The sequence below is a fragment of the Andrographis paniculata genome, unplaced genomic scaffold (assembly GCF_009805555.1).
Source record: "Andrographis paniculata isolate CXL003 unplaced genomic scaffold, ASM980555v1 Contig51END, whole genome shotgun sequence".
Taxonomy (NCBI): Eukaryota; Viridiplantae; Streptophyta; class Magnoliopsida; order Lamiales; family Acanthaceae; genus Andrographis; species Andrographis paniculata.
In genome coordinates, this window is record NW_026137586.1 from 2,569,856 (window position 1) to 2,628,890 (window position 59,035).

Here is a 59,035-nt window from a genome sequence, read left to right on the forward strand (position 1 = left end):
GTATTTATATATATGCATAGTTATTTAATTAGTTTACCTAAAAAATATTACATTTGTTGAAAAAAGCCTTTTAAAATAAATAAAATTGAGCAATATATCTATACAATCAACTGATAATTGACAAACTATTAAAGATTTACAAATAAGTATTTTAAGCTAACCCTAAAAGGTACAATAACTCGTCGGCTGCTCGTGACCCATAGGTTTCCAACGGCCGTTGATTGAGGTCGAAATTCATACCAGTCATTTCCCGTTCGTCTCTTATTCCATCCATCACTTTTAATTATTCATTCTTTAGGCGAAAAAACAAAGCGGCTGACAAATGTCCTCCTACATCATGGGCAGTCTGTTAAGTCTTCCCGCTGTTGCCGTGGCTAGGGTCTCTATCATTCATGGTGGCCCACCACTTGGTCTCGTGGATGCACAAGGAAGGAGTTCCAAGTCATTCTCTCTGGGCCAAATGAAGGTGCCCAGTGACGACCCAACTTAAGAGTGGTATCTACCTCAACTGGGGAATTCTTCGACGTAGATCGATGGGGCTCATTGAGTTTCCCGCCACTCCCAATGCCGCTGCCACCTCCTTGTACCACTACTACCTTCCCCTTGTCTAGAAAGTCGAGTTGAGCTTTTTCGGCACCAACTTTCCAATTACAATTCTTCAATTTCCTTTTATTATTGTATGGAGAAATGATAGACTGTTCCGTTGTACCCTGGCCGGCGAGCTTCAACATCAACTCAAGATCAATGTTATCCATGTATTGTATATAATAATATTCTTTTCAATTGATTTTTCTCACTTCTAGGTAGATTATTAAGGCAAAGTTATAAGTCGGAACAAAACTGTCCTTGCACTAATTCTTTGATTTTGCCAAGAATTGAAGATTTAATGTCATGATATATCATATATAAACAAAAAAAAAAGGGGGGGGGGGGGGGGGGGGAGGGGAAGAAGAAGAAGAAAGAAATGTTAACGATTAAATCTTGAAATGTAGTTTTTGTTTACTTGGAACAAATTTGTAAATTAAAAGACTATGATAAAACTAAAAGAATATAATACAAATAGGTAGAGAAATTCTCAGTGAATTTTTTATTGTTATATGGCTTAATATATATATATATATTTATATTGTAAAAAAAGTTGCGGAATTAATATATTATAAAATGATTTTACGACTTTTTAAATAATCATGAATTGGATAAACATATATTTTTAATGCTTAACCTACTCACCTAACTAGTTAATAGAATTAATGCTTAACCTACTCACCGAATTACTTAATAGAATTCATAATTAGGAGATAATGTAACGGTTGTATTTTTATTAATTGTCTCTGTTTCTAAAATATACTATACTCCTTCCATCTTAAACACTCCACCCTGTAACAGTGTTTTTTCTTTTTTTTTTTTTGTATTTCAAATATTTTGCAATATTTCTAAAATAAAAAAAATATTTTTAATTTCTACCCCACACTTTATCCCATCACATAAAAAAAAAATAAAAATATACATATATATATATACACATATACTAGTATAGATTCCGTGCTGTGTTCACCAAACATATACTATTTTGGATTAATAAAAAAAATAATACATTACATACAATATTGTATAATATTCTCGATCAAATTTTAAGAATATATTATTTTTTTAAATTTAAAAAATAAATTAATTTATTAAAATACTTCACATTAAGTTGAAACCAATTAATCAATATTGTCAACATGGTTGTTCTTCTTCTTTAACTCTATCGTGGATGACATTCTCTTGTTTATTTTGATTTTTTGCGTTTGTTTTGTATATCGTACATATACTATAATTTTAATTTTTTTTTCTTATACAATTTATTGATAGATTCGTAAAATTCATTCTAATTTATTACTCTGATTTTGGCCGTTTATTCGCAGCAATAATGAATTTTCCACAATTCATTTTCCTTTTCTAATTTGACCTTACAACCTTCAAACATCATATCCATTTAAAATGTTTCCATGGTTCGGCCCTTCTACTACGTATACATTTATCTTGTTTACACATTTGACACCGTCAACCTCTTAGCGCAAGTCGAATTTTTTCTTTTTCTTAATGGACCTCAACTTTTTATGGTTCCATACTTAAAATATATTTTCTTTCTTGTCTATGGACTTTAACTTTTCCATATATTTCCAATTTTCATAGATTTCAACTTATCCATATACCGTATTTGAAAAATATTTCTTTCCTTGACCATGGATTTTAACTTTTTCATAGATTTTTCTATTTTTATGAATTTCCTTTTTTTGTCATGGATTTCAATTTTTCTATGGTAAATACTTTTAAAAAAATATCTTTCTTTTTTTTTTCATAGACTTTGACTTTTCTATGGTAACATTTTTTTTTCTTGAAAAAAAAATATTTTTCCAGGGTAACAGTCTTCCTTTTGGTTTCATAGTTATTTTATTTCAGACTCAAGTGGCTTTTAGGGAGTTGGTCGTCATTGGAATGCTTATATGCCTCAACTATTTGATGCGTTTTGACGATTATTTTTAGGTGGTAATATAAGCCCCCCAAAAGTCATATGGCTGATTCTTTTGAAGACATATGATAAATAAAATTCTAAAAACTCACCGAACGTTGGATCTACAAAGATTTGTTTCAAACTTTACAGCGTGGTATGATTTGACGATAGAAGAAGAGTTATAGTCAAGACATTGTTCGACCGTGGCCTCGATTTGATACGTAGCAATCCAGATCTCGACTAAGGGTATGACCATAAGATATTCTCCAGCCGTTGATACATGTTCTATATTGCTACTGATACATCAACTTTTAGTTGCTGAGGTCGGCCTTATTTTGTGTCGCACATATCATCAGAAATCCTTGGAATATAAATAGACACAAATCCCAAGGGTTAATTTCTATAGAGGCTATGATCACAATCGGTTGTATTTCCTTTAGGTATAGAGGTGTCAATTTATACATTTCAGTGTTGTGCCCACAAAATTTTGAATCTACTCCCACCATTTTAATTTTATCTCCGTCCTAAAATATTAATTGTTGACAAATATTGGAAGGAACATAATGAGAAGAATGGATTCAATCCCTAACTGGGTGGATGATATTTCTAGTATTTTCTAAATCGAATGGATTCAATCCCTAACTTGGTGGATGATATTTCCAGTATTTCCTAAATCAAATGGTGCACTTGCATCTTTGTGTCCTCGGATGTGACCTGGACGATGTATCCGATTGGGTGTATGATCATCGTATCGAGCCATACATTTGACCACGATATTGTCAACCAACACACAACCCTCTGTTTATGTCTCAATTTTTGCATTGTTTTTCTCACGTCTGTATGGAGACCGTTCTTGAGGCGATATGTCATCCTGAACTTCCCCTACTAAAGTCGGTTGTTCTGTTACAGTGGCGATCTGAACCATAGGTAAAGATTCTTTATCCACTTTCATACCGGTGAGTTTGAGACGTCTGTTTTTTATAGATATTGTATAATCGCCCATAAGTGAAGGCAATTTGCAGTGGCATGTCAAAATGAATTGTGCCATTTGCAATATATTCTCCATTTGATTTCCTGAGGCAAAACCAATCTCTGACCCTTAGGGATGCGGATGTGACGACCCTTTAATAGCTCATAAAAAATCGCATTGGCCTGGGTGATATCAAACAAGCAATTCTCGTTTAGTACCGTAAGCACATCTTTACCCATTAGATACTTAAGATTAGAGCAAGTGTAAGGCTTGCACAATACTAATTCTGTTGCGGCCTCTTCAATAACATATGAAATTTTATGCTCTTTTATTGTATTCTTCAAAATTAATTACAATAATCTGGCGTCTGTCTCGTTCGCCTATGGTCTATTTCTCATGAAAAGATGCTCCAGGCGTGCGGCTTTGGCCGTTAATTGTGCCGAGTCTTGCACTTCGTGAACTGTGAGGGGGTCTAAAAAATGCGGCTATATATTCTTGATTGCAATATTGGCGAGTTCGGCTTCACTTATAATTATTGGACATCAAGAGTCAATTCGTATGATTTTTTTGATAAAGGCAACGACTGATTCGCAGAACTCTTATTTTGTTTCCATTAAATACATGAGTCTAGTTTCTGGACAGGACTATAAAACATTTCATGAAAATCTCGCTCAGTTAGAGCCAAATTTTGCATGAAATCAATACAGAGAGATGAGTACCATGTAAACACAGTCTTGGTAAGAGTTAAATGGAATAATTGCAACTTGTAAAATTCTTTAAGTGATAATTTCCCAATAAGTATCATAAATTTGGCCACATGCTCAACCAATGATTGGCCATCCTCTTCAGAAAATAGTAAAGATTCTAGAATCCTAACTTGTCACAACAATGGATATGTTTCACCCATTCCGGAAATGATTTTTAGTATGCAAGATAATGTGGTCCATGGCCTTTGTCACCCAAGTGTTGATGCGCAACATCTTTAATCATCTGTACCATCATATTAGGATTAGAATCTTGTGCGGGTTGCAACACGGGTTAAGGATTCCATACTGGCCGTGGTCTTAATACGGTATTCGGCTTTGGAAACACTAGTGGTACCTGGGTTTGGTGAAACTTAGGTGCTTTCCTAGGAAAGTTTTCGTATGGTATAGTAGTATGTTGTTGAGGAGCAGTACATGCACATGGCTCTCCAATACGTGTACATGGCTCGCCAATACGTGTACATGGTTTTCCATTGTATACATATGTCGGAGCATAATAGCTTTGTGTTTGTGCTATACTTTGTGGTACATTGTATGTCTGGGTGATATTTGCATTTGTAAAAGATGGTATCGATGCATGTGGCCATTCTTAGCCATAATTCCCAAATTCAACCGATGTAAGCGGCCTTAATTCATATATTCCAATGTCATTGTTTTCAATACTCGTGCAGATGCCACATGCCATTACTTGCTGAGACTGACCAATCACCAATTTACGCACAAGTGTAGTTAACTCAGATAGCTGATGTCAAATGGGATCGGAGTTAGAGCTATCGACTACTCCAATATCTCGGGTACCAAACTGTTGTGTATTCTATGCCATTCGAGAAATCAAATCCCAAGCATCTCTAGGAGTTTTGTCAGCTAATCCACCTTGACTCGCAACATTAATGTTGCTTCGATCTGTCCAACTTAGGCCTTCGTAGAAGTACTAAATAAACAACTGCTTAGATATCTGATGTTTGCGCACAGACGGTTGAATCGTTTTTTCCTTAATGTTGTAGCTCGAGACGCTGGGAAGTACTTCTCAAAAAAGTTTCTTTTCATGTCAGCCCATGAAGTTATGCTTCATGGATGAAGGTAGTACAACCAGTTCTGCTCTACTCCTCAATGATTCCTGTTGGTTTCATGCTTGAGCAGACAACATCAAATTCACTCAAACGTTTATGAGGCTCTTCACTTGAAAGACCATGAAAAGATAGCAGTAAGTGTACCAATCTAGATTTTAGTTCAATTTTAATAGTATCATCAATGGCAGAAAAAGTAATGCATAATGGCTGTCGGGTGGTTATCTTAAAGTTAACTATTAGTTGTAGGATTTTTCGTAGGCTTTTAATTTGCTAGTTTTATTTTTATTTTCATATTATTCAAAACCCCCTTTCATTAAACATCCGGAGATCAAACATTTTCAATTCTCCGAGAAGACAATCTACTCCGGCTAAATTAATATAATTTTTCACCATGTGGCAAACACTCAGTTCCAAATAGTTCGTAATTGAGGCATATATAGGCTTCGGGTGGCAGCTATTCAGGTCGAAATTCCGACCAACAGTTATGGGCACCTAATCATGTAAATGAATTCTTAATTTCAAGATAATATATAGGACGCAATTTTATTGATTGCATTCTCGGGTTGTAAAACATATTATAATATTTTTTAGGAAAAATTTCAAAAAATATCTTATATTTAGGTCTCATTATCATGACATGGAAATTCATATTTAAAAAAATGAATTTCTATATCACGCCGCCGACAGTCCACATTTGTAGCAGGAGGCCACGTAGGCAGACGTGCTTGTCACGTTTCAGATGCCGAAGGATAAAAATAAGACTCTTAGTTGACATATTGTCCTAGATTATGAATTTTTACACCAATAGCCAAAGGCGAGACCACGTCATCTACCATATCGACTCTCGCAAGTTTTATGCAAGTGCGGGTGAAGTCATGTCCACTCACGTGCCTTTTTCTAGTAACCGAGGACAATTTTAAAGCCGCGGAATGACTTTTTGTCCTTTATTGAGAAAAAAAATGATAATGAGATATACATATATAACATTTTTTTTTTACAATTTTCTATTTTTATTATTTAAAATAGCAAGATAAAATCTTAATATAAGAATGCTAAGCTCGCGGAGACTACGGAGTATTGCTATAAGGTTGTTGCTAATTTGTATTTCAGATTTTTTGGATTTACCGAATAAATTTTGTATAAAAAATGCAACAATGAATTAGAGAAAACAAATTAAATCGAATAAATCCAAATCATTATAGTACGGAAATCGAAATGAAATTGAAATTAAACTACAAAAGCTAAATTGAAAACTGGACATCACATTACTAACAAATAGGCCTTAAACCAATTAAAGGAAATTAAGAATCTAATCAGATTCTTCCATATTCGTTGAAATCCAGATTCAACCGAGATTCAAACTCGATCGACAACGACGATAACAATCCCTTTTCCGACTAATCTCGTCGGACGGCTGGCAGAAGCTAACGGCGGACATCCTCCGGCGGTCGACGAACAGCGATCCTCCGGCACGGCACGGCGTGGCTGGACAGCGACTCCAGACAGATCCAATTGGCGGCGCTCCGGCAACTCCGAGCGGCGGGACAATGACGGCGGCTTGATCTTCACCGAGACAGACCCGCGGACTGCGGGAGAACTCCGGCGACGACTCCTCCGTCGAATAGCGGCAGCGATCCCTTCTTCCTCTCATCGGACAGCAGCTCTCTCTGCGACATTTTCTCCGAACAAGAACAGAATCGACTCTCCGCAGAACAGCAGTGCAACTCCGCTGGCACCGAACAGAACCGGGGTTCTCGATTCTTTCTTTGATCATTCTTCGATCTTTCACCACCGAGAAGAACATCGACGAAAGGCTCAGACCCAAGGTGCGAGAATGGCTCGAGGTAACCACGCGTCAAGGTGGAGGTCGGCGCGTCATTCTAAACCTCGACACCAACCAGAATCGGCACAAGAAAGAGAATCCCGAACCTCACCGAATACTCGTAGGAGAAACTCGCCGGCTTCTCTCCCTCTCTTCTCACCCGCTCAATCTCTCTATGATTTTGGTGTATCTCTCTAATGAAAACAGACTCACCAAAAGCCCTTCTAAAACTAACCTTTCTTAACCCCAAAACTAACTCTTCTAACAGGCTATCAATTAGGATTGGGTTTAAGTATAATAGTTTGGGCTTGTGATAAAGTATTGGGTTTGGCTAAAAGAGGATTGGACCGATCCAGTGAGCCGGAGTAGGCCAATTAATTATTTATTATTGAGGGACTCGATGAGTTAGACATCGAATTTCTCTAAAAAAAAGTTTATTATATATATATATAATATATAAGGTTTTTTTTAAAGAAAACCGAAACTATATATTAAATGTGTTCGTTTATTTGAGTCGTTATTATTTTAATTTTAATAATTATAATATTTAGTTTTTCAAATTTTTTTTAACATCTTTATATAGATATTCAATTTTTACTCAAAAAATCATATTCAATAATTCTTTTGCCATTAACATATAAAAAAGGAAAAATAATAAAAAGAATACAACAACAATAATAATAATAATAATAATCTCAAGTAAACAGATTTGATTAAAGGAAAATTGTTGTTGCTAAGCTTGATTAATAAATAATAATTTTCGTTTTTAATGGGACAAAGTGCTATTTTTTTCTTTTTTGTTTTCTTTGAATAAAATAGATATTGTGGCTTTCTTGTTGTTTGTTGCCAAGGAAACCTAATCAAATTAATATACTACGTCCGTCCCACAATTGGATTGTGTTCGACACAAAATTTAAAAAATATTAATATTATATTGGTAGTGGATAAAAAGTACGGGTAAAAGACTTTTTTGTCATTCTGAGTGTATTAGTATAAAAAGTAGTGGCAATAGTGTAATAATAATGAAAAAACAAATGTAATTTTATAGTGATATGATTATTTATGGAAATGAGACTATTGTATTGGGATAGAGAGAGTATCATTTATATATTGCACAAGTTTTTCAAAAGTTATTTGTTTATTGATTCGAACTTTTATTTTCTCAATTTATTTATTTATTATAATTATTATTATTATTATTATTGTAATAAAAGAATTGAAAAAATAGTTTTTATTTTCAATGTTATGTTATTTTTAATTTTAGTCGTAGATTAAAATAATCATGTACATCACAGTGAAAGTTGCTGAAATTTTTTCGTTACTTGAATAATATTGAAATAAATGAAAAATCTCTTTAAGTTTTCATTAAATCTTGAAGTTATCATGTATATTATTAGCTATAAGTGCTTTAATATTGAGAACTAAATTTTAATTTTATTTTATTATTTTTAAATTTCAAATATATTAAGACATATATTTAATGGTTTTTAAATAGTTTAGCTTGTTTTTAACTTTTATGTGTAAATAAATCATTTTATTATAATTTAATAATTTCTCTTAGCTTAATTTCATCTATGGTTTAATCTTTTGTAATTTTTTAATAACCACTTTTGGCCATGTACGTATATGTAATTATATGTGTTGAGATATATTAGTTATTTAGTTTTAGATTTGATTTAGTTGTTTTAAATTTGATTTTATGTGTTAAGTTCAATTGTTATGATTTGAGTAGTGGGTATGACATGTTTATTTATAGGTCTCTATCTTCGTTGTGAATAATAATGCATTTTCAATTTTCATAAAATAATTTTAATACAGTGTCGGAGCCTATTTTTTTCATGAGTAAATACAACCTACTAACTCACCTTTCTCCGGGTACATTCAACCTAAAATGTACACGGATGTTTCCCAATTTTGAGACTTTGGCTAAAGTTTCTAGTCTTTCATTTTCTGATTTTGATTCTATTTTTAGTTTTGATTTTGTCTACAACTGCTCTACGACTTCATTTCCACCTCCGGATTTTGTTCTAGTTGAGGCTTCTGATATGTTTGGCACGTTTCTTCATAGTCATGTTTCCTTCTACGTTGAAAGTCTCGTTGTTTCCAAATCCAGCGAGAGTCTCAATATTTCTGACTGCATTGAGAGTCCTATTCTTTCTGACTTCAGTGAGAGTTTCGTTATTTTCGCCTCTAATTAAATTTAGAACATTCTTTCAGATTCTGATACAATCGGTATGACATGCCTATTTATAGACTTCTATCTTTTTTATGAATAATAATGCACTTTTCAGTTTTCATAAAATAATTATAACAATGTGTTTCGTCTCCAAAATGCACAACACACTTACATTGTAAAATTATACATATTACAAAAAAATTACATGCAAATGGACATATAGTTATTTAGTTTGTTGACCTAATAAATATTGCATTTCTTAAATAAATTATTTATAATAAATAAAATTGAGAAATATATCTATTTAATCAATTGACAAAATTGACAAACTATTAAAAATTTACAAATAAGTACTTTAAGTTAATCGCAACAACTCTACGTTTGTTTGTGACCCATAGGTTTTTGGATGCAGCTGATTGAGGTCGAAATTCAGACCAGTAGTTTCCACTTTGTCCCTTCTTCCAACCATTACCTCTAATTGTTCATTTTTTAGACGAAAAAATATGTTGTGTGAAGCCACAACAAAGTGGTTGACAAATGTCCTTATCCTACACCATGGACAGTCTATCAGCTCTTTCCGGTGTTGTTGTGGTTGTGGTCTGTGTTGTTCATATTGGCCCACTACTTGGTCTCGAAGATGCACAAGAAAAGAGCTCCAAGTCATTCTCTCTTGGCCAGATGAAGGTGCCTATTGACAACAAAACTTAGTGCAGATCGATTTGACTCAGTGAGTTCCTTGTCACTCTCGATGTTGTTGCCACCTCTTTGTACCGCTACCTTCCCCTTATCTAGAAAGTTTGGTGGAGTTTTTTTGGCGTCATGCAATTCATCGAATTCTCCTTCGGACCCTTTACATCTTCCTTATCAAAATTCTCCAATTTCATGTTTTTTTTTGTGCAAAGAATAATCAAGTTGTTTTGTTCCACCTTCGTCGGCTCGCAATCTCAATTCAAAATTAATGAGATCCATGTATAGTTTGTTAATAATATTTTTTTTAGCGCAAATGTAATTGTTATACACTTGAACAAATTATGCGGCATAGTATGTTAATGATGATCTTGAATTGAAAAAAATTATATTTGAATTAAAATGTGTTTTAGATAGAAAATTCGAAGATATTTTGAATAATTTTTTTAATTGTAATATTTTAGTATAATAAGAGTATAATTGATGATGTTGAAATAAAATATTGATTTAATATATTTGATAAAAAAAAAATATATTGAATCTGATTTTATAAATATATTAGTATAAATAGAATCAATATGCATATTATTTAGTAAAAAGTAAAATTATATATAATAAAAAAATAAAAAAATTAATTTGTTATTGCTATAAAATAAATATTAGTTACATGTAATATATAATTATATAATTATTTTTTTATATAATATAATATATTATTAATGATGGGCCCAATGATTTGAGTGAGGCCCACTTCACAAATGCAACAGGCCAACACTTGAAGTTTGAACGAAAATCAAATTCTCTCTCAAATAACAAAGTACGAGTTAGTTGAAAAATAGCTAAAAAAAAAAAAAAATAGCTACTAAACAGTGTCTATTACTAGGTGTGTGTGCAATATTTATTACATAAGCTCAACTAGAACACATGTGCGTGCATGAATAGTACCCATTCAGTAAAGCCACCGTGGCCCCAAGGCAAGAAATCCAACACAATTTTAGTACATCACTTATAAAAGCAATAAACAATCTTCAATGGTCCCATAATAGAATGAGCCGATCGTGTGGGAAGTGAACTTGTAATTGTGAAGTCATGTCTTCGCCTATAAATTCACCTGCCACATATGATTCGCCTAGTATCAAGTTCAGCCGAAGTTTACCCAGTACGCACTTTCGGATCTACAAGTTCCCTAATCATCCCAAAAAAAAATAAAATAAAATAAACAATCTTCAATGAAGCACTAATGGATCCATAAAGATTCTTTATCTTCTCCCAATTTAGGGCTAAAGCATTCAATTCACCTGATTCCATAAAAATTCTTCTTCATTAATGAATCAACGTGCATCCTAATTTACAACTCAACCTTTTCATTTTCAATCTCAGCAAGGATTTCGACACCTAAAACATGTGCATTTCCACAGCTGGTAGGGAAAATAAACTTGTCGATCGCCTGGCGCCAAAAGTTCTACGAGTAGAAGAGCACTTGGTGGTTATTACAGGCTCAAAGGAGGAGCTCCCTGCAAATGATAAATACACAAACAATGGTACATGTTCATTTTGTTCCAGATTGATCGAGACATATTATATTGCAGCGGTTACATTCTCAAATAAAATGGACTCCTTTTTAAGTAGAAAAAAGAATATTTAGCACCTTTAATAAAAGATCGGCAATGGTCTCCCGCGGGAGCGATATGGGCATCATGCAGCACTTCAGTTGATGCCGCAGATGCTGCAGTTAGCATGAAACTTCCGAAATTGAGTCCTTTTTTAGGTCAATGGGGACCAATGTCTATCTATTTTGCTTTGATCTGCAAAAGATATAAAAGGGCTGAATAAAGATTAACTTGTCATGGAGTGAAACACTAATGCTTTGGTCTATTATACATGCTGCAATTGAACATCCTTAATAAAAAATAAATCAATGCTTCCAGAAGATATTTGGTGTCTTGGTATTTCTATGCTCAAATTGGTAAATTCATTGCATCCTACAACATTTAAACAACATAAAGAAGGTATTTTGCAACTGACCAAGAACACCAGAGACAGCTACTTTAACTTCACCCCGCCTCCAAGATCTTTCACGTATATTCTATAATTTTCGCCAGACGAATGAACCAAAGATAGAAGTCATCCAAAACCAGACATTCCGGCTGGAAATTGTACCCAAAAAAATGATCACACGTACTATGATATTTGACAAAAAAAAAAAAAAAAAGCATTTATAGTATGCAATCACAACACATCTAAATATGCTTAAGACTTATAAAGGACAACTATTCCGACAGTAGTCAACAGGCAGTGTAGCATGATTACCAACCAATTAAATCAAAAAATATTGATTGATATTTATATATATATATACATATATTATCCTGAATGAACAGGTGGCCTAGGATAAAACAAAGTGTTCCTCATTAGGCTCTTGCAAAATGTGGGATCCTCATCATCTCTATCAGAGGGCATGTAGGAAAACAAATATTCACGTTCATGGATAATGGAATCACTAAATAGTTTCAACAGCAAAACTCTTCAAATATATAATTCACTCTTCTCCTTTAATAGAGTGGGTTGGAGCAGTTTTTTCTCCACACCCTTTAAAGATAGGGAAAAACCCTCCTCATTGGAGATGGTCCAAAATATCCAATATCCTTCGTATTAAATTAAAATATACACAAAATACTTTTTTCGTTCAAAGCTGACACACAATTATTTTTAATCTTTTACAACAAAATAAATAACTAAATAATTTATCAACACATTCATTTAAAAATTTATTTAAAAAACGACAAATAAAAACTCAAAATAAAAAAAAAAAAAATCTATTTTAAGATTTTGAATTCAACTTGTTTGAGGGGGTTTAGGATTTAGAGTTTCCAGCATCATTATCATTGAATAGTTACAATACGAAGAGATTGGCAGTGACAACTGATCGGTGGGGTGTAAATCCAATGACCATGAATTTGTTAAGGGTGTGGTCGGAGAATTTTAACCAAAATCTACTGTTCATCCAATTTTTTCTCTAAAAAAATATCAAATAAAACATTTATCTTTTATTTGTTATATTATACTAAAAATCAATTTTACATTCAAAATATCATATCAACACCTATTTATATCACATCATACAACTATGTCAATTCAACATTTTTACTATTCAAATCCCAACTCAAAATCCAAACCCCAAAACAAACACATCCTAAAAGAATGTAGCATCATTTACTGAACCTCTGGCGATGAAGAAGAACAAGAGGCTCACCCAAAAATAATGACACTGATATCCCCGACTTACACAAGAGTGTGTGCACAGACAACAAGCCTCTGGACTGTTTGTCTCGTCAGGTTGAAAGAGCTATCAATTGATGTGCATGGCAGATACTATGTAAATATTAAAAAAATAAAATAAAAGCCATGTAAATAGCACCAACGTTTCAAACAGACATAAATATAAAAAACATGAAGGGCATCAGCTTTAAAAAGCTCGAATTTTGAAGCTTCACGGAATAATAAGCTCAATTTCATAGTGATCATCATTTGCCCGACACAACAATGATCGCAGCATAAACAAAATTTCCTCACAAAAACATAAAATAAAATAGCATGAGAAAGCCGAATTAAACATCCTAAGCTACAAGTAATCAAAATCATAAGGTGACTTCATGACTATATGATAAAAGCATTTCAGACCATATTGTCTAAAACTTCATCATACATGAATTTCAACAAATCTGCTTACATAAAGCATAATAAACTCAAGAAAAGAAAGTGTCGGATCGATACAGAAGTGTGGGCTGTAACAAAAGAACACCCCACCTGGTCAGATTATCGACAGTGAAAACACCAATATAGTTGGTCTGATTAAGTGTCTTATCATTGTAAATCAAAGGAACAGCTTAACTAGCAAGTCTAACTTGCACCACCCCATAACTCAATTATAAAGAATGTTTTATATGAATCAAACTAAGAAAGAAACATTGCATCAAAGATGGCGTCCCTCACCCTCAAATAGATTCAGTTTGTTATGCGGCCCCATCTGAGCTGAACGACAACCCTAGGGAAAGCACGTTAAGCTATTCAAGGGCCTCAGCAAACGCTCAAATCACAACTACAACAACAAAAACGAAGCAAACAAGCTGCTCAGTTGAGTGTGTTAAGGCTGCTTGGCAGACGGACACGGACTACAGTCCGCACGCTCAAATGGCCTCAGCTTTCAGGTCCCAATCCAAAGAAAAAAAGAGATCTGAAGTATTACTATCGCCCCCCAAACTAAGCCGGTGACGAAACTGGCATAAAGCACTTCATGCGGCTACTCTAGGGGGCTTCACATACATAAATTCGTTAGAACCATATGTCAAATTACAGGAGTGCATGAAATCTAAACCCGGACAGAGAGGAGGAAGATGAGATAGGAGGGGAGGGGAGAACGTTGGCTGCTGGTTGTTCCAGCGGTGACAACATAGATAGAACTATTTTTCTTTTGTTCTAGGGTTTTAGGATGCACAGTAACAGTGAAGCCCAGACTATTGCTCGGGCGGTCCCCAGCCCCTCACCGCTGGGCTTGACCAATTAATTCTAACCCTGAATCCTGAACCCTGAGAGACAGACACGCTCAGGCCAATCGTTGACCTGAGCTGATCGCACGAGGGGGCGAGGATGGAACGCACCATCGTCGCTGCACGAGCAGGGACCGGGCGCTCCCTAAACCCTAAACCCTGGCCAAAAATTGAATATTCACTCTTAGTATTGAATAAATTTAAATGGAATAATGAATGATTTCTCGACAGCAGTATTATTAAAAATAAATACTAAAGAACATATTACAATACATCAATGCATAATAAAATAACAAATTTATTAAATGACAACTTATATGAAAAACAATAAAATAAATCTCTGAATTATTCATATTATTATGGAAAAACTGTGTTATCTCTAACATGTTGGATGTTGATTTCTATATTAACAAGTGAACTTATATAAATTTTAAAATAATATAATTATGATATATGTTGAGTTAAATATACACAGTCATTTTTTTAAAAAACAAAAAATGTATTTCCTTAAAATATACATATTAATCCTTATATTATTCCATATATTTATCAATTGATGTGCATGGCAAATACTATATGAAAATATTAAAAAGAAATATAAAAGCAACAGACAGAAATATAAAAACATGAAGGGCATCAGCTTTAAAAAGCTCAAATTTTGAAGCATCACAGAATAATAAGCTCAATTTCATAGTGATCATCATTTGCCCGATACAACAATGATGGCAGCGTAAACATAATTTCCTCACCAAAAAAGTAAAATAAAATAGCATGAGAAGGCTGAATAAAACATCCTAATCTACAAGTAATCAACATCATAAGGTGACTTCATGACTATCTAAGCCACAGTGGATGTTATATGATTAAAGCATTTCAGACCCTAAAAGAATGTAGCATCATTTACTGAACCTCTGGTGAAGAAGAAGCACAAGAGGCTCACCCAAAAATAATGACACTGATATCCCTGACTTACACAAGAGACGTGTGCAAGGACAACAAGCCTCTGGACTGTTTGTCTCGTCAGGTTGAAAGAGCTATCAATTGATGCGCATGGCAGATACTATATGTAAATATTAAAAAAATAAAATAAAAGCCATGTAAATAGCACCAACGTTTCAAACAGACATAAATATAAAAAACATGAAGGGCATCAGCTTTAAAAAGCTCGAATTATGAAGCTTCACGGAATAATAAGCTCAATTTCATAGTGATCATCATTTGCCCAATACAACAATGATGGCAGCGTTAACATAATTTTCTCACCAAAAAGTAAAATAAAATAGCATGAGAAGGCCAAATAAAACATCATAATCTACAAGTTAAGAAAATCATAAGGTGACTTCATGACTATGTAAGCCACAATGGTTGTTATATGATAAAAGCATTTCAGACCATATTGTCTAAAACTTCATCATCCATGAATTTCAACAAATCTGCTAACATAAAGCATAATAAACTCAAAAGAAGAAAGTGTGTCGGATCGAGACAGAAGTGAGGGCTGTAACGAAAAAAACACCCCACCTGGTCAGATGATCGACAGTGAAAACATAAATATAGCTGGTCTCATGAAGTGCCTTATCATTGTAAATCAAAGGCACCGCTTAACCAGCAAGTCTAATTTGCACAACCCCATAACTCAATTATAAAGAACGTTTTATATGAATCAAACTAAGAAAGGAACATTGCATCAAAGATGGCGTTCCTCACCCTCAAATAGATTCAGTTTGTTATGTGGCCCCGTCTGAGCAGAACGGCACCCCGAGGGAAAGCGCGTTCAGCTATTCAAGGGCCTCAGAAAACGCTCAAAACACAACTAGAACGACAAAACCGAAGCAAACAAGCTGCTCAGTTGAATGTGTTAAGGCTGCTTGGCGGACGGACGACAGAATGCAAATCCGCCCACTCAAAAAGCCTCAGCTTTCAGATCCCAATCTAAGGAAAAGAGAGACCTGAAGTATTACTATTGCCCCCCAAACTAAGCCGGTGACGAAACTGGCATAAAGCACTTCATGCGGCTACTCTAGGGGGCCTCACATACATAACTTCCCAACGATAGTGAATTTGAATTCTGAGGTGTGCTCACAGATAATCGCCAACCTTAGAAACGGAACCGAAATGAGATTTCAGCTCAATCGACGGGAAGGACTTAGTTGTGGCATTTTCACGAACACCTAGCGGGCGTGATGGAGAAGCTATGATTTCAGCATAGCTCAGACGAGGTTCATCCAAGGGATTCAGCCATGGTTGGAATACCGCCATACACCCGAGCAGATGAGACAAATTAATTACAGAGAAGGCCAGAACACAATTAAATACCAAATTGATACAGAGCACAGACACGACGAACAAAACAGATAGAAACGAAGCTGGGCAGGGATGAGTTAACACGATAACCAAACTAACAAACACGATAAAGGAGAAGAGGAAACAGCCAATCAATACCGGCTTAGAGCCTTATCCATATTGGCGGTTATCGACGGCGACAAGAAGCACAGACGAAGCACCAACAGCCACAGGAAACACAAACACGAACACTCACTCGAACGCCATCGCCGGCGGAATCTAGCTTGGGAGCAGACGCGGGCCGGCGGCGGAAAACGAAATGGTACGAGCAGGTCTTGGAGGGGATATTACGGAGGGCTAAGGATATATATAGATAATAGATTTAGGGTTACATATTTTTGTTTTGGATGCCATTGAGGGAGGGGGGGCGGGGGAGCGACGGCTGTGTATAGGGCGTTTGTGGGATTAGGGTTTTCGATTCATGTAATTAATAATATTACTCACTCCGTTCCTCTTCCTCTGTATATTATATTTATATTATATTGACAGTGAGCAAAAAATATAAATAAATGATTTTTTTTATTTTTATGAATATATTATTATAAAAAGTAGTAATAATTGTGTAATAATAATAAAAAAAAATAAATATATGATTATTTATAAAAATAAAACTATTGTTTTAAAACAGACAAAAATTATAATCAAGACTAAAAAAAAATAAAAATTAATTAAGTTAAAACCAATTAACCGATGTTTTTTTATGTTGTTGGTCTTCTTTAACTTTCTCATCCATATCATTCTATTTTGGTTTCGATTTTTTGTCAATTGTTTTATTTGTCCTAAATATTTTATTATTTTTATAATTTGTTATACAAATTTTTGAAAAAATTATTAAATTATTTCTGATTAATTTTTTTAAAATATTTAATATTATTAAAAATATGTTAAACCTAATAATTTAGCATTCAACATATGATGTAGATTGCTTTTACAATTTCAATGATAATGCATGCAATATGCAACAAAGTTTTTTATTTTTGGATCCAATTTTAACAACTTTGCAATGAGAGGTAGATGAATTTTTTTTTTTGTTCTTTCAATTATATTGATATAAATGAAAATCCATTTTAAAATGCACTACACTTTTAAATTGTAGAAGTAAATATATTATTACCAAAAGAAAAAAATAAAATAAAACAACTAAAAAAACATATAAATGGATACATAGCTATTTTGTTACTTGACCTAAAAAATATTATATTTGTTTAAGAAAGCCTTTAAAATAAATAAAGTTTAAAAATCTGTCTATTCAATTAATTGAAAATTGACAAACTATTTAAGATTTATAAATGCATAATTTAAGCTAAGCCTAGAAGGTGCAACAATTCTACGGTTGCCTATGATCCATAGGCTTCCGGCGGAAGCTGATTGAGATCGAAATTCAGATAGACACTTTCCGGTTCCTCCGTTCTTCCAGCCATCGCCTCTAAGTATTAATTCTTTAGGGGACAAAACCTGTTTTGTGCGACCATAGCAAAGCGGTTGACAAATGTTCTCCTACACCATTGACAGTCTGTCAGTTCTTCCCGCTGTTGTCGTGGCTGAGGTCTCTGTCATTCATGGGGGCCTGCTACTTGCTCTCGTGAATGCATAAGGAAGAAATTCCAAGTCATTCTTTCTAGGCCAAATAAAGGTGCCCCGTGACGACCCAACCTAAAAGTAGTATCTACCTCAATCCGGGAATTATCTGGCACAGATCAATGGGGTTCGGTGAGTTCCCCGCCACTCTCAGTGCCGCTGCCACTTCCTTGTACCACTAATTCTTTACCCTTCTCTAGAAAGTTGTGTTGTGCTTTTTTGGTGCCAGACTGTTCTATTGTACCCTCATCGATGGGTCGTAATCTCAACTCAAGATCAATATTATCCATGTATAGTATGTTAATAATATTCTTTTTAATGAATAAATCTTGATGAAATGTAATGTTTTGTTCACTTGAACAAACTATATAAATTAAAAGGGTAGATAAATACTTAGTGAATTTTTATTGTTATATAACTTAATATAAATATAAGGGTAAACTGTTTTTTTAGTCCCGTAACTGGACCCCTTTATTATTTTAGTCCTGTAAGTGGAGCCTGTCGCAAACTAGTCCCATAAGTGAAAAATTTTCGCTGTTTTAGTCCTCTGACGCCGGAGACGCACGCGTGGCTCGCCGGAGGTGACGTGTCTGCCAGGTGTCCCGCCAGGTCAGCGACACCTGGCGGACACGTGGATTTATTTATTTTTTTTCATTTTTTTAATTTTTTTAATTTTTTTTAATTGTAACAAATAAAAAAATAAAATAAAATACAAATAAAATTTAAAATAAATTTTTAAAAAAAATAAAAATCCACGTGTCCGCCAGGTCAGCGACACCTGGCGGACACGTCACCTCCGGCGAGCCACCCGAGCATTTCCGGCGTCGGAGGACTAAAACAGCGAAAATTCTTCACTTATGGGACTAGTTTGCGATAGGCTCTACTTACGAGACTAAAATGATAAGAGGTTTAGTTACGGACTAAAAAAACAGTTTACCCTGAATATAAATATATATATATTTTCAGAAAAGTTGCACAACTAATATGTTATAAAGTTTTTAACCACCTTATAAATAATGAATAGGATAAAACAATTTATTTTAATGCTTAACCTACTCACCTAATTAGTTAATAGAATTCATAATTTGAGGATAATACAATAGTTATAATTTGTTCTCATTGATTTTTTATTTTTTTTATTATCAATTTTGGTACAATTCAAAGTAAAATTTATCAAGCCGTGTTGGACAAACCAAAAAGATGATTGGGCAACCCAGACACTCAAGATGGCCGTATTCATTACCCTGCACCATGTTCATGCCCCGCCCCTATTCACAGTCATGTTCTGAATATGATCATGTTTTTGTCCGTGTTCATACTCATGTTCATGATCCTATTCTCAACACAATTATGTTTTCGTCCATGTTCACAGCCTTGTTCTTGATATAGTCATATTCTAGGCCATATTGACGAGAGTGTTTTGATATACTCATGTTTAGGTCATATTCATATTATTTTCACTTATTTGGTCAAATTATATGATACATATATTTATATTTCAACAAAAATATATTTTTTTACAATTATTTAAAAATAGAAAAAATAATTAAATTGATTATGTCGCCGGATTGTTATTTTTGTGTGTGTGCTCATGTATACTTGTGTGTTTATGTAAGGTTTAGTTATCCTACCCCAATGTATTGTGCCATTTCTATACCCATCAATCGCCATTCGCCATTTATATTTTTAAAACAAAAAATTAATAAAATAAAAAATTTAAATACATATGGCGGATAGTGATTGAACAGTATACGAGAGACACAATACATTGTGGGTAGAGTAATTTAACCCGTTTATATATATGACTTTCTGTTTGCACGCTTGTTGTTGAAATGTGTTTTCACTAGTTATATTACTTTTCCCTAATTTTAATTATCTCTGAGGTCTACTTAAGATTTAGATTGCTTTTACTGTTTCAATGATAATGCATGCAATATGCAACATGTATTTTTATTTTTCGATGCAATTGCAACAACTTTGCCTACTTAGCAAGAGGTACATACTTCCTTGCATCATACAAATCATTTTTGGATTGTAGCTTAAATAGTACTTCAAATATTGATACTTCGAATTTTATGTAATTTCATACTAAATATTTTGTGAAGATTTAATTTATCCATGTTCCCTTTTTTTAATAATAGGTTTTGGCTTCTTCCTTTCAATATTCTTCTCAATTAAGTGGACATAGTGGTAAGTTCTATTTATTATTTTTAAATAACAGTTAAATTCAAAGATAAAATGTATGCAATATGATTTCTTGTTGGATTTTATCAATAAATTATTATTGTCGTTTCTTTCTTTGAATTCGGTATTAAACGATAATTATTGTCGTTTCTTGCTAAATTTGATCAATAAATAATTATTTTTATTTTTTAATGGGACAAAGTCCTATTGAGTCAATGAAGTACTATTATCATTTTTTTTTTTAAAAAAAATATGTTAAATGGATATTGTCATTTTTTAAATGTTTGTTGTCAAGGACAAAACCTAGTCAAATCAATATCTCATTTATATTGCACAAGTTTTGCGAGAGTTAATTCTCTGTCGAGTGAAACTCTAATTTTCTCAATTGAAAATTATTTTTTATATAATAAAAGAATTGGACCAACATTTAGTGTCTTTAATGTTATATATTTTTATTTTTAGTCTTGGATTAAAATAATAATTTAGAGTCAATGAGATATAGATGACTTTTTTTACTTGATTTATATTGAAAGAAATGAAAAACGGTTTTAAAATGCCCTGTAATTTTAAATTGTAAAAGTATACATATTTTTACAAAAGAAAAAAAAACCAATTGGACACCTAGTTATTTAGTTAGTTGATGTAAAAAAATATTATATTTGTTGAAGAATGCCTTCTAAATGAAAATTAACAAACTATTACACATTTATGAATACATACTTTAAGTTAAGCCTAGAAGGTGCAGCAATTCTACTGTTGCTTGTGACCCATAGGCTTCCGACGGAAGCTGATTGAGGTCGAATTTCAAACCAGCAGTTTCCGGTTCCTCTCTTCTTCCATCCATCGCCTCTACTAGTTCATTATTTAGACGACAAAACCTGCTGTGTGCGGCCACAGCAAAGCAGCTGACAAATGTTCTCCTATACCATGAGCGGTCTGTCAGCTCTTCTGCTGCAGCCGGGGCTGGGGTCTCTGTCGTTCATGGGGCCCTGCTACTTGGTCTCGTGGATGCACAAGGAAGGAGTTCCAAGTCTTCTCTCTGGCCAGATGAAGGTGTCCAGTGACGATCCGAGAATTCTCCGGTGTAAATCGATGGAGATTTGTGAGTTCCTCGCCGCTCCCAGTGCCACTGCCATCTTCCCTATTACAATTCTCCAATTTCCTTATATTATTGTGTGGAGAAGTGACAGACTATTCTGTTGTACCCTCACCGGCTGACCTCAAGATCAATGTGATCCATATATTGTATGTTAATAATATTCTTTTTAATTGATTGTTCTTACTTCTAATTAGATTATTAAGGCAAAGTTATAAGTTGAACAAAACTGTCTTTGCACTAATTCTTTGAAAATATTGACGTGTGTATATATATATATATATATATTTTACCAAAAATTGAAAATTAATATCATGATATAAACACACACAAAAAGAAAGAAATATTAATGATTAAATCTTGATCAAATGTAATTTATGTTCACTTAAACAAATTATGTAAATTAAAAGGCTACTGTAAAAGTAAACAAAATAATACAAACAGGTAGAGAAATTCTCAGCTAATTTTTCTGTTGTTATATGACTTAATATATTTATATATATATTGTAAGAAAATTTGCATAATTAATATATTATAAAATTTTTAACCACCTTTTAAATAATGAATAGGATAAAACAAATTTTTTTAATGCTTAACCTACCTACCTAATTAGTTAATAGAATTCATAATTATAGGATAATATAACAGTTGTAATTTTATTGGTTGCATACATTTTTTTTTTTTTTTTGGTTTGTGTCAAATATTTTGCAACATTTTTAAAATAGAAAAAAATTAAATATTTTTAATATTCACTCACACTTTATCGCATCACATCGTTCAAATAAAAAAAAATACTTTTGTCTCTTATTACATCACATAATTATCAAATTATCCTCTTTAATACTACTCACTTAAATTGTCCTGCCGAAATCAAATATTGCGTAGTGTTTGGGACGCAGGGGTAATATTTTTTATTACTATATAAAAAATAATATAATATTAATATAAGAATGCTAATTCCATAGACATAGAATAGTATTATTATAAGTATATATAAATACATATACTAATATATAATCCTTGTTATGTTCAGCCATCATAAAATTGTCGATACTATTCTGGATTAAAAAAATTATTCACATTAAGTTAAAACCAATTAACTAATATTGTTTACGTTGTTGCTCTTTATTCTCTAACTCTCCCGTCCATGTCGTTATATTTTGGTTTTGATTTTTCATTTGTTTTGTTCGTCCTACATATTTTATTATTTTTATAACGTGTTATACAAATTTTTGACAGATTTATAAAATTATTTCTGATTAATTTTTAAAACATTTACTACTATTAAAAATATGTTAAACCTAATAATTTAGCATTCAACATATGATTTAGATTGCTTTTACAATTTCGATGATAATGCATGCAATATGCAACAGAGATTTTTATTTTTCGATGCAAGAGCTACATACTTCCTTGCATCATGCAAATCATATTTGAACTATAACTTAAATACTACTTCAAATATTGATACTTCAATTTTTATTCACACTAAATCTTTTTTGAAGATTTAATTTATTGATGTTCCATTTTTTTAATAATAGGTTTTGGTTGCTACCTTTCAATATTTTTCTCAATTAAGTGGACATAGTGGTTAGTTCTTTTTATTATTTTTAAATAAAAATTTAATTCAAAGATAAAATGTATGTAATATGATTTGTTGTTGGATTCGATCATTTAAGTTTTATTGTCGCTTCTGTCTTTGAATTCGGTATTTAACGATAATTGTCGTTTTTTGCTAAATTTGATAAAAAAAAATAACGATAATTGTCGTTTTTGCTAAATTTGATGAAAAAAATAATTATATTCATTTTTTAACGGGACAAAGTGCTATTGAGTTAATGAAGTGATATTATCCTTTTCTTTATTTTTTATTTATTGAAAATTATATAAAATGGATATTGTCATTTTTTTAATGTTTGTTGTCAATGACAAAACCTAGTAAAATCAATATCTCATTTATATTGCACAAGTTTTGCGAGAGTTAATTAATTTATATATATATATATAATAAAAATTGAACCGGCATTTAGTATATTGAATGGTATACAAATTTTATTTTTAGTCATGGATTAAAATAATTATTTAGTATATTGAATGGTATACAATTTTTATTTTTAGTCATGGATTAAAATAATTATTTACTTTGCAATGAAAGGTAGATGTACATTTTTTTGTTCCTTGAATTATATTGAAATAAATGAAAAACCGCTTTAAAATGCACTGCACTTTTAAATTGTAGAAGTAAACATATTATTACCAAAAAAAAAAAAAAAAAACATACAATTGGACACATAGCTATTTTGTTACTTGACCTAAAAAACATTTAAAATAAACAAAGTTTAGAAATATATCTATTCAATTAACTGAAAATTGACAAATTATTAAAAATTTATAAATACACACTTTAAGCTAAGCCTAGAAGGTGCAACAACTCTTCGGTTGCCTGTGACCCATAGGCTTCCGGAGGAAGCTGATTGAGATCGAAATTCAGACCGGCTGTTTCCGGTGCCTCCCTTCTTCCAGTCATCGCCTCTGATTGTTCATTCTTTAGACGACAAAACCTGCTGTGTGCAGCCACAGCAAAGCGGCTGACAAATGTCCTCTTACACCATGGGCAGTCTGTCAGCTCTTCCCGTTGCTGCCGTGGTTGGGATCTCTGTCGTTCATGGAGCCCCGCTACTTGGACTCGCGGCCTCACAAGGAATGAGTTCCAAGTTATTGCCTCCTGGCGAGATGAAGGTGGCCAGTGAAGACCCAACCTAAGAGTGGTATCTACCTCACTTGGGGTATTCTTCGGCGCAGATCGATGAGGCTCATTGAATTTCCCGCCAGTTCCACTGCCGCTGCCACCTCCTTGTACCACTAATTCCTTTCCCATGTTTGGAAAGTTGAGTTGTGCTTTATTGGTGCCAGATTGTTCTATTGTGTTATCACCTACACACTCACCTGCAGGTCGTAACCTCAACTCAAGATCAATATTATCCATGTATATTATGTTAATGATATTCTTTTTAATGAATAAATCTTGATGAAATGTAATTTTTTGTTCACGTGAACAAACTATATAAATTAAAAGGGTAGAGAAATCCCAGTGAATTTTTTGTTTATATGACTTAATATATATATATATATATTGTAAGAAAAGTTGCACAATTAATATATTATAAAATTTTTAACCACCTTATAAATAATGAACAGGATAAAACAATTTATTTAATGCTTAACCTACTCACCTAATTAGTTAATAGAATTCATAATTAGAGGATAATACAACAATTATAATTTTATTAATTGCACTCTCTGTTTCTAAAATATATTCTACTGCATCCATTTCAAACACAATGTAATATTTTCTTTTTAGTCCATCTCAAATACTTTACAGTATTTTTAAAATAGAAAAAAATAAATATTTTTAATCTATACTCAACATTTTATCACATCATATCACCCAAATAAAAAATAAATAAATATATATACTTATGTTTCTCATTACATCACATAATTTTCAAATTATCCTATTTAATATTATTCACCTAAATTATCGTGTCCAAATCAAATGTTGCCCGGTATTTAAGGACGGAGGGAGTAATACTTTTTATTACTAAAAAAAAATATATAAAATATTAGTATAAGAATGCTAATTCCATAGACATATAATAGTTTTATTGTAAGTATTATATATATATATATACATATACTAGTATAGAATCCGTGTTATATTTACCCAATATAAAATTGTCGATACTATTTTGGATTAATATAAAGAAATAATACATTACATACAATATTGTATAATATTCTGAATCAAAGTTTTAGAATATTACTTTTTGAGTTAAATCAATAAATTAATTTATTAAAATATTTCACATTACGAATAAACTCAATTAACCATTATTGTCTATCTTGCTGCTCTTCTTCTCTAACTCTCTCGTCCATATCATTATATTTTGGTTTCGATTTTTCGTCATTTGTTTTGTTTGTTCTACATATTTTTTTATTATTATTATTTTAATTTATACAATTTTTTACAGATTTGTAAAATTATTTCTGATTAATTTTTGAAATATTTACTATTATTAAAAATATGTTGAACTGAATAATTTATCATTCAAATTTGGATTTATATTGCTTTTACAATTTCAATGATAATGCATGCAATATGTAACGGATATTTTTCGATGCAATTTCAACAATTTTGCCTACTTAACAAGAGCTACAATTTTTTCTTGCATCATGCAGATAATATTTGGACAAAAAGCATAAATACTACTTCAAATATTGATACTTCATTTTTTACTTAATTTCACACTAAATATGTTGTGAAGATTTAATTTACCCATGTTGCATTTTTTAAGAATAGGATTTGGCTACTTTCTTTCAATATTCTTCTCAATTGTGGACGCACTGGTTATTCTTTTCACTAATTTTAAATAAAAGTTTATGACAAAGATAATATGTATATAATATGATTTGTTGTTGGATTCGATCAATAAATAACTATTTTTCGTTTATCTCTTTGAATTTGGTATTAAAAGATATTGTCGTTTTTTATTAAATTTGATCAACAAATAATTATCTTCGAGACAAAGTCCAATCGAGTCAATAAAGTACTATAATATATATTTTTTTCTTTAAAAATTATAAATAGATTTTGTCATTTTTTTAATGTTCGTTGTCAAGGACAAAACCTAGTGAAGTCAACATCTCATTTATATTGCACAAGTTTTGCCAGAGTTAATTCTATATATCGAGTCAATTAAACTCTAACTTTCGCAATTGAAGATTATTTTTATATAATAAAGAATTGAATCAACATTTAGTATCTTTAATATTATATTATTTTTATTTTTAGTCGTGGATTAAAATTGTCATTTACTTTGCAACGAGAGGCAGATGAATTTTTTTTGTTCATTGAATTATATTGAAATAAATGAAAAATTGCTTTATGCACTGTACTTTTAAATGGTAAAAGTAAACATATTATTAAAAAAAAAAATCAATATACAATTGGATAGATAGTTATTTAGTTAATTGAAAAAAATACTATATTAATTTGTTGAAGAAAGTCTTGTAAAATAAATAAAATTTAGAAATATATATATATATATTCAATAATTGAAAATTGACAAAACTATTAAAAATTTCTAAATACATACTTTAAGCTAAACCTAGAAGGTACAACAACTTTACGGTTGCTTTTGACCCATAGGCTTCAGGCGGAAGCTGATTGAGGTCAAAATTCAAATCAACAGTGGTTCTTCCTTTCGTCCAACCATCCCCCTAATTGTCCATTCTTTAGGTGACAAAACCTACTGTGTGCGGCAACAACAAAGCGGCTAACAAATGTTCTCTTACACCATGGGCAGTCTGTCAGCTTTTCCCACTGTTGCCGTGGTTTGGGTCTCTTTCGTTCATGGTTGCCTGCTACTTGGTGTCGTGGATGCACAAGGAGTTCCACATGAAGAATTTTCTGGTCCGACATGGTTCCTTCGAATGTGATGTGCAAAATACTTTAGTCTATTAGTTACAAAGACTGTTACCACTGTTGAAGATGTTGGCATATTTGAATATGTATTACGGCTGAATTGTATATTTCCCCAAACCCTCCGTCAAACTATTTCAAGAGTTACTGTCATCACGTGATGACCTTTATATTTTTATAGAATGGAAAAAATTGATCACATTGATCGGTCGGGTATAAAGCCCCAGATCATTATGATTTTTGGTAGCACCGGCTCATTCATACACCGGAGTTGACCTAGCACCGATTCAACTATGGAGGTATCACGTAAATACCATTGGCAAGTACTTAAAAAAGTACTACTTGAGTACTTGAAGTTAACTATGAGTTATGGCTTGTCGTATATTGGTTTTCCTTCAATTGTAGAAGGGTACTAAGACGCAAGGTGAATAACCCATGTAGAAGATTGCTCTTCCACCTCTAGATGGACGTTTCTACTTTAGGGAGGTGTCATTGTTAGGCTTCCAAGAAGCAAACATGCATCATAAGTTCGAAAAATAGAATAAATTTGTGGCATTAGCCATGACTGGAAAGAAAGTTGAATGGCTTCATAACTTTATATATGAGATTTCATTATGGCCAAAACCGGTATCATCCGTCTATATTCATTGTGATAATGCTTCAATGATGTCTAAAGCTTATAGTGAAGTCTACAACGGTAAATCTCAACACATAAGTGTAAGACAAAGGCATGATTCGTGTAAAAAGCTAATCATGAATGGGGTGATATCGGTTGAGTTTGATCGGTCGCAATATAATCTAGCTCCATGTTTGACATAAAGGTTAGGAAGAGATTTAGTGCACAAGTCTTCAATTGGGATGGCATTGATGTCTGACTAAATCTCCCTCATATGAGACACACAATCGCGTATAGTATGATGTTAGAAGTTGAATTTTCAATGTTAAAATCTTATATTTTGGAGATTGGAATGCAATTTTCTCAAAATATTTCGGGTATGCACTCAGACCTGTAAGACCATAGGTTGAGATCTTATCTATTAATAATTTATTTGAAAATATAATTTGTAATGGAGAAAGATTAAATGAGCTACACATAGTAGTATGAAGTATTGCCGCTTAAAAAAAGTTAGGACTTGCTTTTGATGTGTTTGTGAATGGATATGGACACATAGTTTGTAAAATATTATGTTAGAACCAAGGGAATTGTAAGTTCATGTGTATGCTCCCTACATATATTCAAATAAGTTGCAAGGTTAAATTATAAAGACACATTGATTCTAGAATATTTGTAATGTGTAATATACTAATGTAAAAATTCAATATTTGAGATATTTTCATTTATGCATGAATATATTTCTAATGATTGTGATTTGTTCTGTGAATAAATGAATGATTATGTTAAAATGAGGGGGGGGGGGGAATGTAATTTATTTTTGTGAACTCAACGATGAGACGCATGGATTCTATGCTCTCGAAGAAACTATTTTCAACATAATTAAGTCATGACAAGTGATGGGATGGTCGAAGAAACTATTTTCAACATAATTGAGTAATGACAAGTGATGAGATGTGACACAAACTTGGAACATATTTGTATAGACAACTTAGTCATGGTGATGACTAAGTCTCACCTACTAATATGGAATTTTAGTGACTGAATTCCATGGAACAAAATAGCATAACTAACTTAGTAATGGTCATGATTTATAAGTGTTAGAAAAGTAGCTTGTGTTTTCTTTATGTACATAATGTAGGTCTCATTTATGGGATTAGATAAATATGTAGAAATTCTAATTCCAGAATATACATAATGTAAGATTGAGAAATCAAAGTTGAATCATAATCATTTTCAAAAGAAGTCTTAAGGTAAAATTATATATACCACTTAGATCTTAGCAAATTAAACAATCACACAAAATTTGTAGCAAAGCACAGTTGTCTTGTTCAACAAGAACACATTTTGACGCGCCATTAATCTAATTAGCTGTAATACTTTTAATTACGGAATATTTTTGTAGTTAAAACGTGTTATTTAGCACAAAAATTAATTTCATAGCCAAAAATAAATTACGTACTACAAAATTATTTTTGTTGCTAAAATTCTTTTGCTAAAAAATTATATATTCATAGCAAAAAAGTTTTTGCTACAAAATTATTTTTCATGGCTAAAACCATTTGCCTAAAAAAATTATACATATTTTGTTGATAAAACTCTTTTATTATGACTTTTAATTTTATAGCAAAATGACTTTAGCTACAAAATTTTATTTTTATATCTATATCTCTTTTCTTAACTTTCATTGTAAAAAAATTATTTTTTGTTATGAAAGTCATGTTTGTAGCCAAAGACTTTTACTAACGCTGTGTAGGCGACAAAATAAGTTTTGTCGCCAAAATATTTTTGCTATGAATTTATACATTTTTCTATGAAATCTTTTTGTAGTTAAATTTCAACTTTTTTGTAGTGTGCGCACTACAAATCCAAATCAACTGCAGTGTTGGGGCGCAGCTCGACGAAACGGCGAGCCAAAGGAGCCAATACTCGAACTTTAAGGCCACCTGCATTCCCAAGCTCATCTTGCTCGTCTAATATTTCCTGAGCTGAAATCACCACAGAATCATGGCAATACTCCATATCAATGGATCGGAGTTTCGGTGCATCTCCAATGCCGAGAGGTATCTCCTTCAACTCGTACAATTGCGCAAGAGAAATGCGCTCGAGTCTTGGAAACTGTTGGCTCTCTGCTGTCCAATGTTTGAGCCTAACTCCATGAATCAACAAGAATCTCAGGCTTCGGAATTTACCATCAACTAAGTTCCACTCGCGTCCTCGGACACCAAACTTCAGCTTGAGCACTTGTAGATGTGGCAATGCGCCTATATTCGTTGTTATTTCTTCCCAAGAAAAGGGTGAGGAATACGCTTCCAACTTTACAAGAGACTCTGGGAACGAAATCTTCTGAAAACAATCACTTCTACTTGGACTATTAGTCGATAAACTGAACCAACAAGAAAATGATTCAAGCTTTTGTAGACGTCCAAGATTACTAAGATAGTAATTCTTGGACCATCCTCCCTTAAGCACATCGCCGTAAGCAATTTTCAGTCTCCTGATGTTAGGGATCCTCTTAACCACAGCTTCGTCGCATTTAAAATTAATAACACAAGATAAAGTTTGTAGATTCGCTAGAACATGACCATTCGAGGGGGGATCCGGGAGGCAAAGGCGAGTGACCTTGACATGTTTGAGCTGAGGCATCTTCCAAATTTCGAATGGCGTCAAGAAATCCTTGTTAATGATCAATGTCTGCAAATTCCAGAGAAGGTATATTGAAGAGGAAAATGAGAACTCTCGGCTCAAATGAGGATTGAAGGCCAGGAAGCGCAAGTTAACCGACCTAAGAACATCCTCAAAGAACCACTCGGATTGTCTTGAATCCAAAGAATTTCGATTAGTCAAATTCAATATTCTCAGCGTTCTTGAAGGAGGACGTGGGAAAACACCAATAATATCACACATTACTGAATGAACACGCGATGCTGGTCTCAAGGCATCGAGAACTAGAAGAAGATGTTCATCTTTCAATGTGCTTCGATGAATGGCAACACGGCGATGGCCATCTATACCTTGTGGAACGCTGAGATTACTTTTCCTTGCAACACAAAGAAACCTCTGCCTTTCTGCTTCTCTTATGCAAAGGTCGCGGACAAGATCATGAACAATACAAACCTTTGGTTTCCCAGTAGATCCTATAACCGTAGCTAAAACTAGATTTCTATCGACAAGATCCATTATATACTCTTCGGCGGCTAGTTCCATACTCTTACCGAAGATTGGTTTTACAAATCCTTCGGCAACCAATAGCTTAACGAGATTAGAAGTCTTGATCTCCTTATCTTCGGCGAAAATTCCCAAATATAGAAAACATGGCTTTAGATGAACCGGCAAATGATCAAAACTCGTACGTAATATTTGTAAACAATGCTCCTCGCGCTCTAAGGCTATACTCAAGTTCAATTTATCGGCAATAAACTCCCAATCTTTTCGGGTTTGTGTAGACTTTACTAAGATTCCTCCCATGACAATGATCGACAAAGGGAGCCCTTTGCAATCCATTGCAATTTTTCTCCCACTTTCCTCCAATTCAGAAGGACAAGTTTCTGATCCCCCAAACACAACATTGCAAAGTAAATTCCAACTCTTTTGATCGTCTAGAAAATCCATCACAACCTTATTGTGAGACAGCTCTGATGCAACATTTGATAACCTAGTTGTTATTATTATTCTACTCCTATTGTTGTTTTCGACAAAATAACGACTTATCTTATTCCATACTTGAATGCTCCACATATCGTCCAACACAATCAAATATCGTCTACCGAATAAGCTTTTGTGTACTTTCTCTCCTACTTCTTCTTCGCTCACTTTGCGCAACATTTCTCCTCTCTCTCCTTTATTTAGATCGACAAGAACTTTCGAAAGAATATCGCGCACATCATAGTCTTGTGAAACTACGACCCACGAACGAACATCAAAATGTTGCACAACAGATTGGTTTTCATAAGCATTACTGGCGAGAGTAGTCTTACCAATACCGCCCATGCCAACAATGGGGATGATGCGGCGATTAGATTGATCGGCCATGAGCTTGTCTAGGACTTCATTGAACACATCATCAAACCCCACCATTGACGTCGACTTTAGGCCTGTCGAAGGAGCTGGTCTTTCGAAACTATCATTGATGATGAGGTGTTGGTACTGCAGCTGCTTCTCTTTGGTCTCCATGGCGATAGATGACATGTGATCTATTACTTGGTGTAGATTTTCATCGAAGTGATCATCGATCTCGATCCCTGATGCCTGATCATGTATGTGGGATTCAATCAGATCTGCAGCAGCATAGGCCACATCTGCTATTCTCCTCTCCAGCCTTTCAGTTAATTCACCAGAAGATTCTTCGATGCGGGAAATGGAATAATAGGACTCAAGAAACTCTCTCAAGCAGGTGATGCTCGTGGAGAGAGATGCAACAAGAATATCGTTTTCATCAAGAGTAATTGGAGGGCTGCAGGGATGATTTTGGATCTGGTCTATCAGAGATGTAACTGATAGCAGAGCTGCATATGCTGCCATGAGTTGACTTTCAAAGTGCTTGCTGTTGTACAAATAAATCTGGAAACGAGAGATGAAGAAATATGTAGAAAATTATAACAGGAAAGGGGATGATGTACAGATTTCTCATCCATGGAAATACAAATAAATAAATTTATATGTGGGGACAGATAGTCAAAAGTGAAAATTTTAATACATCAAAATACGGTAGAGCTTGTTGACTTAGTTGTGTTTCTTTTGAGTGGGTTCGGGAGATATTGGTTTGGGTTTGGATTTTTTTGTTTTTTTAGGTTAGTGGGTTGGGTTTAGTTTGGTTTGGTTTTGGGTTGCGAGTTTGTGGGTCATGTTTGGGTGTGTTCGTTTGCAAGATTTTGCAAAATTTTTACTATTCATTTAATTTTTTCTTCAAAAAATATCAAATCAAATATCTATTTTTCATTTTTTATATTATACTAAAAATTAATTTTACATTCAAAACATCACATCAACCTCTATTTATATCGCATCATACAACTATTCAAATTCAAAATTTTTACTATTCAAATCCCAACTCAAAATCCAAACCCCCAAACAAACACACCCTTTATTGATTTGATAATAGATAAGTAATTATGTTGTGTAAAAGTATAATATAATATATACGTATGTATATATATTTTTTAAATAAAATAAAATTTTATGAAATAGAAAATAGATTGTATTGTATAAATAATTTTTTTTAATAAAAATAATAATTTTATACAAATAGTTTTGTAAAATTGCTTCAAATCTCTTACCTTCTAAAATGCTCAAAATTCCTTCATGGTTTCCTCCAAATCCTTCCGCGATTCTTATTTAATGGTATTTGACATAAATGAGTTCAAATTGCGAATAAATTTTATAATCTCAATTTTTAAACCCCTAAAATTACAAATATATATATTTTTATATTTAGCCTAAGAAAAATAGTAAATATATTAAAAAATAGTTATTTTTTCTCGGTTTTAAGATTTTTTTTATATTTGTAATTTTAGGTATTTATAAATGAAAATTCTAAAATCTATTCGCAGTTTCGGCGCATTTAGGTCAAATACTATTAAATAAGGACCGCCGAGGGGTTACACGCAGAGTTTATGAAACCACGAAGAAATTTGACGCAGTTTTAGAAGTACGGAGATTGGACGTAATTTCGTAAAATCACACATGGATTTTGTGCAATTTAGCTTTTTGGATAATGAAAATATATAAACGTATATGGATTAAACATTTTTGCAAATTTTCACCATGCCCAATCTCAAATCGACTTGGGTCGTCTTCTTCTTTTTCGTCCTCTCATTTCCGGCGATTGAATCGGTCATTTTCCTGGTGGGTACCCCCGCCCTAGCGGCATTCAAATCGGCCGTTAAAAGTTAATCCATATGTGTTTAGCCACATAATTGTCGGAAAGTCAGTCGGTATTACATGCGTCCATGGTCTTCTATGCCCTTTGGCCTCACCTCCAATTGTCCGGTTGACGTCGATTGCTCGCCGGCTGTTGTTCCCTGTGTGTAGTGGGAGTGGTAAAAGGGTGTGTCGCTTACTCCTATCGACAAAAGAAAAAATATAAAGGTTTTCACGTAAAAAAAAATAGTTTTACCACATATTTTCACTATTAGGATTCTGTTTTTTTTTTTTTTTCCAAAATTATCATATCAAACAATTACTTTTATTTTTTTATATTATATTACAAATTTATTTTATATTCAAACCATCACATTAACCTCTATTTATATCACATAAAATAACTATTTAAATTCAATTTTTTACTATTAAAAAATCTAAACCCAAAAACTAAAAACTACAAACAAACACACCCTATATATATATATTTCGTTTTCTTACTCCAACAATTTAATTAAGACAAACAACTATGTTTTAAACGGATGATTTTTAAATTGAATATTTAAATTTATTTTGAAAAGACTTGTTTGAAAGAAAATATTTGCCTGAAGATGTGATCAATTAAATTTTATTGTCTTTTCTCTCTTTGAATTCGGTATTAAACGATAATTGTTATTTCTTGCTAAATTTGATCAATAAATAATTATCTTTGTTCTTTAATAGGACAAAGTCGTATTCATTCAATAAAGTGATATTATTTTTTCTTTTTTTTTTAGAAAAAATTATATCAAATGGATATTGTCGTTTTTCTAATGTTTGTTGCCAAGGATACAACCTAGTCAAATCAATATCTCATTTATATTGCACAAGTTTTGCGAGAGTTAATTCTCTGTCAAAGAATTGAACCAACATTTAATATCTTCGATGTTATACAATTTTTATTTTTAGTCGTGGATTAAAATAATTATTTACTTTGCAATGAGAGATAGATTATTTTTTTTTATTCCTTGTAGAAGTAAACATATTATTACCAAAACAACAACTAAAAAAACATACAATTGGACACATAGCTATTTTGTTACTTTGACCTAAACAAAATTATATTTGTTGAAAAAAACCTTTAAAATAAATAAAGTTTAGAAATATGTTTATTCAATTAACTGAAAATTGAAAAACTATTAAAGATTTACAAATACATACTTTAAGCTAAGCCTAGAAGGTGCAACAACTCTACGATTGCCTGTGACCTATAGGCTTCCGATGGAAGTTGATTGAGATCGAAATTCAGACCGGCCATTTCCAGTTCCTCCTTTCTTCCAGCCATCGCTTCTAATTTTTCATTCTTTAGGCGACAAAACCTGTTGTGTGCGGCTAAAGCAAAGCGGCTGACAAATGTCCTCTCACACCATGGGCAGTCTGTCAGGTCTTCCCGCTGCTGCCGTGGCTGAGGTCTCTGTCGTTCATGCGGCCCGCTACTTGCTCTCGTGGATGCACAAAGGAGTTCCAAGTCATTCTTTCTGGGCTAGATGAAATTGCCCAGTGATGACCCAACCTAAGAGTGGTATCTACCTCAATCCGGGAATTCTCCGGCACAGATTGATGGGGCTAAGTGAGGTCCCCGCCACTTCTAGTGCCACTGCCACCTCATTGTACCACTAATTCCTTCCTCTTGTCTAAAAAGTTGAATAGTGCTTTCTTGATGCCAGACTGTTCTGTTGTTACCTCACCGGCTGGTCGCAATCTCAACTCAAAATCATAAATTAAAAGGTAGAGAAATCATCAGTAAAATTTTGGTTGTTATATGACTTAATATAAATATATATATATATTATAAGAAAAATTTCACAATTAATATATTATAAAATTTTTAACCACCTTTTAAATAATAAATAGGATAAAACATTTTATTTTAATGCTTAACCTACTCACCCAATTCGTTAATAGAATTTATAATTAGAGGATAATACAACAGTTATAATTTTATTAATTGCATTCTTCGTTTCTAAAATATATTGTACTTCATCCGTCTCAAATACTATGTAACATTTTTTTTAGTCTCTCTCAAACACTTTACAATATTTTTAAATTAGAAAAAAATTTAAATATTTTTAATCTCTATTAAACACTTTATTCATCATATAACCCAAATAAAAAATAAATAAATATATACATTTTTGTTTATCATTATATCACATAATTTTCAAAATATCCTATTTAATATTAGTCATCTAAATTATCATGTCCAAATCAAATGTTGTCCGGTGCTTGAGGACCTAGGGAGTAATACTTTTTATTACCAAAAAAGATGATATAAAATATTAGTATAAGAATACTAATCCCATAGACATAGAATAGTTTTATTGTAAGTATTATATATATATATACATATACTAGTATAGAATCCGTATTATGTTCACCAAACATAAAATTATCAATACTATTATGGATTAATATAAAAAAATAATACATTACATACAATATTGTATTGTATTGCAGATCAAAATTTTAGAGTATTTCTTTTTGAATTAAATCAATAAATTAATTTATTAACATATTTCTCATTAAGTTAAAATTAATCAACCAATATTGTTTATTTTGCTGCTCTTCTTCTATAACTCTCACTACAAAAGAATAGTATATTTGTAACGGAATTCCGTCACTAAAGATCACATAGCTAACGTAATTCCATCATTAATTTCGTCTCTAATATCATTAGTAACGGAAAAAGTGAATTTAAAGACGAAAAAATCTCGTTACAAAAATGATATTTTCTTGTAGTGTCTCTCGGTCATGTCATTCTATTTTCTTTTCAATTTTTCGTCATTTATTTTGTTTGTCCTAGATATTTTTTATTTTTATAATTTATACAAATTTTTGACAGATTTGTAAAGTTATTTCTGATTAATTTTTTAAAATATTTACTATTATTATTCAAAATATGTTGAACCGAATAATTTACCATTCAACTTTGGATTTAGATTGCTTTTACTATTTCAATGATAATGCATGTAATATGCGATGGAGCTTTTTTTTTTTTTTTTTTTTTTTACATTTTTGGATGCAATTTCAACAACTTTGCCTACTTAGCAAGAGCTACATACTTTCTTGTACCATGCAGATCATATTTGGACCATAAATAGTATTTCAAATATTCATACTTCATTTTTTACTTAATTTCACACTAGATCTTTTGTGAAGATTTAATTTATCCATGTTTAATTTTTTAATAATAGGTTTTGGCTACTTTTTTTCAATAGTCTTCTCAATTGTAGACACACTCGTTATTCTATTTATTATTTTTAAATAACCAGTTAACTAAAAAATAATATATATGTAATATGATTTATTGTTGGATTTGATCAATAAATTATTATTGTTGTTTCTCTTTTTGAATTTGGTATTAAACGATAAATGTAGTTTCTTACCATATTTCATCAATAAATAATTATCTTTGTTTTTTAATCGGACAACGTCTAATTGAGTCAATAAAGTGCTATTATCTTTATTTTTTCTTTGAAAATTATAGCTTTTTAATGTTTGCTGCCTAGGACAAAACATAGTAAAGTTATTATATTGCACAAGTTTTGTCAGAGTTAATTCTATATAGAGTCGAATCTAGTTTTTTCAATTGAAAATTATACTTTTTTATTTTTTTTTTTATAATAAAAGAACCAAACCAATATTTAGTATCTTCAATGTTATACAATTTTTATATTTAATGGTAGATTAAAATAATCATTTACTTGACAATGAGAGCTAGATGAAATTTTTTTGTTACTTGGTCGACCTCTCTCGCTTTCTCTCTCTCTATGGGTGAAATCTGCCATGCAGCGATGGATTAAGTATATATATATATATATATAGTATAGTAAATCAAAGATCATAACTCATATATGCATATGGAATCAATGAGCAATTTCTTGAGGTCTCTCTTGAAGATCCTTTAAAAATTTGTCTTCTACGAAAAAATGAGACCCACTGAGCCAAATGAATTACTTCTGCTTACAAACCAAATCTAAATTATTTGATATTGGCCCGGAAAACATTAATCCGCTGTTTATTACAAAAGTAAAAGGAAAAAAATGTTGTTTGAAGTGTGCGGCATTGGCTAGGTTCTTAATTCTGTATTACAAAAGAAAAAAAAATAAAAAAAATACTAGGTGATAATAATAATTTATTTCACAATGAGATCGTTAGATGAAAATATATTTTTACTTAAATAATATTGAAATAAATGAAAAATAGGTTTTTCTTTGCAATATGTGTTTCGTCTCCAAAATGCACTGCACATTTAAATTATAAAGTAAATATATTATTAAAACAAATAAATACATAAAATAAATGTCTAGAAAGTTCAGTAGAGCTTTCCTGGTGCAATCTTCCCTCTGAAAATTTTCCAATTTTCTTAGTTTTTGTGTGGAGAAGAGACGAGTTGTTCTGTAGTACCCTTGTCCGCAGGTCGCAGCCTCAACTCAAGATCAATTGCATCCATCAACTATTAATCAATCTGCAATGAAAAAATAGATAAAAAAAAAAAAAAAATCAATTTGAAATGAAACACCAGAAAATTGATCTAAAACGAAAGCAAAGCTTAGAGACTGATTCCATTTCATAATAAAATCCCTTGATGCATAAACACGACAATGTTAGTGCGAAACTGCAAGACTTTGGTCGACCTCTTCGCTTCCTCTATCTCTCTTTGGGTGAAGGTCTGACAGGCAGCGATTGATGAAGATGTATATATATATATATATATATAAGCTGACTATCGTTTGGCTTCTATCGGCCGAGGGAGTAGACTCTTGAAAGCACCATCCCTCCCATGCGGCGGATTCAAAATAAAATATTTCACTGGTGTCACAATATATAACCTTAAAATGATGATAATAATAATAATAATAATGTAAGATTATTTTTGTATATTTATATTTTTAAATAGAAATTAATTATTTTATTTGGATTGAGTTTAAATTATTTGGATATTGATTATATTTTAAATATTAAAATTTAAACAGTTTCATTTAAATTTTTGGAATAAAGATCAATTTTAAATTTTAAATGATGGCACTACAAATTTTTAGTGGTTTCATAATTATTAAATTATAAATATATTTTTCGGTGATATAAAAATCATTGATAGTACGTGCCACCACCAGATATAATGTAGATCCGCCCTTGACCCCTCCTTTATTCCCTCACACACGAGTATTCACCACTTTAAGTGTGTGAAAATTAGGGCACAAAATCTTCTATTCTCAAATTTTTCTATTCCTTTAGTCCAACAAATAAAATTACCACATATGGAAGAAAGCAAAAGGAAAGAGAGAAAAAGTTATAAAGTGAACAAAACAGTCTTTGCAATAATTCTTTGAAATAAATTGATGTATATATATATATATATATATATATGCTAAAAATTGAAAATTTACCATTATAGTATGTCATATATAAGCAAAAAAGTACGTAAATAATTTAAATCTGTGTGAAATGTAATCGTTGTGCACTTGAACAAATAATGAAAATTAAAAAGCTACGTACCATAAAACCCTAAACCATATACTTGAGTGAGTAGAATATTTGCAAGTGTATATTATGGCATTATTATTGATGGTGTCACTGAATTTTATATAGGTGGATAGATAGTAACAAATGTTGTTCGTACCAAGGAACCTTATAACTACTTTGTACGTGATAAATAAACTTAGAATTGGCATGCCTGAAGTTGAACTATGGTTATGTCTTATGAGATCGATATAATTTTCTATTGACTACAATGATCGCGAAAGTCTACATTAAAATTCATAGTAAGGAAAACAGTTGCAAATCTGAAATAAAAATCTATGGTATCATACACGAAATATGTTGAACCGAATAATTTTGTATTGACCATTGGATCTGGATTGTTTTTATAATTATAGTGACAAGATATGAATGACTGTTAGATTGGTTTGAATTATTTTACTTCAATTTTAGTTCAATTAGTATTTTGATATGTTATTTTATAAAAGACGTATGAGCTGAATAAGAAAAAAAAAAAAAGCTTAAAATCAAAATCAAACAAATATGCATGAGAGATTTTGTACTTTATAGTTCAATTTCAACTACTTTACCTACTTTGCTAGGGCTAAGTACTTACTAGAAATCATGGGGATCATATTTGGTTAGTAGCTTAAATAGTATTTCAAAATAATGATACTTCTACTCTATTCCATTTTCTGAATTTGATTTTAAGCAACAATTTTTACTTTTATGTTAGACAATAAATTATCATCACCATTTGTTGAATACGACAATGTCTAATTGAATAAATATCTCCCGTTATTTTGCACAAGTCATGCTAAAGCTACTTCTATATTGACTCAAATTATTATTTTGTAAGTGAGATTTATTATATTATAATCATCCAAAAAAAATTGCTTGTTATTTTCAAATGTATATAAAATTTCATTAGTATATTAAATAATTGTGTTCCTAAATTCAAGATCTAGATTAAATTTTTTAAAAACTTAATACTACTGAATTAAATGTACAATATTTTTTTTCATATAACTTCAATTTTCAAGGAAGTTAAAAGTAATCATTTACATTATTCATCTATAATTCGAAATATAGATTAAGAATCTTATTTGGAAAATATTGAATTAACTATATAAATATTAGTATATTTCTAAGGATTGTTGCTTTATGTTCTTGCTAAGAAGGGATCACAAGCTCTATCTAAAAATCAATGGGTGATAAAAGGAGTTTTCCATAGAGATAATATCTATCCGAAACAAAATTCTAACCAAGATAAATATTATACCCAATACCGTGACTCATAACTTCAATACCATGTCATGAACCGAATGAGGATCCATAAAAACTAGTTGATTTTTTTTTTTAAAATGAAACCCCGAATCTCTTCTCAACCACTCTTTTTATCCTGCATACACCAAAGGCAAAACATATTTTCGAACTTGATAGGAAACTATTTAGTGTGTGAAAACAATGTATTCTATTGCATCAACCCAACCGAAGAACCATCATATTGAAAGTATTTAAATATGTGAGAAGACAACAAAATCATTTTAAAGAAAGCCCTTTAAAGAAACCCTTAATGACACAACAACTAGTATTCCTCGCCACACATATAGGCTTCAGGCGGTAGCTGATTGAGGTCGAAATTCCGACCAGCAGTTTCGGTCACCTCTTGGTTAGCCTTTCGGAGGCAAAATCTGCTGTGCGTTGCCACAGCCAAGAGGCTGACAAACCTCCTCCTGCACCACGGGCACTCTGTCGAATCAACCATAGGCTCCTCGCGCTGATACGGCTGCTGTGGCTGGGGAATCTGTTGTCCTGGCTGCACAAGGAAATATTTCCAAGGGTTTCTCTCATTGGCAGATGAAGATGCCGAGTGGCCACCCAACCTAAGTGTGAGATCTACATCAGTCCTCAAATTCTGATCTGGCGCAGATCTGCCGAGTTCACTGATTTGCCTGCTGCTTCCACATCGCTGCACCGCTGCCTTCCCCTTGTCTAGAAAGTTCAGTGGAGCTTTCCCGGCGCAATCTTCCCTTTGTATATTTTTGTGAGGAGAATATACGGGCTGTTCTGTGCCCTTTTCTCCGGTTCCCAACCTCAACTCAAGATCAATTTCATCCATCAACTATTAATCAATCTGCAATGAAGAAATAGATAAAAAAAAAATCAGTATTGCATCCATCAACGATTAATCAATCTGAAATGAGAAAATAGATAAAAAAATCAATCTGAAATGAAACACCGGAAAATTGATCTAAAACGAAAGCAAAGCGTAGAGACTGATTTCATTTCATAATAAAAACCCTAGATTGCATAAAAAAGATAATCTGAGTGCGTAAGGTCTGTGCGTCACCTGAAGTGAAGCAGCGAAACTGCCAGACAGTCGTTCTGGTCGACCTCTTCGCTTCCTCTATCTCTCTTTCGGTGAAGGTCTGACAGGCAGCGATTGATGAAGATGTATATATATATATATATATAGAAGCTGACCATCGTTTGGCTTCTATCGGCCGAGTGAGTAGACTCTTGAAAGGACCATCTCTCCTTTATTCCCTCAAACGCGAGTATTCACCACTTTAAGCTTGTGAAAATTAGGGTACAAAATCTTCTATTCTCAAATTTTTCTATTCTTTTTATTCCAACAAATAAAATTACTACAAATGAAAAAGAGACAAAAAGAAAGAGAGAGAATATGAGTAGGATTGAGAATTTAAGTATTTTGTAATTATATTCCTATTACAAATCAAATTTACTTTTTTTCAAAAATAGAAAAATAAATATTATATCTAAAATATTATTATACATTATTTAAAAATATAATTTCCTTTTCGAATATCACACTCAAATATTATTTAAATATAATTTCGTATATAAAATACTATTTAAATTTAATTATTTATATAATTAGAAAACACAATTATTTCTTTTATTCCCTTATTTCTTCAAATCTCACATTCAACAATTCTTTTACTATAAAAATATCAAAATATCAAAATAACAAAACACCAAAAATACAAAAAAAAACAATAATCATCCTCATCATCTCACTAAACAAATAGTTAATATGAATTTTATTGAAATTTTAAAAGTTAAATAATATTCCGTACTAAAAAGTTTTAACATACGAGACTACTAAAATTTTAAATCAAACTTTGAATTCAATGGCTTTGTATAAAATAGATTTAAACATACATCGATAAGAATACAATTATGTTCGAGCAAGTAGAGTTCTTTCAAATCACTATTATGCAACTATGATCGATTTGGTCGTTGGATTTTCTTTTTTATGTGCGTGTGCTCTTGTGTATACTTGAGTGTTTATGTATGTCCGTCTTTGTTCGTAAGTGTGTATGAGGCAAAGAGATCGGAACTAAGGCTAAAGATTTAGATATGTCATGCTTGTAGTTGAGTTTTGTTTGGACTAGTTATATTTCATTTTCCACTAATTTCGATTATCTCAGGTCTACTTACGAAATCATAGACACGAGAACGACTGCACATTTTAAAATAAGAATACTTTAAAGTCACATAAAATATGTTGAAAGGAACAATTTAGCATCCAACTTTGGATCTAGATTGCTTTTAATTATAATGATAATTGATGCAATATGGAAAGGTATGAAACGGAGATTTTGATTTTTCGATGTAATATCAACAGCTTTGCCTACTTCGAAATAATAACTACGTGTTTTCTTGCGTCATGAATACCATATTTGGTTTATAATTTAAATAATACTTCAAATATAGATACTTCATATAGGTTCTCGCTACTTCCTTTCAATATTCTTCTTAATCAAGTGAACATCGTGGTTAGTTCTATTTATTTTTAAACAACAGTTTAATTCAAAGATAAAATGTATGTAATATGATTTGTTATTGGATTGAATCAATTAAATGTTATTGTCGTTTCTTTCTTTGAATTCGGTATTAAACAATAATTGTCGTTTCTTGCTAAATTTGATCAATAAATAATTACGTTCGTTTTTAAATGGGACAAAGTCTTATTGAGTAATAAAGTTCTAATATCTTTTTTTTTTCTTTCTTTTTTTTTAATTATATTAAATTGACATTGTCGTTCTTTTAGTGTTTGTTGCCAAGGGTAAAATCTAGTCAAATCAATATCTCTTTTATATTGCACAAGTTTTGCGAGAGGTAATTCTATATTGAGTCGAACGCTAATTTTCTCAATTTAAAATTATTTTTTATATAATATAATAATTGAACTAACACTTAGTATCTTCAATGTTATACAATTTTTATTTTTTGTTTTGGATTAAAATAATAATTTACTTCGCAATGAGAGGTAGATGAAATATTTTTATTACTTGAATTATATTGAAAGAAATGAAAACGCGCTTTAAAATGCACTGCACTTTTAAATAATAACATTTAGAATATATTTATTCAATCAACTAATAATTGACAAATTATTAAAGATAAAGACATACTTTAAGTTAAGCCTAGAAGGTCCAACAACTCTACAGTTGCTTGTGACCCATAGGCTTCCGGCAGAAGCTGATTAAGGTTGAAATTTTGACCAGTAGTTTGCGGTTCCTCCCTTCTTCCATTCATCACCTCTATCTGTTCATTCTTTAGGCGACAAAACTTGCTGTGTGCGGCCACATCAAAGCGGTTGACAAATGTCCTCCTACACCATAGGTAATCTGTCAGCTCTTCCCTCTGCTACCATAGCTAGGCTCTCTGTCGTTCATGGGGGCTCAATACTTGGTCTCGTGGATGCACAAGGAAGGAGTTCCAAGTCACTCTCTTTGGGCTAGATGAAGCTGCCCAGTGACGACCTAGCCTAAAAGTGGTATCTACCTCAATCTGGGAATTCTCTGGCGCAGATCGATGGGGCTCAGTGACTTCTCTGCCACTCCTAGTTTCACTGCCATCTTCCCCATCACAATTCTCCAATTTTCTTTTATTATTGAGTGGAGAAGTGACATGTTGCTATGTTGTACACTCACTGGCGGGTTGCAACCTCAACTCAAGATCAATGTGATCCATGTATTGAATGTTATAATATTCTTTTTAATTGATTTTCTCACTTCTAGCTAGATTATTCTTCATCGTTCCATGTGACTCCCATGATTTTCTTTTCTTTTCTCTTAGTTGTGGCACACTCAATGTGAACGTGTCCATATCCATTGCACTTGTAGCATCTTGTACTGTAACTTTCCATGTCCCATATAGAAAGTGTGATAAAAAGGTAGGGGCATTGTCTTCTATAAATTGACTCATTTTGGTCCTATTTTAAAACAGGACAACAAGCCTTTTTTCTTTAGTAACTAGAGATAGTGAAATTGAGATTTGGTGAGTTATTGTGAGGAGGTTTTAAAATTTTATCCGTGCCAAAATTGTAATAAATATTTTAGTGGATTATCTCATTTTTGGATCGTGGATGTAGTTCTATTGTGAGACCGAACTACATTATATTCTCATATCTTGCTATTTAATTTTTCTCTATCTTCCTTTGTGTGTTCCCAACAAGTGGTATAAGAGCGAGGTCATTTTTAGCGAGGTCTTGGCAAAGGGAGGAGAGAAGGAGCAAGAGGTGTTTCGAGAGTAGTTGATGGCACGCCAACAGTCAGCGCCAGCAGTCAAGTTGCAGTTCTGCAGCGGGTTCCGGAAACACATCAGATTTCTGCTAGAAAGGTCGGTTCTGCCTGATTTGAGTTCGTAGCTTTATTTTTTAGCCTCAGTTTATTTGGTTGTTGGAAGTGCTTGTTTATTGGAGAGTTATTAAGCACTATGTCCACTACTTTGAAATATGAGGTTCTGCTCTTTGATGGAAATAGTGATTTTACTATATGGCAAAGCACAATTCAAGACTATTTGGTGCAACAAGGTTTTGATGTTGCCTTGGAAGATGTAAAGCCAAAAGGTATGAAAGAAGGTGATTGGAGTATGATCCGAAAAAAGGCTGTTAGCACGATTCGATTGGCACACACCCCGCAGATAAAGGTTACCGTGTTGACGGAAACATTGCCGAAGAGGTTGTGTGATACTTTGGAGAGTAAATTTGCCACGAAGACGTTGACTAATCGCCTGATTGTGAAGATGGATCTATACTCTTTGAAGATGGAGGAATGAGGTAATATAATTGACCATACTAACAAGTTTAATGAGCTAGTATGTCGACTGTTGAATGTAGGAGAGGAAATTAAAAAGAAAGAGCAAGCGTTGCTCTTGTTAGATTCATTGTCCAAATCCTACAAACCATTGGTGCAATCAATATTAGTTGCAAAAATTACATTGAAATTGAATGAGACTATAACGGTTTTGAAAGAGAATGACAAGATAACGGGAAATGAAGGCGCTTCAAAGGAAAGTCAACTACTAGCTGTGGAGAGTTCTGAAAGAGGGAGAAAAATGAAGAGTGACCGTGGTGGAAGATCGAAATCTCGGCCGAGAGATTACAACTCTATTGAGTGTCATTATTGTGGAGAGTTTGGTCACATTCAAAATCACTGTCGACTTTTTAAAGAAGACTTGAGAAGTCTGAAAATTTTTAAGGGTAAGTCGAAAATTGAGAACTCCGCGAATGTGGTCATTTATGAAAGTGATTTACTCTTTTTAAATACAAATCCTGTTGAGAATTCTAATTGAGTGATATATTATGCTGCCGATGTCCATATATTTAAAGATCAAGCTTTATTTGATACTTTGCATACAAATGAAGATTTTGGCTATATCAATGTGGGGAATAAGATGAAGCAGCGATTGAAGGCAATGAAATAGTTCGCTTGAAGCTCCACAATGGTAATGTCAAAAGTCAAAACAATTTTTAATGTGAGGTATGTGTCTACTGTTAGAGCTAATGTTATTTCATTGGGCGAGTTGGCTTCACAAGGGCATAGATATGTTAGCACTAAAAATCTATGCAAAGTGTACAAGGGTGATAACTTAATTATGCAAGGGAAGAAGAAACAAAACATATTTATTATCTAGATGGATGCGCCTTGCGAGCAAATGTGGAGAGCAAGAATGATATGAAGAATCAAAAAATCGAGAAAAAAGTTTCTTTTTTTCTCTGACATGGTTGAAATATGTGAGACTATGGGAAGACGGAGGATTTGTTGTGTAACTTCTCATGTCCCACATCGGAAGTGTGATAAAAAGGTAGGGACATTGGCTCTTATAAATTGACTCATTTGGGTCCTATTTTAAAATAGGACAAAAAGTCTTTTTTCTTTAGTAACTAGAGAGAGTGAAATTGAGATTTGGTGAGTTGTTGTGAGGAGGGTTTTACAATTTTATCCGTGCAAAAAATTGTAATAAATGTTTTAGTGGATTATCCCGTTTTGGGATTGTGGATCTTCCCTTGTGTGTTCCCAACACATCTAACATCATTTGATACAACTTTTCTCTTTACCACCCTCATTGTTCTATAGGCATCTCCCTTTTGGAAAACTGGCTTAGCAGGAGCACCAGCTTTTTGTGTGTTCTAGGCAGGATGCTTGTTATTTGATTAAACTAAGTTCTAACTACCAGTTTGAAATCCTTGTTGCTTCAATTACTTAGCCTTTATATCTTGAATATTTCAAACCATACATTTTTTAATAAGGGCAAGATCTTTATCACAATCTTTAGCAATAGCAATTTTTTGTGTAAAGGCCACTTGATGTTTCGATTTTGATGCCAAAAAGTTCATCTCATAGGTTTTCAAGATTCCAATAAATTCATTCAAAGGCATAGTGTTCATCTTGTCCAAATATTCCAATGTTGTGATTTTTCGTGTAGATTTCTCATACACATACAATCCTCATTAATTTCACATGCAACTTCATTTCATTGTACTTAAAACCCAACAGATGTACCTGACCACAATTTTTGAATCGATTTGTATATTCAAAAGTAGTTTTATCGTACCTCTCTAATAATCAATTCAATTCACTTTAAACTATTTGAAGTTTAGATGTCTTTATTTTCTCATCACCTTCAAAAGTATCGAGTAATGCGTCGCACGCTTCCTAGAAACAATCTGAAACAAAGAAATATTGACTCTGCTGATAATTGTATTGATGGATTTATAATTGGCACTGCAACCAAAAAAAAAAATGTTGATGATTAAATCTTTGATTAAATGTAATTGTTGTTCACTTGAACAAACTTTGTAAATTAAAATGTTACGATAAGACTAAGAAGGAAAATAATACAAACAGATAGAAAAATCCTCAGTGAATTTTTTGTTTTTATATGGCTTAATATATATTTTAAGAAAAGTTGCAGAATCAATATATATATAATTTTTAACCACCTTTGAAATATTGAAAATGATAAAACAAAATTTTTTAATGCTTAACCGACTCACCTAATTAGTTAATAGGATTCATAATTAGAGGATAATACAACCGTTAAAATTTATTAATTGTCTTTCTCTATTCATAAAATATATTATATTCCTTCTGTTTCAAACATCATTTATCATTTTTTTTTTGTCTCAAACACTTTACAATATTTTCAAATAAGAAAAAATTAAATATTTTTAATCTCTGCTAAACACTTTATCCCATCATATCACTCAAATAAAAAATAAACAAATATACAAGTCCGTCTCTCATTACATCACATAATTCTAAAATTATCTTACTTATTACTACTAATCTAAATTATCGTGTCCAAGCCAACTCTTGCGCGGTGTTTTGGGAACGGAAGGAGTAATATTTTTTATTACTAAAAAATAATATAAGATATTAATATTAGAATGCTAAACCCATAAACATAGAATTGTATTATTGTAAGTATTAATTATATACATATACTAGTAAAGAATCCGTGTTATTATTCACCCAACATAAAATTGTCGATACTATTATGGATTAATATAAAGAAATAATACATTATATAAAATATTGTATAATATTTTGGATCAAATTTTTAGAATATTTCCTTTTGAATTAAATCAATAAATTAATTTAATAAAATATTTTACATTAAGTTAAAAACCAATCAACCAATATTATTGTTTATGTTTCTGGTATTTTTCTCTGACTCTCTCGTCCTTGTCATTATCTTTTGGTTTTGATTTTTCGTAGTTTGTTTTGTTTGTCCTACATATTTTACTATTTTTATAATTTCTTATACAAATTTTTCACAGATTTGTAAAATTATTTTTGATTAATTTTTTTTTAAAAATATTTACTATTATTATTCAAAATATGTGAAATCAAATAATTTACCATTTACCATTCCATTTTCGATTCAGATTGCTTTTACTATTTCAAATGATAATGCATGCAATACACAACGGAGTTTTTTCATTTTTGGATGCAATTTCAACAACTTAGCCTACTTAGCAAGATCTACATACTTCCTAGCATCATGAAGATCATATTTGGATGGTAACTTAAAAGAGTACCTCGTATATTGATACTTCATTTTTACTTAATTTCACACTAAGTCTTGTGTGAAGATTTAATTTATCCATGTTGCATTTTTTAATAATAGGTTTTGGCTACTTTCTTTCAATAGCCTTCTCAATTGTAGACAAACTCGATTATTCTATTTATTATTTTTAAATAACAGTTTAAATCAAAGATAATATGTATGTAATATGATTTTTTGTTTGATTCGATCAATAAATTAGTATTGTCGTTTCTATCTTTGAATTTGGTATTAAACGATAATTGTCGTTTCTTACGAAATTTCATCACTAAGTAATTATCTTCGTTTTTAATCGGACAAGGTCCAATTGAGTCAATAAAGTTCTATTATCTTTATTTTTTCTTTGAAAATTATATTAAATAAATTGTCATTTTTTTAATGTTTGTTGCCTAGGACAAAACCTAGTCAAGTTATTATATTGCACAAGTTTTGTCAGAGTTAATTTTATATAGAGTCGATTTCTAGTTTTCTCAATTGAAAATTATACTTTATATATATATATAATAAAAGAACTGAACCAATATTTAGTATCTTCAATGTTATATAATTTTTATCTTTAATCGTGAATTAAAATAATCATTTACTTGGCAATGAGAGCTAGATGAAATTTTGTTGTTACTTGATCAACCTCTCTAGCTTTCTCTCTCTCTATGGGTGAAGTCTGCCATGCAGCGATGGATTAAGATATATATATATATAGTATAGTAAATCAAATATCATAACTCATATATGCTTATGGATTCAATGAGCAATTTCTTGAGGTCTCTCTTGAAGATCCTTTAAAAATTTGTCTTATACGAGAAAATGAGACCCACCGAGCCAAACGAACTACTTCTGTTTACAAACCAAATTTGAATTATTTGATATTGCCCTTGAAAATTAGAAATTAATCCACTGCTTATTATAAAAGTAAAAGGAAAAAAATTTTGTTTGAAGTGTGCGGCATTGGCTAGGTTCTTAATCCTGTATTATAAAAGAGGAAAAAAAAAACACTAGGCGATAATATAGATGATGCAATTTTATTAATTGCAGTCTCCGTTTGTAAGATATAATAATCATAATAAAACATCAATTAAAAAAATACTTGATATTTATTTTATTGAAAATTTAGTAGTTAAACTAGACCACATTGGGTACTAAAATTTTGTAAACATAAGACACTACTGAATCTAAAATTGAATATTATTTTATTAAATGGCTATACATAAAATATTTTTATGCACACAGTAATAAGAAATGTCTGAACATGCTCTTCAATCTTTTGTGTTTATGCATGTGTGTGCGCGCGCACAAGAGATAGATAAAAATAATTAAGTAAAAGGATTTAGATTGTGGTGGTTGTAGAAATATTATTTTAACTAGTTAGATATCATTTTTCATTAATTTTGGTCTACATTAGAAATCATAGTAAGGAAAAAGATTACAAATTTAAGATAAAAATATAGAGTCACACTTAAAATATATTGAACTGAATAGTTTAGCATTTATCATTGAATGTAGATTGCTTTTACTATTTGTGATACCATGGAGTTGCGTTGGAGTTAGGCCAACTCTCGTGTATGGATGAGCCGGGCTAGACTATTCGAAATTAAATATAGATTAAATAGATTGATTAGATTGCTCAATCTAATAACGTGCATATTTTTTTTTCGAGAGTTCTAATGAAAAAACTTTAGAGTTAAACATGTTTGTTCTACACTAATTTCAGGATGTGTAACCCCTTGGAATATCCTAGACGACAAAGTGCACTAGATCTAAAATCGAAAAACATTGAAAACAAGGGAGATTTTTACTTTTAGATGCAATTTCAACTACTTTGCCTACTTAGCTATGGCTAAGTGCTTCCTTGCATTCATGAAAATCATATTTGAATTGTAGCTTAAATAGTATTTTAAATAATGATACTTCAATTCTATTATGTTCTTTGAATATGATATTAAAGAACAATTGTTATTTCTTGCCATTCTTTCAATAAAGGAAAATTATGATAAGCATTTGTTAAATAGGACAATGTCTAATAGAATAAATATCTCTTGTAATTTTGCACAGGTCATGCTCAAGCTACTTCTATATTTAGTCCAACTATAGGTTTGACAAGTGAAAATTATTACCACTCACCCAAAGAAAATTTCTCATTATTTTCAACTTTATATAAAATTTCTATAGTATTTTAAATAATTTGTTTCTAAATTCAACAGCTAGTGTAAACTTTTTTATAATGTTAATTTTCATGGTACCTTTTAAGTAATAATTTATATTATTCATCTTAATTGTTTTCTCTATGAGTCGAACTCTAATTGTCTTAATTAAAAGTTATTTTTGTATAATAAAAGAATTGAAAAAATATTTAGTATCTTCAATGTTATGTAATTATTTTTAGTCGTGGATTAAAATAATCATTTATTTTGCAATGAAGATGAAAAGTTTTTGTTACATGAATAATATTTTGATAAATGAAAAACCCCTTTAACTTTGCATTATATGTTTTGTCTCCAAAATGCACTGCACATTTAAATTATAAAAAAAGTAAACATATTATTTAAACAAAATAAATACATAAAATAAATGTCTAGAAAACGATCAATTGTATATTATATATTTTTGTATGGAGAAGAGACGGGTTGTTCTGTACCCTTGTCCGCAAGTCGCAGCCTCGACTCAAGATCAATTTTATCCATCAACGATTAATCAATCAGCAATGAAAAAGTAGATTGAAAATCAATCTGAAATGAAACAGCAGATCTAAAATGAAACCAAAGAGTAGAGACTTGATTTCATTTCATAATAAAAACTCTTGGTTGTTTTTAATCCTCTCGCATAAACGAAGACAATCTTAGTGCGTAAGGTCTTTGCGTCACCTTAAGTGGACCAGCGAAACTGCAAGACAGTTATTTTGGTTTTACATAAAATATGTTGAACCAAATAATTTCGAATTGAGTATTGGATCTAGATTGATTTTACAATTACAGTGACAAAATATGCATGAGGGTAAGTTTGGTTTGAATTTTTTATTTAAATTTTAGTTCAAATAATGTTTTGATATGTTATTTTATGTAAGATAGTAGTGCATTTTCATTGCAAGAGGTGAAAAAATAAAAAATAAAAAGAAAATGAAAGAGTTTGTAATCAAAATCAAACAAATATGCATTAGAGATTTTTACTTTATTATTCAATTTCAATTACTTTGCCTACTTTGCTAGGGCTAAGTACTTCCTAGCAATCAAGGGGATCACATAGTTAGTAGCTTAAATAGTATTTTAAATAATGATACTTCTACTCTATTCCATTATTTGAATTTGATTTTAAACAACAATATTTATTTTTATGCTAGACAATAAATTATCATCACTATTTGTCGAATACGACAGTGTCTAATTGAATGAATATCTCCCGTAATTTTGCACAAGTCATGCTAAAGTTACTTCTATATGGAGTCAAATTATTATTTTGTAAGTTAGATTTATTATATTATAATCATCGAAAGAAAATTGCTTATTATTTTCAATTGTATATAAAATTTCATTAGTATATTGAATAATTGTGTTCCTAAATTCAAGATCTAGTTTTTAAACATTTTAAAACTTAATACTACTGAATTAAATGTACAATTTCTTTTCATATAATTTTAATTTTCAAGGGAAGTTAAAAGTAATCATTTACATTTTCCATCTATAATTCGGAATATAGATTAAGAATCTTATTTGGAAAATATTGAATTAACTATATAAATATTCGTATATTTCTAAGGATTGTTGCTTTATGTTCTTGCTAAGAAGGGATCATAAGCTCTTGTCTAAAAATCAATGGGTGATAAAAAGAGTTTTCCATAGAGATAATATCCTTCCGAAACAAAATCCTAACCAAAATAAATATTATATCCAACACCGTTACACATAATTTCGATACCATGTCATGAACGGAATGAAGCTCCATAAAAACTAGTTTATTTTAAAATGAAACCCCGAATCTCTTCTTAACCACTCATTTTATCCTGCATACACCAAAAGCAAAAAAATATATTTCAAACTTGATAGGAAACTATTTAGTTTCTGAAAACAATTCTATTGCATCAACTAAACCAAAGAACCATCATATTCAAAGTATTTAAATATGTGAGAAGACAACAAAATCATTTTAAAGAAAGCCCTTTAAAGAAACCCTTAATGACACAACCGCTCTAGTATTCTTCGCAACACATATAGCCTTCAGGCGGTAGCTGATTGAGGTCGAAATTCCGACCAGCAGTTTCGGCCACCTCTTGCTTAGTCTTTCGGAGGCAAAATCTGCTGTGCGTTGCCACAGCCAAGAGGCTGACAAACCTCCTCCTGTACCACGGGCACTCTGTCGAATCGACCATAGGCTCCTCGCGATGATACGGCTGCTGTGGCTGGGGACTCTGTTGTCCTGGCTGCACAAGGAAATATTTCCAAGGGTTTTTCTCATTGCCAGATGAGGATTCCGAGTGGCCACCCAACCTAAGTGTGAGATCTACATCAGTTCTCAAATTCTGATCTGGCGCAGATCTGCCGAGTTCAGTGATTTGCCTGCTGCTGCAGCTGCTTCCACATGGCTGCACCACTGCCTTCCCTTGTCTAGAAAGTTCAGTGGAGCTTTCCCGGCGCAATCTTCCCTTTGTATATTTTTGTGAGGAGAATATACGGGCTGTTCTGTACCGTTTTCCCCAGTTCTCAACCTCAACTCAAGATCAATTTCATCCATCAACTATTAATAAATCTGCAATGAGAAAATAGATAAAAATAAAAAATAAAAAATCAATATTGCATCCATCAACGATTAATCAATCTGCAATGAAAAAATAGATACAAAATCAATCTGAAAACCAGACAATTGATCTAAAACGAAGCAAAGCTTAGGGACTGATTTAATTTCGAAATAAAAACCCTTGATTGCATAAACAAGACAATCTTAGTGCGTAAGGTCTGTGCGTCACCTGAAGTGGGCCAGCGAAACTGCAAGACAGTTGTTCTGGTCGACCTCTTCGCTTCCTCACTCTCTCTCTTTCGGTGAAGTCTGCCGGGTAGCGATGGATGAAGATGTGTGTGTATATATATATATATATATATAGATATATATAAGCTGACCATCCTTTGGCTTCTATCCGAGTGAGTAGACTCTTGAAAGGACCATCTCTCCTTTATTCCCTGACAGGCGATTATTCACCACTTTAAGCGTGTGAAAATTAGGGCAAAAAATCTTTTATTCTCAAATTTGTCATTTCTTTTTATTCCAACAAATAAAATTACTACATATGAAAAAGACACAAAAAGAAAGAGAGAGAATGTGAGTAGGATTGAGAATTGAAGTATTTTGCAATTATAATCCTATTACAAATCAAATTTACTTTTTTTCAAAAATAGTAAAATAAGTATTATACCTAAAATATTTTTATACACTATTTTAAAATATAATTTCTTTTTCAAATATCACACTCAAATATTATTTAAATATAATTTCATATATGACATATTATAGAAAATACTATTAAAATTTAACTTTTAAATATAATCATCATCATCATATCTCAAGTAAACAAATAGTTTATATGAATTTTATTGAAACTTTAAAATTTAAATAATATTCTGTACTAAAAAGTTTCAAACATACGAGACTACTAAAATATCAAATCAAACTATTAATTCAATAGCTTTATATAAAATAGTTGTACACATACATTGATAAGAAAACAATTATGTTCGAGCAAGTAGAGTTCTTTCAAAACATTATTATGCAATTATGATAGCTTCAGTTGCTGGATTTTTTTATGTGTGTGTTCTTGCATATACTTGTGTGTTTACTTATGTCGGTCTTTGTTCATACATGTGTATGAGGCAAAGAGATCGGAACTAAGGCTAAAGATTTAGATATGTCCTGCTTGTAGTTGAATTTTGTTTGGACTAGTTATAGTTTATTTCCACTCATTTTTTGATTATTTCAAAGGTCTACTTATAAATCATCGACAGGAAAACGACATAACATTTAAAATATGAATATTTTGAAGTCACATAAAATATGTTGAAACGAACAATTTTTAACATCCAACTTTGATCTAGATTGTTTTTATTATTACAATGATTATCTCAGAGGTCTACTTATTATTGCCGTCTCTCTCTTTGAATTCGGCATTAAAGAATAATTGTTGTTTCATGCTAAATTTGATCAATAAATAATTATTTTTATTTTTTAATGGGACAAAGTTCAATCGAGTCAATAAAGTACAATTATTCTTTTTTGATTTTATATTAAATAAATATTGTCGTTTGTTGCCAAGCACAAAATCTAATCAAATTAATATCTCATTTATATTGCACAAATTTTCCTGACGTTACTTCCACGTTGAGATGAACTCTATTTTTCTTGATTAAAATTAACTTTTGTTTTTTTACAATAAAAGATTTGAAAAAAATATTTAGTGCCTTCAATGTTACGTAGAATTAAAATAAACATTTACTTTGAAATGATAGCTAGTTGAATTTATTTTTTTTTTGAATAATATTGAAATAAATAAAACATCGCTTTAACTTTTCATAATATGGTAAAGTTATCATGTATATTATTAGCTTATAAGTGTTTTAATTTAGAGAAATAGATTCCTATTTAATTTTCATTCTTTCTAAATTTCAAAAATATTAAGACAAATAAATACAGGTTTGTACATAGTTTAGCTTGCTTTTAACATTGTGTGTGAAAATTCATGCTATGATAATTTACTAATTTCTCTTAGCTTAGTTTCAAATATTTTTTTATTCTCTCGTAATTCTTATATTGCCGCTTTTGGCAATCTACTCACTTGTCATCTTCGAGAATCAGAAAGGTCCTTTTCAAGTTTGAATTTGTTCATTTGGAATCAGGATTCTTCTATTTCATTTTTATTAAATATTTATTTCCCTCCATTTTTTATATCCTTCCTTAAGTCCCATAGGTTTGATCCTGTAGAATTTGACCATTGAACGAAGGGTACGAAATCAATCTGATTGATTTTTCAATCAAAAGTACTATGTGAAATCTTCGATTTTTTCCTCTTCCTCTAGCCCTATCCCATAGGTACAGAATCAATAGAGAACTTTTTCTTCTGTATTATGTGTTTCCTCTAAAAAATGCACTTGCACATTTAAATTGTAAAAGCAAATATTTTTTTTTTTTTTAAAAAAAGTTATATATATACAATTGGACATGTAGTTATTTAGTTCATTGACGTAATAAATAAAATTGAGAAATATATCAATACAATTAACTGACAATCGACAAACTATTAAGGATTTATAAATAAGTATTTTAAGTTAACCCTAGGAGGTGCAACAACTCGATGGTTGCTCGTGACCCATAGGCTTCCGTCGGTAGCTGAATGAGGTCAAAATGTAGACTAGCAGTTTTGGTTCCTCCCTTCATCCAGTCATCACCTCTAATTGTTCATTCCTTAGGTGGAAAAATCGATCTCAACTGTGTGCGATAACAACAAATCGGCTGACAAATGTCTTCCTACACCATGGGCAATCCGTAAGTTGTTCCCACTGCTACTATGGCTGGGGTCTCTTTTGTTCATAGTGGGAGCTACTTGGTCTTGCGGATGCACAAGGAAGGATTTTCTAGTGAAATCTCCCCTGGCTGGATGAAGGTCCCTAGTAATCTACCTTAATATGAGAATTCTCCGGCACATATTGATGGGGATCAGTGAGTTTCCTGCCAGTCCCAGTATCACTACAGTTGCCATTGCCACCTCCTTGCACCACTGTCTTCCCCTTGTCTAGAAAGTTAATTGGAACTTTTTTTTTGCGCTATCTTCCCTATCAAAATTCTCCAATTTCCTTTTATTTTTGTGTAGAAAAGAGACAGGTTGTTCTATTGTACCCTCACCGGCAGGTCGCAACCTTAACTCAAATCAATGGGACATGTATCGCATGGTAATACTATTCTTTTTAATTGTTTTTTCTCACTACTAGCTAGAATATTAAGGAAAATTTATAAGTCAAACAAAATAGTATTTGCAATCATTCTTTGAAAAAATTGAGGTATATATTATTTTGGCTAAAAATTGAAATTTTAATATCATAATGTCATATATAAACAAAAAAATTATAACTGATTAAATCTTCATGAAATGTAATTATTGTTCACTTGATGCTCAGAAATTTGTCAGACAATGTGATGTGTGCCAGAGATTGGGTATTATAACTAAGTGCGACAAAATTCCATAGAAAGAAATTATGGAAGTTGAGTTGTTTGATGTATGGACAATCGATTCATGGGTCATTTTCTTAAGTTTTATGGAAACTTTACATCCTGGTCCTGGTGGATTATGTTAGAAAATGATCGAGGCAGTTGTTCTCCTTACCAATGATGCAATTCAGGTAACCAAATTCATACAAAAATATACTTTTTCACAAGTGTTCCCAAGAATTAGCGATGAAGGCACACGCACACACTTTGTCAACAAGTGATTTTTTACACTTCTTGCTAAGTATAACATTAGTCACAGACTTGCTATCCCTTATCAACCACAATCCGGTGGGAAATCTAAGTAAGTAATTGCAAGCTGAAGCATATCTTACAAACAACTATCAATAAAAAAGAAAGAATTTGTCACTCAAACTAGATTATGCATTACATACACACCAAACAACATTCAAAACTCCAATAAAAATGTCGTTACTCAAGCTTGTTTATGGAAAATCCTACCATATGCCTTTGGAGATAGAGCACAGAGCTTATTGAAAATTTCAATTTTTGAATTTTAATATTCCGTCTGCCAAACAGAAGAGAAAGAAGTTTTTTACGGATCTGGACGAGTTTCTTTTTCTTGCATATGATAATTCCCAAAATTAAAAAAAAACAAGCTCAGTATTATCAAGATAAGATGATAAAACAAAAGCACTTCGAGGAATGGGATAAAGTATTGCTTTACAACTTCAGATTACACATATTCCCTGAAAAAACTCAAGTCGCGATGGACTAGACCATAAATTGTCAATGAAGTCCTCGTGAGTGGTGCTGTGCAAATCTAAAATTTAAATTCTTCAGATGATCGTGATGTTTTTTTGGTGAATGCGATGCATTTAAAAATTTTAATTGAAGAATTTTCAATTATTCGTAATTCTAAAAATTAACACCAATTAATGCGAATCATACTACTGATTGTCTCCGGACGAACAATGATTATGTGTGAGGAGAGAATGCCAACATTAAACTAATGCATATGTATCTTTTCAACAATCATGTATTGATATTTTAATGTTGTTTATTGCTTTGATTTTTATCACATTCTAGAGTAGATTATACGTTTTTTTAGGGTTAGAATCTGAGAGGCAAAACTAAAACGATTCACAGGCTATCATCACAATTGTGATTTTTTAGAACAAAATTTTTGAAAATTATACTTTGACCCCTCCAATTTTTTCAAATTTTAAAGAAGCCACTTAAAGGTTCTAAAACCCTTAAACCCTTAAACCCTTCAGTTCTCTCCACTTACCTACGATCTAACCTTGCAACTTCTATCAAGAAAATTCACTTGTATGAAAGTTACAAAACTTCAATCTTTCTTCACAATCGAGTTATTCAAACACCTATCTAAAATTGCAAACTATTTATAGTAAATCAAGGTATGCACACTTGATTCCATGGGTCAATATTTATGCATTAAACTCCCCGCATTTGATCATTGAAACTTTCAAGTTGATCGAAAAAAGTTTACTACAACCCTTTGTTCTTATTGTGTTTTAACTACCTACTATTATTTGTTGCAAACAAAACTAGTTAAGGCTTATTTGTTTTGTCTTAAGGAACTCCATTTTATTTGAAAAAAATTTCAATTTATGTATATATTAATTTCTAAAGTTTCTACAAGCTGGTTGTTAGAACATGCAATTTTCCGTCAATCTAGGAAATTCCTTTCTAATTTGTTCTTTGCATTGTGAAAGGGTGAACATTGGTGTCCTAGGACAATTAGAACTGACTATTTGATATAACTCCTCGCTCGCATGCTCACGATTACAAAGTCATCATCTTTGGTTTTGAAGTAAATATTAAATAATTCTATTGTGATTATTTTGCATGAGTTTGTACCTCAGAGCTTACGATTATTGAAAAATAAATCCAAAAGCAATCAGGTTATTCTTGCAATATCCTAGTTGTGGCTTTCGCGGATGTACAATATGACATATAGGATATACAAAGAGCAGCTGCAATCTTCAAAGAGAACAAGAAAGAGAAATATGAGAAAGAATTTAAAAAGCTTGATAAGATTTTTTAGAAGAATGTTATTAAGCTGCAAAACTTCTTTGTAAGACGGCGATTTAACACCCATATGGGGCAGTGCTGATTAACTTTTTGCCACCAACAGAGTACTACAAGATGAAAAATTTTACGATCATGACTCAGGATTGTGTTGCACTAGATAGCTTATCGCGAAACCTACTGTGCAAGAAA

The 59,035-nt window shown here is 31.7% G+C and overlaps 2 protein-coding genes and 5 non-coding genes across 19 annotated transcripts; all 7 read right to left on the minus strand.

The window, feature by feature from the left end:
* Positions 1-10,825: 10,825 nt before the first annotated feature.
* LOC127253711 (uncharacterized) lies at positions 10,826-17,242 on the minus strand. 13 transcript variants are annotated; one of them, XR_007839321.1, is made up of 7 exons: positions 16,976-17,242; positions 15,507-15,593; positions 13,240-14,692; positions 12,012-12,133; positions 11,635-11,791; positions 11,285-11,500; positions 10,826-11,172 (listed from the first exon to the last, which is right to left on the minus strand). XR_007839321.1 is itself a non-coding variant. In XM_051278431.1 (3 exons), the coding sequence occupies exons 1-3, from the start codon at positions 16,790-16,792 to the stop codon at positions 14,501-14,503; spliced, it is 441 nt and encodes a 146-aa protein (XP_051134388.1). In that variant the 5' UTR covers positions 16,793-17,242; the 3' UTR covers positions 14,107-14,500. The 13 variants fall into 13 exon arrangements, 3 of the variants coding, with proteins under 3 accessions (XP_051134388.1, XP_051134387.1, XP_051134389.1); XR_007839319.1 differs by having other exon boundaries at positions 15,474-15,593; XR_007839320.1 differs by lacking the exon at positions 15,507-15,593 and having other exon boundaries at positions 10,827-11,172; positions 13,240-14,685.
* LOC127253938 (small nucleolar RNA snoR74) lies at positions 13,186-13,311 on the minus strand. The gene has a single exon (XR_007839373.1). It is a non-coding gene; the product is annotated as a small nucleolar RNA snoR74 (small nucleolar RNA).
* LOC127253940 (small nucleolar RNA SNORD36) lies at positions 13,441-13,520 on the minus strand. Its single transcript, XR_007839375.1, has one exon. It is a non-coding gene; the product is annotated as a small nucleolar RNA SNORD36 (small nucleolar RNA).
* On the minus strand, positions 15,164-15,243 carry LOC127253941 (small nucleolar RNA SNORD36). The gene has a single exon (XR_007839376.1). It is a non-coding gene; the product is annotated as a small nucleolar RNA SNORD36 (small nucleolar RNA).
* On the minus strand, positions 15,420-15,546 carry LOC127253937 (small nucleolar RNA snoR74). The gene has a single exon (XR_007839372.1). It is a non-coding gene; the product is annotated as a small nucleolar RNA snoR74 (small nucleolar RNA).
* LOC127253942 (small nucleolar RNA SNORD36) lies at positions 15,678-15,757 on the minus strand. The gene has a single exon (XR_007839377.1). It is a non-coding gene; the product is annotated as a small nucleolar RNA SNORD36 (small nucleolar RNA).
* Positions 17,243-28,698: 11,456 nt separating the features above from the next.
* On the minus strand, positions 28,699-32,402 carry LOC127253543 (putative late blight resistance protein homolog R1C-3). The gene has a single exon (XM_051278186.1). The coding sequence runs from the start codon at positions 32,348-32,350 to the stop codon at positions 29,690-29,692; it is 2,661 nt and encodes an 886-aa protein (XP_051134143.1). The 5' UTR covers positions 32,351-32,402; the 3' UTR covers positions 28,699-29,689.
* Positions 32,403-59,035: the final 26,633 nt, after the last annotated feature.

Excerpts from the sequence above, each read along its gene's own strand:
- LOC127253711 (XM_051278430.1), bottom strand. The coding sequence starts at position 16,792 with ATGGCGGTATTCCAACCATGGCTGAATCCCTTGGATGAACCTCGTCTG. Across the intron at positions 15,594-16,630 it reads ATTTCGGTTCCGTTTCTAAG|TATCTGCCATGCGCATCAAT; the intron begins GTTGGCGATTAT and ends ATTTACATATAG. Across the intron at positions 14,693-15,473 it reads ATCAGTGTCATTATTTTTGG|GGTTTAGGGTTTAGGGAGCG; the intron begins GTGAGCCTCTTG and ends ATTTTTGGCCAG.
- LOC127253543 (XM_051278186.1), bottom strand. The coding sequence starts at position 32,350 with ATGGCAGCATATGCAGCTCTGCTATCAGTTACATCTCTGATAGACCAG.